This window comes from Seriola aureovittata, chromosome 6, assembly GCF_021018895.1.
Source record: "Seriola aureovittata isolate HTS-2021-v1 ecotype China chromosome 6, ASM2101889v1, whole genome shotgun sequence".
Taxonomy (NCBI): Eukaryota; Metazoa; Chordata; class Actinopteri; order Carangiformes; family Carangidae; genus Seriola; species Seriola aureovittata.
Genome location: NC_079369.1, coordinates 15,095,799 through 15,153,733, shown reverse-complemented (window position 1 = coordinate 15,153,733; position 57,935 = coordinate 15,095,799). Strand labels below are relative to the sequence as shown.

Below are 57,935 nucleotides of genomic sequence, written 5' to 3'. Positions count from 1 at the left end.
ATTAGACCCAGGGTGAGGGTGAGATGGCCTTATGTAAACACTAAGAAATATCGAAATGACTCTGCAGCTACAGTACATACATATTACTATCTGACAAAGACCTCACATTGTGCCTTCAACTAACACTACGTCTAGACACTGGTGTAGTGATTTACTCAATTTGAAAAAAACATAAAAAGACCAAACCCAGCAACAGATCCTACAAAGACATACCCTGTTGTCTGTGACACCAAAGCCCAATATACATAATATATTTCTGTGCCACTCCTTTGTATGCTTTGTCGTGTTCCTTCTTTACAATACACGTAGTTCATTTTAGCCAACCCCACTTCCTGCTGCTGGAAACACTCAATAGTGACCAATTGAGTTGATATAAAAATGATACAATATTGCCAGACTTAGCATTCAAGAACACTGAGTATATAAATACATATACTTAGCTTTTAGCTTAGTGGTTCTAGACTTGTAGGGGTCAGAAACTCACAGAAAACATTTTTCCAACCACATTCAAAATTGAGAAATGTTTTCACATTTCAGCCTCTTGTCTTCCTCCAATAATTTCTCAAATCAAACAGCCTGAAAAGTGGAAAGTATTTGTTCACTGAACTGCTCACCACTCTACATATGCAGCTTGTGACAGGGGCTCACAAGTATGCAGGTCTTGTTTTATGGAGTCGCAGGCCATAAAGACAAACAATACCGGCTGTCAGCAGCTTCAATACAAAAGCTCTGGTAGTGCTGCTGTCAAAACCTTTCACTTCCTTGTAGTCTGAAGGTTTTCTACTTCATTACAAATATCTGTACATAGAGGCAGGAAATATGGAAGAAAGGATAAAGTGCCTCCAGGCAACCTAAAGTTGTAAATCAGTTGCAGACACATGATACATGCATCTGCCTGCTGAGCATTTGTTTCCAGTTAGTTCAGTCCAAACGGGTCCAATTTAGACTTAGATTTGACCTGTTTACCCACTTTCCCTCTCAGAATGCAAAACACCATTTAAACTATCCCATACACTGATCACTAAACACTGTACCTTGAGATCATACCATGCATGGAAAAATAACCAATCCGTGCATCTGCAAAGAAAAAAAAAAAAGATGAAGTCACACTTGCTGTGTTTATCTCTGTGTTATCCAGCTGTTATAATGACAATACACAGTGCTGATGGCCTTGTGCAAAACCAAGCCTTTTTCTAAAGCAAACAAGTACGTTCTTTTCTATATCTCCATGACTCATGTGCAGGCTGAGTGGTTTGGCTGTGTGTGGTACTATTTTGACAGAGCAGAAGTGCAAAAACAGAGGTGGCCATGGAAACTGACGGCATCCAATGGGAGAATAGTATATGGGTGTGGCTGGCTGATGGACAAGTGTTACTGTCCCACTCAGTTCCTTTAGCCTGGTCAATTAATAACTTTTTCTGCACTCATGCCTTTGCAGGCAGACAGAGAAAGAATTCACTGGAAGTTTCTGGATAAAGATAAATCTGTCACATGATATAGTGCTTCAAAAAGAATCAGATGAAAGAAGCTGTATATGTGGGGAAAAGAAATGAAAAAACATAACCAATACAGTACTTGGCAATATAAACTGACTCAAGCTCAGAAGTGCAGAAATTTCCCTTGGTAATTGTTCACACTAACAATAATTTTACACTAGTCTAAGTGTAAATGAGTTGCCCCTTGTTAGATTTTTGGTTGTATCCAGTCAGCAGATTGATTCAAGTTCAGTTTTCCAAGTGTTTGAAAGCGTTTACCCTGCATTTTTCCAATATTATTACTCCATAAGGCTTTGAGCATGTCTATTTTGTCATGTGCTTCATTTCATTGAGGTGAAAGTCACTGATTAATGCTCTTCACCTGCTCCTTAACTGCGCTTGATATGCCATTGAGCAGCGCTTAAACTGTATTTGTTCCTCTACACCTGCTCACTGCAAGTGGCTCCCAGGGTGTGAAAGTGTGCTATACAGTGAACAACGGTGCATAGACTTGAAAAAGAGCCCCGGTACTTTGAAGAGGAGAGAAAATGGCTGTTACGGTCATAAGTTACCAAAATAAGAAAAGCTCTGAAGCTTTTCAGATACATATCAGATAAAGTTTTTTACAGCTTTTCAGTTAAAGCTGAAGCGTTTACAGTCAGTCTTTGTATTCTGCTAATTTCACAGTTAGTACACATTGATGAGGGGAGAACAGCGAGACATCATAAAAAGTCATGTGATTACCTTATTAATGGTTTCCATGGAGCAAACACAAACACAGATAAATACAGTACATGGTAGTCTGGCAGGTTTGATCCCACAGCAGACAAATGTACATATGTGTCCTACCAAGGTGCCCTTGAGCAAGTTGCAGCACTTCTACAGGTTTAACCAGCTCATCACTGACTGTTGTGATGATCATGTACTTGAAATAGGACAGCACATACCGAGAGGCTGTTTGCACCTTTAGTTCTGAAATCCCCCATGTGCTTGTTTCATTCTTGTCCAAAAACACTGTAATTGTATGCATGCAGTAGTATACATCATAGTTTGTTTGTGATGCTGATAGAATGCATATTTTTGTTATTCTTTAATGAATAAAGCAAATGCCAAATGCCTTTTATCCTCTTTACATAATACCAAATTTATTTCCAGAAAAATATTAATTTCTCTTAAAAGAGGCCCTTCCACCATACAATCCTACAGTTATCACCAGTTTAGTAACACTTGTTATAATGTACACCAGGACTGTGAATTAGAATGATATATCCCAGACTAAAATTGTGCGTAACTCATAGGGGAGGGGAGGGGTTGTGAATAAACCACATCCCTGCTGTTTATTCATTGTAGGAAACTCTGCAGAATAAGCTATGCTTAAAATGTAAACGTACACACATATATGGAAATACAGCTTCTCTCTACAACAGAGTGGGGATGGCAGCCTCAGATAATTTCACACATTATGACTGTTCTTTATGGATTATAAAATACTAGTTTGATCATAACCATGTTTCGAGTTTATATTAAGTTACAGCAGGATTTCTCCCATTATCCAAAGCCGTTTAGGCCATATGTAATGGAGATCCATAATTGCTCATTCGCCTTAATGAGTGTGATTACCTTATCCATGGACTGTATAAGACTTTTACCTTGTGATGACCTACTGACCTTTTTGTATGTTTCCCTCGCTTTTTTCCACTTTCAGTGCATGATGCAGTGACCCTAATAAATGTTGACCTGTCATGTGAAAAGAAAAAAATCCACCATAGATAAGGATTTGGCCAAGACTGATGATTGTGTCCTTGGAGAAAGAAGCCAGCTGATGAAAATGGCCTGTAGTTGACACATCAAGAACAAGATGAAATTGCATTGTGGTGTGAAGATATTGTAAATGGCCCATGATTTAGTGCTTAAGAAAAGAGGTGGTAGCTAATGTGACTCAGGAGGTAAAAAATTTATGTAAATTGTGTCTTAAAAACTATTTTACCTTTTAATTATATACATTGCACCAATTTACCTTAATAAATCTTGTAGATTTATATGAGCATGAAACAATGAAACAATGACTAAATTCTGCTTTGCAACTTTAAAACTGTTTTGACAGGTTTAACCTCAACAAAATAAAATGGTCACAAGAAAATATAAATAATTGTCAAGTTGAAAACAAATCTTTGAGTCACTGAAGAAAAAATAGTCTGTCTTGCTTATTGCCATCGTGATCAAGCATGATGTATTCCTCCGCGGCGTAGTATAATGTGCAATGAGGCAGCGAGGCGAACAACTACTGAGGCGGAGTGATTTAGTAAGGACTACACCCAAGCGCCTGTCCGATTGCAGCGGCTTCTCTTCGTTGCCTAGACCAGAAGAAAGCCGGGACGTGAAGGAGCCGGGGGGGTTTTGCTTGCTGGAGGCCCGTTAAACCACCGATAAATACAGCTTCCTCACAGTGTCTTCGTCGCTCGAGAGACGTTTGTGACCCAACTTGACCCATCGTACTTTTTCATCTTAGAACTAATTTCACAAACATGTCCTGGCAAAGCTACGTGGACAACCTGATGGCTGATGGCAGCTGCCAGGACGCGGCCATTGTTGGGTACACGGACGCCAAATACGTCTGGGCATCGTTTGTCGGCGGTACCTTTGCCAACATTACGGTTAGTACGCTTCGTTTGACAATATCTATGGTTAGATTGGAGGAAAATGTGCATTTTGCATGCCGGCGCGTTTATCTGCATAGCCAGGCCTTGTTGAATGAGGATAAGGCGAGCGGTGTGGTACACATGGTATCCGGTGGTCACACACAAGATGCATTGGCACGTATGCACTGCTGCTTTTCAATCTATCACTAATCTGTGGCGTTTTTGTTTCTCTTTCCAGTACAATTAATACACTCGCTTGACTCATGTCTTTAATTTTTTAGAAATAATCACCAGAGTAGTCGGAAATAACCCAAGCCAGTGACGAACGATACCGCGAACTCGAGCTAAAACGGCTAACTTAGCATCGCTAGCAAGCAAGCTAGCGTTAACTAGCCGTGTTTGCTCGTGTTACCGGTCAGAAAGCATAGCAAATTTCAAGAATCCAATCTAAACCATTACCAAACTAAATATATTTTTGCATGTATTGTGTCGTCCGTGTCTAAAAGACCAAACTCATAGTATGTGATTTCAGCAGACCACGTCTACCAGCACTGCAACTTAATGTTAACATTGATTAGCACACTACAGCTGGCGGTTAGCTCAAATCAGGCCGGTCATCCCTGCTGGAAAATCTTTATTAGCTAACGCTAATAGCGCAGTGTGAACGGTGCTCACATGCGTCCCAGGCATGCTGCCTTGCTGCTGGTCTGTCTCGTTTTTTTCCTATACGGTTTCTGTGAATCACACTGCCGCTACCGCCCCTTATTTTCCAAGATGGCGGATACACTCCCAGTTTCTTATTCATTTTGTTCATGGGTGCAAATCGAACCGCTTGGTCCTCGGTGAAAATATGCACCAGCGGTCCAGATTTACACACTTCAGATTTATTACGTTTTTAAGATACCGTACGTAAACATGAGACGATTGCAGCAACTATGAAAGTATAACTTGGCTAAACAATCGTCTCCGGCGCTTCCTTCAGCCTCCATTTTGTCTGTTAAATAAATTATTAGTGAGTAATTTAAATATTTGTGAGAAAGTAAATGCACGAGTCGTGGCGTTAGTGTATCAAACCTGTAGTCATTTTGACGACGAAATGATCACCCACGCTCCAGATAAATGAACTATGAGCGAGCGTGCCGCTGATGGCTAACATTACTTGGGAGTGTCCTCTCGGGGCTTAAGGCAGGGTATCGTTATGCTATGAAGAAACAAATTCAACAAATGGACATTTTTTACCTTATCGATGTGGAAAAAAAAACTTATGTGGAGCCAAAGCCAATTACCTGCTTACTATTTGCGTTAGCCAGCCTGGTTTGGTTCAAACCCGGTGACTAAAATTTTGGTAAAACGAAATCGGCTTCTAAGGGAGTGCAGCAAGTTAACACATGGTATATGGAACTGCGGTGCAAGTTTCGTTTGGGAATACAACACTGGATCCCAATAGGGAAAACTGTTGGTGTAATTAATTAGCCAACCGGGCCCCGACATGTAGCTAGCCGTCATGCTAATGTTATCTGAGCCTGTTAGAGTTTCCCCTTCTTTTTTTTCTTTTTTTGTCTGAAGGGTTATGTGTGTGCCATGACTGTGCAGTTCTACAGTTGAGGGGCGACGCCTTTTGTTCTGCAGATTGGTTCAAAGAAAAAAAAAAACGATTTAACAAACATGTTTAAATAACGACAGTGGTGAAATGCATTTTGTACATGTTTAAGGTTTAAAAAGTGGAAATTTAGCAGAGGTCATACGTTAAAGGAAATTTCTGAGGATAATGGTTTTTGCCAGCTGCAGTGGGCCTCTGAGATTTTAGGACTTGATACTGATTGTATAATAAAGACAGCTATGTCTTTAAACAAACTATGCACTTTTTAAGAAAAAAAAATCTGTCAAGGGCTGGATATTCTTTCTAAATACTCAGTACCAAGTAGTCATAAGACAAGACTTGGCTATGGCTATAAGCCATTTTAAAAGATCTTTATTTATCAGTTAATGTGAAGTGATAGATGGCTGTCTTTAGACACAGATATTTGAGAACTTTGGACTATTTTGGCAATCTAAAAAAGCCAACTTTGTAAAGAATTGGAAAGCTTCAGGTATTAAATAATAAAATATTGATAACCATATCCCTTAATCATACATGCAGCCCCATTTCTTAATTGGCATTCATCATACCTATACTTACCATCTTGGCCATTTACAGAAGCAGTCCCCAGGTGCCTTTGACTGAAACATCCCATCAAACTAAAATGTACTAGTTTTTGTACAAACATCTAATTTTAGATGAAATGAGACCTAGGGACTTTTTGTACCTGTTTGAGGATGGGGCTTTGGTTTATTTAGTTTTTAATTTTTATCACTGTTGGTGCTCATGAAACATGCATTTTAAACATTTCACATTTGGCTGCTTCACCAGTGTAGAGTGTTGTAAACAGGTGCAGCAGCAGAACATGCTTTGAGCCCTAGATTACCAAAATTACATGCAACTAGTATAAGGAGGGGGAAGTTCAAAGTTGGTCTGCAAGTATTACTGTCCCTAGAGGCTGTCTGAAGCATCAGTTTACTCCATAATTATTCTGCAAGGATATATGAATTCAGTGAAGTCTTCAGACCATCTGAAACCGTCTCCTAAGTTTTTCACATCTTTTCAGATAAAGGAAAGTAATATATTTTCTATAATATTTGTACGCTTGCACCTCAAAGCCAATCACAATTAAACATGGTTCATCCTCACGGTGATCAATTTCTGATATTGAATCCACCATGTGGACATCACACCGGACAGTATGCAACCTTGTATTGCATGTTAAAGCCATACTAGAGGGCTGCAGGTGAGCTGTCTTCTCCGTAGTGGGAGTGTGGTGTTATGGTCTTGTGTTATAAGATTAGCCAAGGGAGCAGACTAATTACTTTTCTTTATTGAAGGTGTTTTAAGTTATAGTTTTATATTTGTTGTGGGATAATGGCATTTACAAATTTTCAGTTCGGTTTTTGTTGTCAAAATGAAAACTAAAAGAATTTTACTGCTTTTGATTTGTTTAAAAATACATAATCAGTATACATGAGGTCTCAGTATAAGATAATACATTTTGAAATTCCCAATTTTTTCTAAAATTTTGTTGCTCAATAAATTATGCAGAAACTCAGCAGTGCTGTAAGTAATTGCTTGAGGAGGAAAAGAGGCAAAGAAATTAAAATGTTTAATAGTGTAGCACCTAATCGGTCCCAAAAGGCTTCAAAACACCCACATTTGGAGCAAGATGAGAATTGGGCTCAACAAGAGCAGGGAATACACCCACAATCAACCTCTGAGGAAAACTGGAAAATAGTATCTCTAGCTGAATGGATTGATATCCAGCTTGGCAGATGACAACTGACCTGACAACTTGCTTTTGTGATTTGTTCTAGCCCGACGAAATCGATGTGCTAATAGGAAAGGACCGTGAGGGATTCTTCACCAGTGGGCTGACCTTAGGCAATAAAAAGTGCTCCGTAATCAGAGACAGCCTCCAAATTGAAGCCGACTGGACAATGGACATCCGGACAAAGAGTCAAGGAGGAGAGCCAACATACAACGTTTCTGTAGGCAGAGCTGGCAAAGGTGAGCATGACATTCAGTGTTGTTGTTAGCCGCATACAATTTAGTAGTGCTACAGTGACACCTTAGCCTGCTTTGACATAGTGCCATTAGTTTAGCTATTTTTATAACTTCTGTGTTGTCCATGCATGTGGGATAGATTTTCAAATGCACCTTTCCTCAATATATGCCAAACACAGGTGTTAAACTGTCTGTGCATCTAAGGGTATTAACTTTGAATGTCAGCTTATTTATTAGGGGAGCAAGTACATCTCGGCTAAATGTGATCTGTAGAAATATGCAGGCAGGTTGTTTTTAAAGCTGAAGGGCAAGTTCATATCAAGAGGTTTATTAGATCAGGGTATAGGTTAAGTGTTAAAGTCATTCTTCTATGCTGATACTGTCAGTTGTGGGTGATTTTTACATTTTGTTAGGTAAGCAGTTTTAGGGAAAACTTGACATCTTGCAGGTAAACAAATCTCAAACCAAAGACAATTTATTACTTTCCCCTCTTTAATATCTGCCTGATGTTTGTTACTGGCTCCTAGCATATGTGGAGCCCTTCTGACCTAATTCTGTTTTCACATTTTTAACTCGTGCTTTTATCTGATTTATTCTATATAACAGATTTCACTGAACAACCATGTATTGCAATAAGATTTATGGTGTTAGTTTAAAAATTGCCTTATACTATTTGGGAATTGATGTTGCATACCTAAAGTAGTTTCTAATCCAACAGCAAAAAGTGATTGAGTAAAATGGATGTATCAGTTGGCTGTAACTTTCACAGACTACATGCTTGTCAGCCAGAACAACAATAAAGCGGGCACATGATTTGCGCACTGCATATCTGAACCACTTCACCACAGAGATCACAACTCACTCGTGGATTGCTATTTAAAGGCTGAGTTGTTTTTTTAATATAATGCTCAAACTAAATGTATAAAATGATGTAATTAGTGGATATTCCGTCTTTATGTGAAAAGTCTAACTGATTCATAAATAGTGTGAATTTTCCTGATATTTAAAAGCATAGATATCTACAGTTTTTATAAATAAATAAAAAAGCTTTTAAATGCACTAAGCTGACAATTGTAAAATGTGATATGTTGAAGGTGACGGCCCTTCTTACAGTACGGATGATGAATTCTGTTTGTATCATACAAAAATTGATACCATGTTAGTAAAGTGAAGTTGAGTCCCTTTTAGGGACCTGCCTGAGAGTTGTGCCAGTTTTCATGTTGCCTGTATGGGCCCCAATGCCACATCCTCCCCACTTTTCCCAGACACCACTAAAACTTACAGGTGAGACTGTATCTGGTTATTGTTCTACGCACACGGGGCTCACTCACGGAGCCAGGATTTTCTAAACTTCCTAAACTGCATGCATCTTTCTCCTTCCTGGTTAACACCCCCTCCCCCCTTACCCACAAAGTATGAATCTGTTCCCTGCTCACATGCTTCCACTCTGTTCCTGGTAAAATAAGTATTGAGGCACTTTAGGGCTCTTACATGTATTGAGGAGAGGTACCACAAGCATGCTGCTGTATCCGCATGTGTGCTGCGTTAGTGATGGTTGTTAGTAGTCAGTAGAGGCTTCACTTTCTTATTCTTTGCTGCTGGCATGATACATATTCATTGCAGATGAAACAATAAATACTAGTGTCCTCAAGTGGGGTGCAGTGCAGTAAACTCAGTAGTACTTGCAGGGACACTACACCTCCAGCCACTTGAGACAAGCAACCAGGTATTGTTTGGTACTAAAGTAACACAGATAGTTCAAGTATCTGATTTGGCAGCCATGTGGCCTAGTAAATACAATCCCTCCCATCCAGGTTGAAATTGTGCCAAGGGTGTATTGGCAAGATATTTCAGACCAAATACATCATTGTAGATGCAGCGTGATGATATTGGGGTTATAATTTGTGCTGTCAGAAGAGACTTCACATAAGGTTTTGAGAGATTATGTGAACATGATCAAACAGCTGTGGCAATAATATGCTGGACAGAATTTGAAAAACAATGTATAACAGATTTTAAGACATGAAATCAGTGTCTGGCCTATCTGTTATGTAAACTTCATATTTACTAATTATTGCTTTTCAGAGAATTTAAAAGCAAGTTGGTTCTGACATGTTCCTAAGAATTAAAAGTGCAATATTATGTATATAAACATGGCCTTTTTTCAAACTCTACAGTGGCTTGTCTAATTGTAATTGATTTGGGGCAATAGTGATTGTTTCTGTGAGGCCATGGCATGCTGATATGGGAAATGGATATTAGTTTTATTAGTTAATAAAATCTTACAACAACTCAGTGGAAACCAGTACATGTTGAAGCAAACTTACAGGTCTGCACACTGACAAACAGCTTTGCATGCATCCCTTACATTTATTCTCCTGCTGTACTCACTTTCTGTCTTCCTAATTGTAATGTGACATGTCATGTTGTTTCACCACCAGCAGCACTGATGAGAAAATGAATGTTTAGGCTCAATACAGCCTTCAGACCAAAGGCGCTGCTGTGCTTTTTGTGCCATCGTCCTCCTTCGTAACTGTCTCGTCTGCCTGCTGCTTTTGGCTCTGTGCTCTTCTCTTTTCACTTGTGTGATCTCCACACCTTCTCTAAATGTCCTTTCTGTCTCTTTTCTTTCAGTCTTGGTCTTGGTAATGGGCAAAGAAGGGGTCCATGGAGGCGGATTGAATAAGAAGGCATACTCGATGGCAAAATACTTGAGGGATTCAGGGTTTTAGATTAGTTTTGATGTAGCTTATGTGGCATAGTTGAGGGAGAGAGAAAAACAAATGAAAAGGCAAACAAAAAACACAAAACTTCAAAAAAAAAATAGACAAAAAAAAAAACCAAATTGCTGTCAAACCCATTTTTCTCCCCCGGACAGTCCAATTAAACAAAATCCCAGGAGCATTTCTAACACAACGCAGGGTTCAGGCTCTGTCCTCAACAATGTAGCCCCACATTTAGCAAGGTGACAATATATTTAAAAAAAACGAAAAAAAAAAAACATTTATTTTCCAGCCCTGCTATCACCATGTCTATTCATTTATTTTGTTTTTTTTCCTTTGTGTACTCCAGCATTGGTTTTTGTCATGGGGAAGGAAGGTGTCCATGGAGGGCAGCTCAACAAGAAAGCTTTTCAGATGGCTGAATACCTGAGGAAGTCCGGATACTAAAGCAGCCTGTACCCAGCCACCTAGCAGCTCACCCTTACCACCCTGTTGCATTTCACACTACTTCCAGTCCTAGTTGGTAGTTACTTTGTTTTTCTTTTTCTGCCTTCTCTCCTACCCATTTGTTATCCCTCTTTTTTTCTTTTTTCTTTTTTTTTTTTTGTTATCTTCCCCTAACCCGCCCTCTTCCCTCTCCCCCCAACACACTTGCGCTGTGTACTCTTTACCCCCTTAAGCACTATAAGTTGATCCATAGCAAAGATGAGCATGTTGCTAACAGGTTGTCATGACAAATCTGTACTTAACCAAGACCAGCAAAAAAAAAAAAAAAAAAAAAAAAAGATTCTGGCCAAACACTTGGACAATGAAGGCTATAGCGTCAATTTGAGGTAGTTATTTCTTTCTTTCTTGCTCTGTCATTGTGCCCATTACTTAAAACCCCAAATCCTGATCATACACACTCCCTCCCTGAGCAGCCGATGCCTATGGAGCACTTGAGCGGTAACCAAGCTCGTCATGTCTTCCTTTTATTTTCTCCATCATGTCCGGGAGGGGAGACTCCGTGCATATCTTGATCCACTGTTGTTTCCCCATCACACCCACCACGCAAGCACCCCCCCCACCCCAACCTCCTTCTTCCTCTCCACACTCCTGCCAAAATTTTCTGTTCCTCCCCTTTCCCTGTTTCCCCATCCTGTTTGCTCAAAGCAGGTGACACTACAAACCTCACAGGAGACTCTCATCTTCACCACCCAACTAGTTCTCTAACTCCCCTCTCCTTTCAGATGCACTGCACTGTCCTGGACATATTTTATACACAGAGGGGGGGGGGTGGCATGTGTGTGGGGCTGCTTGGATCAGCCCAGTTAACGATCATGAATCGGATTTGCGAGTGTTGGTGTCGTCCAGATGCTGGTAGCCTCTCCTCCCATCATCACAACCTCCCCGACTACACGAAAACCCATGGACATTCCACAGTAACAATGGCTCAGGCACTTAAAACTGTTTTTGTTTGCCAGCTCCTGTAATATATATATTTTTTTTTTTTCGTTTTTGAAAGGCTGCCATTTTTGGACAGTAGATATCCCAGCATATAACCATCTGGAGTATGTCCAGTTTGAATTTTTTTCTTTTTATAGGACCAAGTGTAGTCGAAGCTCGGGTGTTTATACAATTGCTCTAAATCATGTGATGGATGACTGCTAACTTTTTTTCTGATAAAGGAAACGCTAACCAGACAGAAATACATACTATGGTTAAAAAAATATGAAGCTACAGGGAAGGTAAGGGTGGGAGTATCTGAAGAAAATTCTCATTTCACTTTCTTCTTTGTTTAGAAAATAAACTGCATTTGTACAAACCCATGCTGTGTTGACAACTACAAAACTGTGGAATAAATTGCCTTTTACTTTATAGTCAACTGAGCTCTGGGGTATCACACGGTCTGTCCACGGTCAGTACTGCTAACTAACGTCCAACTGAAGAAAAAAAAAAAAAAACTTTCAAAAGTAGAAATGACACTCAATGGGAGATGGGATTGGTTGGAACAAAGACGCTTATGGTTGTCTTGTCGAAACTTAACTGCAGAACCTGTGTATCCTGTGCCATAATGTAGAGAGATCTGTTGCTGTTGTAAGATGGATTTTACCCACTGTCCACTAAGGAGTCATTTCATTGGCACTTTCTTTTTTCTTTCTTTCTTTTTTTTTTTTTTTTTTTTTTTTTTTCTTTCTTTAGCTTCAGCTCCACTGTTTAGGCCTTGTGGGATATGTGTACTCATTAAAAAAAAAAAAAAAAAAAACCTGTTTCAAGTCCTGTTTGCTGATTTATGTTCATTTCCTTTTTCCTCACCACTTTTTTTTTTTTTTTTTTTCTTACATCTGGGATACAGTCTCTTTAATGCATCTGATTTCATATGCATAAAACCAAGAAATGCCATAAATTGATTTATCACCTTGTTTACAGACAGATCAAATAAATTTATTCCAACCAGATAAGAGTTTGTCCTTTTCTTTCACATTGAAAACTGCCTCTTTTAAGGAATGGCCCAACGTTTAAGGAAATATGCTCATTCGCTTCATTTTAGAGAGTCCAATGAGAAAATCATTACCACTTTCATGTGTCTGTTAAACAGAAAGCTGCAGCCAAGGCTTAACACAGAAAAATGGATGTGAATGGAAGCATCTAGTCTGTCTCAAGGGGAAAAGGTTTACTCGTGTGTTTAGGCCTAATGTTGAATTAATGCAAAGTGCTACAAACTCCAGAAGTTTTCCTAAAATGTAGGCATGTCCTTGCAGAGTAATACTGAAAACCATCTGAATTCTTGATACTCCTGCTTCACGAGACAGTGAAAAGGTCAGTTGTGGCTTGTTTCAGTCATTATCACAGTGTTGTTCATTGTTCCAACTATAAAATGCGCAAGTTTCAAAGCTCGTTAACACCTTGGAAACGGCTGTCGAAACGGTCTCACCTCCAGGTCCGTTTTAGTAGCTAGATTGGAGCTTTCATTTAGGAAACATGCGGATAAAACTAATGGTGTAACAACAGTCCTGCACTAACTCCTCCCTTCATGAAGCATATAATGTTCAGTTTGTGTTGAAACTGTTTGAGAAAGTTAATTCCCCTGTGTGATCATTTTGGAGGCTGTGTTGAATTGTACTGCGTCATACTGGTAAGTGTTTCTATTATGTTGTTCACCCTATTTATATCAACAAAGGTAGTCTAAATAACAAACAACTCATATTCTGTTTTTGAGCCCCTTAAGTTTATAATTGAGATCAAGGTTCATTCTTGGCCTTGAAATCAACAGGTGACCAAGATCCAGATCCCTTACTTAAGTAAAAGCACTCCATTACAAGTTTAAGTGCTTTTAAAATCTACCTACTCAAGTAAAAGTGCATAAATATTACATCTAAAGTAGTTAAAAGGATCAAAGGTAGAAGTAATTGTTCAGGAGGGTTATATTATAAATTACACCATCACTGATGCATCGATATGTAAGCAGCATTTTATTGTTGAAGGTGCTTGAGTTAGTTTGAACTACTTTACATACTCTTATGTAGTTTAGTGTAGTGATTCCCAACCTGCAAGTCCGGCACCTCCAAACGGTTACAATGTTAAGTCTTTGGCACGCCAGATTATTAGTGGAAAAGAAGAAAAACAATTTTCTGATACACATCCTGGATTCATATTTCAGGCTTTTAATCCTAATAATTGTAAAATATCGGATAATTTGGGCCTCAAATTATTAATAAAAAGAACCATGAGAAAAGTTTGAATGGAAACTGTCTGGTGGAACAACACCACCACCTGTTTTTTTTTTTTTCTAAAGGACCACAACCAGGATCAGAAGTGCAGTACTTGAGTAAATGTAGTTAATTACATTCCACCATTGCTCACTTACCCCTGGAAACCCTCATTTTGTGTATAGAGGTCAAATTAAACTGTTTATCTGAGAAATTAGTGATATTTGTGGAGTAGTGTAGAGGTCCCATAATTTCCATTTGTTCAATGAGCCATGCCAAACTTATACAGGCTGAGCTGTATCAGATAATGAGGTCAACTGGACTACTACTCATTACAGGTTAACTGGGCCCCCTGTGTTTTTCCTCCAGTTGAACACATTGGAGCTGTTTTGTTGTTTATGTACAGACAACAGGCCTGAGATTGCAGGAGGATGGAAGTTGGATTACATATATTCACAATTATGAAACTGATGGTGGAAAGTTTCCTGGTCAAGTGTCATTTTCATTTTATTGAAGTGAATTCATATTGAGAACAGACATACATGAGCAGGAAAACACTGACAAGACAAAATACATCAACTGAAAAAGGCAACAGGATTTGTCAACAAAAATCAAACCATGTTATGAAAAAAAAAAACACATTAGTGTATTTAGTATTTACTATAAACAGTATTAAAATGAGATAAAGTCAATTAAATGTGTATCACAAGGCCTATCAACCAGTAACTGCTTGTGTTAAAGGAAGTGATAGGTCTGGAGCAGCCAGAAGAAGTTTACCACAGACAGCGTGGATACAGAAGTGTCTCTTCACACTTTGAACCGGTGTAACCCACGGCATACTGCGACGTCACATGGAGAGCACACTCTTTGCATTGAATGTGTTTCTCAGTCTGGTTTGGCTTCAGTTTCTCTTAATGTAAATCACCGTAACAGACAAACTGTGGCAAAAAACACAGACAGAAGCAGTGAGGCTCCTTCACACATCAGGCTAGAAATAAACTGGCAAAACCATTTTGCTGTGGCTTTAAATGTTTCTATACTTTCTGAATGTTAGTTTTACAAAAAGGATGCTGCATAGCGCTTCTGGGTGTGACAGTTTAGCATGAATATGTATGTACAATAATAAACCTTCCAAGTCATCTGAAACATATAAGATAGGACATAATCAAAGGTAAATATGTAACTTAATGTGATCTATATTTTATATATACACAGTACTTTTGCTGAACTTTGTGTAAAGCGCAATTGGGACTTTTTCACTTGTGACTAAAACAGAAAAAAAACATGTGTATCATCTTTTTTTTATGACTCAACAGAGTACAGTATAACAGTTTACTGTACATCAGTGTCATCAGTCCTGTCAAGTCTGTCAAGCAGCCCTTGTGATATGCTCACTGACTTCCTGTCACATATGTAGAAACCAGCACTTTATCCATAATCATGTTAAAAAGAAAACTTAGATTTGTATTTTAACTTGTAGGGAGGATACATTACAATGTATTTTAAGCAGTAACAGAAGAACTCAGATGATGAATCCGTTTTTTGCCCCCCAACAAAAGTCTCTGAAGCTGTGAGGTTGGGGGTGGGGTGGGGGAGGCGGTTTAGTGACCAATCAGCCAGCCAACAATCAGTCAAGCTCGGGGTAGGTCGTGCTCCAGGCCTTCAGAGCAGGGCTGCTGCATCTGCACCACCACAGTCTCCACGGTGACCTCTTCCTCGCTGTCGCTGCTGTCCAGCTCGTCGTCTTCGTACTCGGAGGACTCCTGGTCTTGCTCTGAGCGCGACGCTCCTGACATGGTACCGAAGGAGTGGGCGCTGGTGGAGGCCAGAGAGCGCAGCAGCGGGGTGCTCTCAGACACCTCCTCGTTCTCGTCAGGGCCGCTGTCCCCTTCCTCTGAATCTGAGTCAGAGTCGCCCTGCGAGGGGACCACCTTCTGCTTACACACCGGACACGTCTTCTTAGTTTTGGTCAACCAGGGGTCCACGCACTTACTGTGGTAGGCTGAGGACAACAAGGACAGATTATTGTTCCTGTATTGTTACCTGAATATAAGGCCTTATTTTAATATTCCCCCACAGACCTCAGGATTAGAGCTCAATCAATTAGTCAGTTGCCACTAAATCAAAAGGTAATTATTTTGATAGTCAATTTATGGTGCGTAATTTTTCAAACTAAAATAGCAAAAAAAAATCCCTCGATCCAGCTTCGTACCTGTGGATTGACTGCTTCTCTTTGTCTGATGTGACACAAGATTGAATATCTCTTTGTTTTGAACTTCAGATTGGGCATCATTCACATTTTCTGTCATTTTACTGACCAAATATTAGTCAATCAAGAAAATAATCTGCAAATAAAATATAAAATGGAAAAAAAAAATTAATGATTGCAGCCCTACCTTTAATTTTGCCTTGAACTTCACAAGTATGGAGTAAAAGGCAACATCACAGATTATTTTTCGGTCTAGAGGACTGAATCACTCAGTTTTAAACGGCATCAGACAAGAACACTATGGACTGGGACCACAATCACCTGATAGTATAACAAACTGGCAGGTGAGTTACTCAACCAGCTTGTCGGTCACACAGAACATACGCAATGTTGACGTTTCTCTTGAGACCTCTTGATTTGCTTCGAACTCATCAAGAATAGGTTTATACGGTATACGAAAAAGATAATTCTGGGTCTTTGTTATATATTAAATAAAGCAGTAACAAGAATGATTTCAATAAAATGACTGAGTAAGAATTGTGGAAGAAATGTCCCTGTGGTCTTTGTCAGTGTAACTTGTAGTTCTTTGGCTTGATGTGTCAGGACCTCGAGGAAGGGTCACAAGTGTTCGACTCACCATGAGAACATGGTAGGACTCGGAGTTTGTCTCCTTCTTCGTATTCGTCCAGGCAGATGGCACAAACATCATAGTTGTCACCTGGGTCGAAGAGAACACTGTCTGTCAGAAAGTGCTTTGCAGAGCATAAATACACTAATTTCTTCTTGGCCAGTGGAAGAGAATTATTGTCAAGGAACTATGCAGATTCATCACAACTAAAGTCATACTCAAAGCTGGGCCATGGTTTAAATGCCATAATCCACTATGACCCATGAAGTTATGAAAATGTATGAGTTGAATGATAACGATAATTATCTTTTAATAATTGCATGGCTCATCTTCGGTTATATCTCACACAGCTGCCTAACATACTGCACTGTGTAGACAGAAGTGAGAAGACAGTTTTAGGACACGGGTCATGATGTAGTTATTAGTGCATAGAAGATTAATTTGTTTGTTCAGTTTCTATGTTTTCCTGGAGGTCACTGACGTCAGGTGGGTCCGTGACGTATCAGGCATTTAGGAACTTGAGTTGCCTCACAAGTCTGATTTCCTTAAACTCTTTGTAAGACTTTTCCAAATAAAGTGTGTCCCAGCACCCACCCATCCAAACCTCTGCCTGCAGGCAGAATCACTGCTAAACTGCCAGCACTGCATTTCCTGACGTTACAGGATATCCAGAGTCTCTCCGTGAACGAAAAAGCTCAGGAATTTATCAACGCACTCCCTTTCAAATTCCACAGCGTTCTTCTCCTTTTTCTTCCCTTCCTCTTCCCTGGCCGGGGCTGTGAGGAGGGGGGAGGGGGGAGCTGGGAGCTGGGCTGTGGGTCGGTGTGTTTATGTAAGCTCTAAATGAGCATGTTTTCCCCGACTGGGCTCTCTGTGTCTGTGCCAGGGCTGCATGTGACCGTATAAGGATGGGGAGTCACATCGACCACAGCCCCCCCCCCACCCCCCTCCTCCTCTTCCTTTTCTCTCTGAGCGTCAGCAACTTAAACTCAAGGTAATGCTTTCAACTCTGCTCACTCTTCCTTTTCACACGCTCAATGCTGTCGTTTCCTTTCCCAAACATCACCAGAATTATCTACCCCAACTTTTTTTTTTTTCCTTCTTCCAACGCTTCTTCCTTTTCTTTTGACAGTATTCCAGAGCAGCCTCCATCTTTTCATCTCTTTCTCACTCCCTCAGGCCAGTGTCGGACAGTCGGGGTGAGGGAGAGGGAACGTTTATGCAGGCACGGATCCAGTATACACTCAGGAAATGCTGAACTGTGGCACTAACTGAGCTATTCTGAGTGAAGCAGAGAGAGAAGGTTCAGTGACTTCCTGAACTCAAAGACCGCTCTGTGGAGATAATGAAGAGAGCTGGGTATCATTTGAAATATTTAAATACAAATGACATGGTGACACTTAATAAAAAGCCAAGTCTGGTTTATCACAACTTGTGTCTTTATGTGGTTTTGGCCACCATTCCTCTTGGTGATAATGACATTGTGATGCAGCAACATGACAAAAAGAACTCCGACAGGGCAAGAAACAGAAGCAGTGAGACAATTATTCAAGTTTTAAACAAACTCCCAGGTTAGCCAAACTAACCTGAAGGAGAAAACAAATGCCCTCTCTTTACGTTTTCCTCCAAATAAAGCGGTTTCCATATACTGTCTGAACTCTTTGCTTGTTTGCAACCTGTCTAATAAAAGTTGAAATTTATTTTTAATGTATTCTAATGTAATCTGTACATGATGGCTTTTTAGTTTCATATCTCTTAGGCTAGATCTTATTGTTCAGTCAGTCTGTACTGTGACACAATGCAAGTAGCCAGTCCTCTGCACCAATATCACCTGGATAAATGTGTAGTTTCACTGAACCTGGCGAAAAATGTGTCTTTCAGTGTATTTTTTTAATTAATTTTTTTTATTGTAAACATCTTTTTTTTTTTTTTTTTTTTATAAAAAGAAACCTCTGCTATGCCCCCAAACAAGCCCATGAATCCATTGAAAAACCTGGTGCAGCAGAACATAATTCACAGTCTGGTCTGTTCCTCCCTTCTCACAGAACAAATTAGCTGACTCCTGCTGATCAAAGTTCCTGCTGTGGACATTACTCACTCCTCATCTCTAGAAGCTTCGACCAGAGATCAGCTTAGTAATGTAATTACTGTGACCTGCACATGTGAGCTGAGATTCAGTTCATGAGTCTCACCAGTACAGTACATGTGTCACCAACAGCATGAGTTAAAAAGGAAATAAAATGGTTTTCATGTGCTCTTGCTGAGTTTTTTAAAAATTTTTTATCATGAAGAGTGTTTGCTGTCTCCTCTCATTCAGTCTCAATATTGTGTGCTGAGTGTTTTGGGCTGAGTCAGCTTTGAAGTTGGGTAATAAAACATATTTTTCAATGTTTTGGTAGTGTGTCTACTTTTCAGATGTTGGGAATCCCTTACATTTACGTCTTGGGGCCAGTAGCACATCTTAAAAGGACTTGTGAGCCAGTGCAGCTCTTCTCCTCTCTATTTTTCATTAATCAGCCAGCCTGCCAGCATTCCTGGCTCTCAGAGGAACCACGCTGTCCTACTGAACTTCAGATGCGCAGTGAATGTGTGTAGCAGAGCGAGCGCGAGCGAGGGAGCGAGCGAGTGAAAAGAGAGTGTGACAGAAAAACTGAGTAAAAAGAAAAAAAAATGCTCCTGCACAGTTAGTCGCTACTTGAGCCAATCAGACAAGGGCAACTGGCACTGAGGCCAGTGAACTAAGAGACAGAGAGGGGTCCTCTGTACTGACATCAACATGCCTCACACACCAACGGCTGAGACACTGCAGCTGCTCTGTTCAGTGTGTGTGTGTGTGTGTGTGTGTGTGTGTGTGTGTGTGTCCTGCCTATGGTTTGGAAGCAGAAAGCCGAGGAGAGGGGTGGAATGACTCATCATACACAGGGAGGGATCAGACTGGAGGTCAGGGGTCAGCGGGAGAGTCCAGCCTCTCTCAGACTATGCTCAAAAACTGTCCCAGTTTTCTGCAGTTCACTCATTTATGATTTCCAACGTCTGCTAGTCGTCGGTTGATGGCGAAACTCGCCCCCGAGAGGGCCAAAACTCACTGTCAAACGTCAAGCTTATAGTCTAAGTGGGGATGACGCAAGGCTCTGCAATAAAACCAGGGCGTAAGTCAAGTTAATGGCAGAGTGGCGCTGCACTCTGACAGCCGTAGCAGCTGCTATTACATAATCCTGTACATTGACACAGATCTTATGTTGCATGCTGCTGCTCAGACTCGTATTATGCACCAGTTACATGGGTACTGTGGCTTTCATTAAGGCATTGTGCACCATCCATACAGACCCTCTTTGTATTGTCTACTATTCACTTCAGCCTGTGGACTCCCATTTCCATACATGCAAGTCTGACGTTACCCAGTGCCTAACATCACCATCTCTGGCCCAGACCATTACCAGAACTGTAGGGTGCCTAATCGCAATATTAATAAAATATTACCAGCAAATAGGTATAAATTAAATACATGCTCAACAACAGCAGCGGCAGGAAATATATGACGTGAAAAAACAACTCACTAGAAGCCTTTCCATCAAAGTGTTTGCAGAGGTGGAGGGAAACGGTAGATTTCTCTGGTCTCAGCTCCTCAGCCAGAGAAGGCTGATGGTGGGCGGATACACTCATCAGCAGAAAGGCATCCTGCCAGAACAGCAGCGGCCGAGGCTGTGGCTGATCGGCTGGTTAACATCTTCCCGAAATGACTTCACTCACTCAGAAAAGACATCACACCATGTTGCATTTAAAAACTCTCCTGGCCTCTGATTCATACTAATGCAGTACACATGCATGTCAAGCACAGACAGAAAAACACAGGTGTGGTCCCTGTAATGCCACCTACAGGCTTCAGATGGGAAGCTCTGATGCTTTGATTTTGGGCTCAACTGCTGTTACTGCAGCCATAAAACCATTCTCAGCACCTTCAGGAAAATTCCTCCAGACAGCACTTAGTGGCCGTCATTGGAAGTGCAGCTTCAGAATTTGCATAATGGCTTCAACATGCCAGCATGATGATTGAATCTTTGCAGCACACTTTCTGCACTTTGAACATCATTTCAAAAAAAAAAAAAAAAAAAAAAAAAAAGACTTTAAAGAGAAAAATAAATATAAACATCACAAGCCACAACAGAAACTCTGTGATCTTTGCTGTAGACTTTGAACACATGTAAGGCTGCAGCTTTAAAAGCAGCACCAACACAGCATCACAGTGTTCCCGTTCACTGTGGCTGCATCTGTTCAAAGCCCCCGGAGTCCAAGCTCAGCATTATCCGCTGTACCAGAGGCCAAGGGCGCCATTAGGCATCCTTCCCACTCTGTGCTACGCGCACGCACACACGCACACACACACACACACACACGCACACACGCACGCACACGCACGCACACACACGCACACACACGCACACACACGCACACACACGCACACACACGCACACACACGCACACACACGCACACACACACACGCGCGAACTGATGAACCCCAAGTTCAGGCATGCTGCCCAAGAACTTGGTGGGATGGGAACTGGAACAGCAGCAAGTCTTGAGTGTCACAGTGACTTGTGTGGCACTGAGTTGTCCCACAGCAATGCCACAGCTAAAAATTCCGAATGTGTCACAACATGGGGCTTATGGGAAGAAAAAAAAAATCACAGTCAGCACGCCGTAAACAATGACCACTGGTGGTCTGATGAGCTTTGTGATTCTAGCTTGTCACTGTCTCTGTATATAGAGATGTACAGTGAGCCTGTGGTTGTTTTTGTTGCCCCACGACCACATCAGTCCATGTTTCATCAAACAGGGGCAGATTTTACCAAATTATCTTATAAGACTACTCCACTGATTTAACATTGCACTTCTGCAACGTTGTTGGACTCACAACCATCTATTCATCATATCATCTTTTTTCTTCTTGTCCAAAGCTGTCACCTTCATTACCCACAATGCAACTCAATTGCCGACAGTTCAGTCAGAGTTTCTGGTGTGTTATGTCAGTAGCGTCTAACGGAGCCTCAAGCATTAAGCAGGGATGATGAGGGTACTACAGAGGTCTGGCTTCTTTCTAATGGATTTTTTTCATTTTTAAACCTCCGACCCGACACTGACTCAGATGACATCACTTGAGGCAGTTAAAATCTTCTCACATATGCCTCCGTGCTCATGCTGCACATCCCCTTTAAGCGACTGTAGATAACCTTCTAGTATAAACACACAAAGGTATAAAAACAAGCAATCAGCATCTCCTGTGCACGCCTAATATCTCCTAGCAACTGAACCCATGGTTAATCAGTTAATACCAATATTTTTGGTGGCGGTCAGATATTAATCTAATTTCTATGCCACTGATAAAAGAATATTTACAGAAGCTATTCCTGTTATTGGAGGTCTCAATCTCTAACAACAACCCCCAACAGAGGCACTGTCCCACTGATCTCAGGCTCTCTTGTTACCACCCTCCCATGCTAAAACCAGGGCACTCGCTTCCTTGCCAAGCTAGCATTGCTCCAGAGCACAGGGCTTAAAAGATGATTAGGTAGAGATTTGGAGTACCCCTTCCTGTGTCACCAAACGCTCTGACTCAGCTCACAGGAGCGCAGACGCCGCCCCGGAGGCAGTTTCCTGGACATCTGAACTCTCCGTAGAGGCCAAGGTCGACTGTAGCAGTGCCTGGTGGAAACCCTGAGTCAGAGTGGGCGCCGCTCGTAGGCACAACCACCGGAGCACACAAACCACAGAGCCTGACGTGACAAAAAAACAGCCATCTGAGCAACACGCGCTGCTTTTAGCTGGTGTGTTGCATGTGCATCTGTTACTGCCAGGCGGGGAGGAGCAGCTCGGCTCATAACCCCCTCAATTAGCAGCTTTGCAAGGGGGCTACTTATTATGCACCACCCGTAGTCTATAAAGCTCCCTGGTGTTTCCCTCTGCACAGCTGATTGTAGTCAGAGGCTTTCCAGTCTGCAAAATACAGCTGCCGGAGGAAACACAGCCAACAGACAAAAAAAAAAAAAAAAACCCTCTAAATACACAGACAAGACTCACTTGATCATAGCACAAAGAGGATTTGCATTGCAAAACAATGCTATAGCCAGTGTGACCCTTGCACCAAGACAGAGGGGGAGCAGAGATCTGTTGAATCACTCAACTTAGTTCACACTTTTTACCTCATCAAATTTCCTCTTTATTCTCCCTGTTATTGTCCTATTCACAGCCAACACCTACTGTACATCAGGTTTGAGATAAAAACCAAAATACACTTAACTTTCAACCCCTGGCATGACCGAGACTACATTCCAAACCATCAGTCATGTGTCCAGTCTCAACAGAGAGGAGCTCTAATCTGCCACAGAGGGCTTTGTGGAAAAATGAAGTCCATATTAATCCGATTAGCTACGAGGTGCAGAGCTCGAGGGAGGAATGATGTGTCGTAATTCCCCTGATGACAACTCTCTTCTGGGCCGAATCATGTGAGAAACAGCAGCACGGCACGAGGGCAAAATAGCATCTCTACAGCGTCTGAGGTCGAAGGTTAGCACGGATCAGGCCGACAGAGATGATTTTCGAACCGTTGTTTCAGGAAGACAGGGCAATCCTGGTAAAGTAGAGTGTGAGGGTTTCGCTCACGGAAAGAGATTTCATGAAGTTTTTATTAGCAATGTTTTTATTTGTTTTTTTTGCCTGAGGAAGAGTATTGTTGGGTCAAAACTAATAAAAAGTTAAGGGAGCTCTGTCTCGGTTACAGGTACTTTTCCACTGTGTGCTTGTTTACTTTTTGGCATCCAGCATCTATCCCACCAAGATTTTATAGATGTGCACATAACTAGCTTTACTTATTAAACCCATCAGTACACAGTATAAACTGTAACTCTGAATTACCAAACAGCCCCCAAATGTTCATTCCAGACTATAAATGAGTACAATTTCGATGTTACAGTAACTGCAAATTGAAATATTTGCGACCGCTTCCCTACCTTTCTTGAACTTGTGAATTGGAAGTTTCTTTAGCTGATCTTTGCGCAGACGGCTCCTCCGAGCTCTGTGTCGGTCCTGGACAAACTTGGTGATCTAAGCACAGAGAGAAAACTGTCAAAATCCTTATAAATCAGTACACAAAAGACACACACACACACACACACACACACACACACACACACACACACACCTTTCTTGTCCAGGTTTTGAGTCCAATCAGTCAAGTTGCATTTTACGTCCCCGCCTCATATAATATGTGTAGTGAAGCCTTTGAACAGATTTTGATTTGTGATATAAGGATATATAAATATAATAATTGATTTGACCTGACTATATTAAGCTGTGTTGTTCTTGCTCTGCTGTATGTTGACTGTAGTAGTGTGCAAGTTCATTGAGAGGTGGGCACCCAAGATTAGTGTCACCAGTTCAGTATCCCACCAAATGTGAAATATGGTCACAATCTCCCCATCCTGAGTTACCGCACTGAATGACGTCCAGAAGTGTTTTTGCAGAACATTATGTTGTCACAGTGAAGTTGAGCTTTGACCCTTTTGCATATAAAATGTCATTACGTCATAATTTTATCCAATTAGACATTTCTGATAAAGAGTGTTATGATTAGCGTATGACTTCTTGAGTTAAGGCCGAAAAAATTGTTTTATGTGATCACAGTGACCTTGACCTTTGAACCCAGACCACCAAATTCTAATCAGTTCATCCTTGAGTCCAAGTGAATGTTTGTGCTAAATTTGAAGGAGTTCCTGATATCACGTTCATGAGAATGGGATGGAAAAAACTATGTGTGATTTCTCCCAAAGAAACACTGTTACGAGAGGACAAGAAGTACTACTTCCAGTTGCAGGTTCAAGTCTGGTACCTGACAAAGAACCAGTTCAGATTCAAAATGGACTTTTTCTAATGTGATTAAATAGAAACGTAAAAGCCAGAAGTTCATTGTGTTGAAAGTTCTCAGGCGTTTTACTATACTTAAATGTACCTACCATGAACACAACAATGAGGATGAGGCAGATTCCAACGATGATGAGGAAGGGGATCAGGTAGTATTCCAGTGGCAGGCTGAAGTCTGGCATGAGAACCACATGTCCCCTAAAAAAAAAGAAAAAGAAAAAACAATCAGAGCCATTGTCAGGTGAGGAAAAGATCATATGGCAGATATTTTGAGCCACTGAGTGACAGTGACACTGAATTAGAGCAACATTTCCTCATTGTTGTGGGCTGCCACATTTAAGATATTCCTTTTAGTGTTGTTCACATAAAGGTTCCTCTATCAGCAGAATGACATTTCACACAGTTAATTAAAGGGATACAGGGCTCTGCTTCTGCTCACAGAACTCCCTCTGCAGGGTATCTCTGCTCCAGTCAAATTTGTAACAGCTAATTTGGTCCAGACTTACAAAACTCTGCCAATACCATGTTTGGTGTTCATTCCTCTGACTGCAAAAGACTTGGGAATAACACTCATGTATTTGGATGGTATCTGACACTACACTACATACACACACACACACACACACACACACACACACACACACACACACACACACACAACGGCTGATTTGAAAGTGGAGAAATGGGACTTTAATGCTGTGACTCTCTGGGCTCTTCTGACAGGCTGAGACATTTCATTACCGGATTATCACCTCAGCAGCAGTGACAACACATGAGAAGACAAATCCTCTGCCTTGATATATTGCAGTGCAGACATTATACAATAATATTAGATTAAACTCATAGCTAGAGAACAGAGAATGGAGAAAACAGACAGTTGTGAGTGAGCCAGCAGAATAAAAGCAGCCATCTCTTCACGATGTTACACCGGAGGAATCGTTAAAGGGGGAAGCGGGAGGAGAGCTGAAGAGGAAACTGTTTCTATTTATACTGATGGGGAGAAAAATGAGATTTGGGTTTAGACTTACCCCTTGTCATAGGTGTAGTCTTCTTTCAGAGAGTTGGCAGTCACCTCGCTCACAAACACAGAGGGAATATCGATCTGCTTCATAACATCCACTAAAACGTGGAAACACAAAAAGTTATTGATACAGAATATCAATACTACAAATCTTGAAACATATCGTTTCAACCTGACATTAAAACAAATGAATGTACTGTTATCAGATAAATAAAAGAATAGTCTTCATCTGCTGAGAAGTGTTCGCTCAGTTCAGCTTTCGTACACTTGGTCCAACAATAAGTCGATTTGTTTTGTTTTTTTAATAATCTTTTTGGGCCTTTTATGCCTTTATTGACAGTGCAGTAGAGAGAGACAGGAAATGGGGAGGCAGAGCGAGGGGGAATGACATGCAGCAAAGGGCCGTCCGATGCGGGACTTGAACCGGGGCCAACTGCAGCGAGGACCTTATCCTCTGCACATGGGGCGGATGCTCAACCAACTCGACGCCCCAATAAGTCAATTTGTTGATCGACAGAATTTATTTTTTTGATAATTGCTCAATAATTGTTTGGTCTTTTTTTTTTTTTTTTTTAAGCAAAAACCCACTGGTTCCAGATTCTCAAATGTAAATATTTGCAGGTTGTCCTAGTCTTCTGTTACATTAAGTTTTATCCAACAAACACTTGGGCTAAAGCAGACTGACACCTAAAGTGACATGGTGAAACATCTCAACAAGTAAATGAAACATCTTGCTTTTGTGAGATTTACTCCAACAATCAGGTCATGAAGCCTCCTGGATACTTTATGACTCTGCTGCAGCCCCTCAAGGGTAAAAAGGGGACCGACATAGTAGACAAGACCTAACTGAAAGAAAACCCCAAACACTATCATGTCACAAAATGGGCTAGAGCGGGGACAATATGGATTCATAGGAAGGGAGTGCTTTGGTGCTGTGGGGCATCACTTCCTTCCCCAAGTACATCTTGGGACTTTAAATGGCTCTGACTGTAAGGCTGCCTTGTTTTTCCTCAGGCTCACAGATGAAGACAAAAACAAAGGTACATCCTCTGTCAACAGAGAGCTGCATGAACAGGCAGCTGTGTAAGATGCTAAATGCTTCTGTGTTGGTGATGGAGGAGGAGGAGGAGGCAACTTACGATCGTTGGATCCCATGCTGATTAAGTCATCGGAGTCCACATTGTGAACAATGGCTGCCTTGTACCCCGCTTTCTGGGCATTGAGGACCTGAGGAGACAAAACACTGACGTCATGTACAATCTGCAAGGTACAACCTATTCCCTAACAACAGCCTTACAACTGTACCACTTCCAGTTGAAAGACACTACCTACTACTGATATGAACTAATTTATGACCTGGCCTTGTGAACCTAATCCTCATCGGGGCAATGAATGCGGCTGAATTTTGTTTGTCAGCATCTTAATTACAATAGCAGTCTGAGCGGACAGAAGAGACCACATATAAAGGGACACTGTGGCTCCACTGGTCTCATTGAACAACATGTTTATGATCTGTTTCCCAGAGAGTGTTTGCAAAAGGAAAGATGCTTGCATTTAACGGCCAGACTGCTCACTTTTCCATGATAAACACAGACTGCTCGTCCAAGCTGACTGAGCTGTAACTGTAGATCCAAAACAGGGAGCGTTCGATGAAGCAAAGGGAAACCTACACAGTTGACTTTTAGTCGTAGAGTGGGCAAAAGGTTAGAAAGGATGCACTAGTTTCACTCGCAGTGATTGTAATTAAAAAACATCTCACACATCTTTGACCTTGATAACTCACAGCAGCTAATCTTGTTTAGATGTGCTGCATTTTCTTATTTTATTTTGAAAAGGTCACAGGTTTTTAATTCAAAAAAAAAAAAAAGAAAACAACAAAATCTATTTCATCCCAGTCTCAATTAACTGTCTCAGATAGTTTTCACAATTCAATTTTGGGGAAAAAGTGCAGTGGCATGTGAGCATGTGTATGTCTGCCTGTGTGTGTGTTAAGTGTGTTAATTGTTGCATCAACATGCCACCATGTCCACACACTCACATTAATCATAATTGTGTCTCTCCAAACCTCTTCAGAAAAAAGTTAAGCCTCTCGCTGCTGCATAAAAACAGATGCTACGGCGTCCTGGGTGTAACCTGTTTACCGTGTGTGTGTGTGTGTGTGTGTGTGTGTGTGTGCAGGACAGTGCAGCTGTTATCCCTTAAAAGGCAGCTTTTGAAAAATCTGACACGATCTATATATTTCAATTCTTAAAATCCAGCGGGCTGGGATTTTTCAAAGTCTGGGTTGAGGCTCAAAAACTCTGGACAGTCTGTCATTTAGGCAGACTGTAAAAACTCTGGGTTTTCACTCAGCTGGCAGCCCAAAAATATAAATTTAAAGTATATAAATGTGATTGTGATTATATAAATGCAGTAAGACAGCAATCTCCGTCAGAGATGAATACAATGAAAAATTCAAAACGCATCTTATTCATTTGGCTGTGTGGCTGTTTTAAAAAATATGATGTTGAATCTTGTCCATGAGATCATTACACTTTTACAACTTGCCAGAAAAAAAAAAAAAAGTTAAATATTAATAGTAAAAAGAGGAACTTTCAAGCGGCTCAGGGTCAGGTGTGATGCATCATAGATGCAGGGGGAAACTGATGTAATGAAGCTCTTCCAGCTGTAGGGCTGTTTTTGTGGCTCTGACAAAGTATAGCCGCTACAGTATCCTGTATAGTCATTGTTGTGGCTGACGGCTCGCAGCAGATGTGGTGGAGGAAATAGGATGTGACAATATAATCGTGGAATGAACCATTATGTGTTCTTACACAGACAGAGATGAAGCTGGGATAGTAAATGTTTCCTCTCAAATTGAGGGGAAAAAACTATTTGCATCAGATCAGGTAAATGTCTCAAAGGCAGTGATCCTCCAGTCTTTCCTTTGTATTTGTTTAGTGGTGCTGCTCTATCAGCAACAACAATACTACCAATGCTAGAGAAAACCATATTCTAACCGTGTAATGTCACCCAATTTAAAACAATATCACCCATATAATATAGAAATAATGGATTTAGCCTGTTACAGCATCCACAGAACAATGTTTATTTTTAACACTACAGGGCTGAGTTAAATAAAATTAGAGGAAAACTCTGCCCCAAAATACAAAGACACATTTCTGGTGTATTCTAGGGCCAAAGTTGGACAACATTATCCTCATATTCACTCTGAATGACCACTTTGTATTAGATCATGGCTCAGTCTGACATTTTGTTCATGGTGGCCATTTCCTGTTTGGGATGGGTTGGTTGGGTATTTTGCCCAAGCCAATGAAGACATAGTAAAGCATCTGTCCTACAAACATTTGGTCAAGTCAATTTTAATTTCTATATCCCAATGTAACAAATTTGCTTCAAGGGTCAATCCTCAGAGGCACGAAATTCAAGAGTGATTTACACCACCGCTACCTGAAGCCACTGAGGAAATGCTGATGTTAATTATTAGTCAGAGCATGTACCACCCTCCTGTGTTAAATTAGCACTCGACCCACACAGTGAAAGTGAGACTGTGATGTGCAGGCGGTGCCATGTAAAGAGAACAATATCACTTTAGTCTGGGTCACACTGTGAAATATATGAAAGTCATCTGCTCTGTTAAACAATAGAAGGTGGTTCCTCTCACTAACCTGAGCAATCAGTGTTGAGTTGTGTGTGGGTCTATATGTGTGTGTGTGTGTGTGTGTGTGTGTGTGTGTGTGTGTGTGTGTGTGTGTGTGTGTGTGTGTGTGTGTGTGTGTGTGTGTGTGTGTTAGCCCCTGCAGCTCAGCCAGGCCTCCTTATCCAAGCATTGTACTCTGGTGTGATGCAAGGAAATCCATTTAGACCTGTGAGGGGTGAATGTGTATTGCTGCCTGCATGGACGCTAACAGTGAACAGCTCAGTCTTTTGTCTGTCACTTGTCATTGTAATTTTATGCAAAGGCATACGTGAAGCAGCGTTTATGGCAGCCACAGCATTGTGATCCCATGTGTTCGCCTGTGAGGGTGTATTGTGTGGAGGTATCAATGGCTGCTGTGTGCATCTAGAGGCAGGCCGTCTGGGTAAGTGACACACACAGAAAATACTGTGTCTGGGTGTGTGTGTGTGTGTGTGTTGAGGAATGAAAGCAGGCTAGGTGGAGGGTGACTTCTGTTTCGTCTGTAAAACAGACAGGCATTTGTATTTATTTTGACATTTGATAGACTTAATTATCTCTTAGTTAATGAAAGAAAATGGTACTGATGATAGTGATAACAACATGGCAACCTGTCCAGCCAATGGTAATCAAACTAACTTTAGCCTGGAGTCTGACTGCTCGCTTTCTTCTTCTTCCTTTTTCCTCTTATATCCCTAATTAATTGTGACAGACTGAACTTTAGCTTTTTCCAACTTGAAAAAAAAAATAATCTAAGAATCAATAAATCAATCACTGTCACCTGCGCTGAACCAGACAGATCCTGATATGTATCATCTTGTGGCCAGTAGAATTATTAGTTGCTGGCATATGAGGCCTTTGTTGTGTAATGTCGCTTCTCTGCTCTTTCTCCCTTCAGGTTAATTTTATCAGAGATCCTCTACCAAAGTTGTTCCACTTTTAAAAACCAACTCCTCCACAGCAGAGCCAGCAGCAATGGTACTTTCACCGTCAGCCATTTGTTTTGCTGTTGTATATAGACATGATGTAACTACATTGATGTTATTAATATTGTAATATGACACATTTTTCGCCCCATGATTGTGAATGCCCCTTAACTGCTAATGAAAAATATCTGAAATTGTTTGATATTGAACCCCACTTATTTAGTGCTCCGTGTAGGACAAATTAAACACCTCTGTGTTGGACAAACAGCTCCTTCAAATCAAACATCAAAATATATTGTTTGTCCATGCCCTCTGGAACGACACAAATACGCATTTCCTTATCTTATCATTTCTATTGACAGGAGGGACAGAATTTGTGTATGCCTTTAATCAGTAAATCTGTTTTGTGATGTGACAGAACTGTGGATAATGTTTGGTTTAAGCACAAGTATGACTTGTTTAAATTTAGGCAAAGATCATGGTTTGGGTTAAAATAAGTACTTTATGGTAGCTGAATGGTTACATGCCACATAACCACAACAACTTGCTAGAACCGTCTCTCTCCCTTTACTTCCTGTCTACCTGTGCACTGTGAACTGTCAAAGATAAAAATGGCAAAAATAAAAATAAGGTAAGGTTAGGGGACATTCATCAAAACTGTAACAATGATGAACAGGTGCTTAAGATTAGGAAACAATCATGGTTGTGCTTAAAAAAAAAAAACAAAAGCAAAAAAACAACACTGACAACACATACTGTAACAGCTATCACAAGTCAGATGGCTAATATGCATCATTAGTGTCAACCAGTCAGTTTGTCTTGTATCGAATAAACATTTAGAGGTCACACTTTACTTCCTAAAATTACTTCCTAAAACTTAAAATCAACTTAGCATCTAAAATAGTCAAATGTAGATGTTGACATTTCTCCTACCATGACTGGTGTTTACTCTCAACACACTAACTGGTCTACAATCTGGTTCAGTGTCTTTTCAGGGGGATCTTACAGTTAAAGTAAGGAGCCATTTTGGCTGTAGGCTGTCTAGATGCCAGTGTGTGGTGCGGCCTGTCTGCCTGGGATCTGCAGAGGAATTCAACCTCTGCTGCTGGCTCACCCTTGTGTTTGCATGGGCAAAGATAAGGACATTCAGTGCATTCCTGAGACTGAAGAGAGGGAGGAAGCAAGAGAGGGAGAGGCAGAAAAGGAGAGAGGGAGAAAAGGGGGAAATTAGATGCGAAACCTCTAGAAATAAAAACATCAATTATGCAAAAGTCTGTGTGACTAGAAACACAAACACACACACACACACACACACACACACACACACACAAATGATGCGGCATCACCATGGGAGATTTCTGAGTTGCTCTTCTACCATCTGCAGACCATTGTGGTGAGTTGTAGCACTTTCTTTCATGTCAATTTAACAGCTTTCATTAAACCACTTAATTGCTGTAATCCCTGGGACCACACATAAAAATCCTGCTTTTTCTCCTTCAGCATCATATCTCTCTGTGTACCCAACTTGATTCTGATGGTGTTGTGTGGGGGTGAAAAAAAAAAAAAAAATTTCACCCCAAAAACAAAAAAAGCGGACAGAGCGACATTATGTTTCTCTGCACTTTGTTATTCATTCACACCTAGCAGCCTGGACTGCTATTGTGCAGCTACACGAGAACAACTAGAGGTTAAGTGCCTTTCTCAAGGGCATCATGACGTCTTTTGTGTCATGTGACAGCATGACTTGGCTCCAGAGACTTCTGGGTCTGTTTATTTTGTTGTGTTTTTTTTTTTTCTACTTTGCAAAGTTCACATTATTTTTCCTTTTTTGTACGATCAGGCCTTGGATTCAAAAACAAAGTGGAAAAATAATAAGCATCTGATGCTTGTTTTCTCTCCATGGCACCCTGCAGTGTGCGCACCAAATTCTGACTGCCTGCAGCACAGTCACTGTGGGGTTTATTCATAAAACTGACCAATTATGGATTTTTAAAAGGCAGACTGGACTTTGCTTAATTGGCTGTTGTTTTTGGAACCCCGTGAGTGAAATTAACAAGATCCTGAAGCTTTTTATCACAAGGTTAAGAACACAGTGTAAGCCCTCAGAAAAGATGTAAATTTGCATCGAGCTAAGACCAAATAGTGATGGATCTATTCGATTTATCTGGATAATAATAAAGCAATAAATCGTGTGTCATTTATTTACGTACCATGGAAATATTATATGGTGTTTGTCTGGAGTTTTTTTTTTAAATAAATTTGAAACTAGGCATCTAAATTTTACAGTTAAACCACTGCTACTTTGGTTATTGGCCTTCTAGAAATGTTTATTAGCACTTTTCTGCTCTTATTTTACCATTATTCCTCAATTCCAATCGGTGAACAGCTGAAGTTTCTACCTATGAGCAGCTATGAGTACGACTCTACACTTAAAGTTCTGAGTCTGATCAGGAGATGCTAACAAAACAAGCAAACAAAACAAAAACAAAAATCAACTGGAGAATAATTTTTACACATAAAAAAATAAAAAATAAAAACTTAAAAGGATAATTAGATAATCAAAACAGTCAATTAATCTTCTGCTAATCAACTAATTGATTAATTAATTAATTTTTTCAGCATTATGTTTAAGCAAACTTCAGAATCAGACAGTGTGGGTGGGCAAAAAAGTGAAGCTGCTGCTACAGTCGAATTCTGTCAACACACGTCTTTTTGTCCAAACAAACCTGCTAAACATGTGGATTAAGTACATCGAGGGATTTTAACGTTTACGTGCCCTTCAGCGAAAAGGCCAACACGCACTGGATTGTGTATTTGTGTCGAGCAATCTCCCTTTAATGTGTGGGACAGAACGACTGTGACAGAAGGTGCTGCTCAGAGAAAAAAAAACACATTTCCACTGTAAAATGGAAAAAAATGTATTTCAAAGTAGTTTTGCTTGTGTGTTTGTGTGTGTGTGTGTGTGTGTGTGTGACTGACTCGCATCGGTCACAGTTGACTGGAGGTGTGTAAACGGTGCCACCTGGAGCTGCCTCACTCACTGGTGCTGGATTTAACCGCTTGAATCCCAAAAAGAGCATGAACACAAAACAACAATCCTCCGGTTTTAGTCTGTCTGTGTTGCCTTATAAAGCTGTTTGTCATTAATATAATCTTTTAGAAACTCATCATACTAAAATACTATAAAAAGATGAGTGAAATAATAATTCAAGTTAAACTGAGTCTCTTGCGCTTCAGCCCCTCCACTAACGGAGGTTGGTGTTCTCAGAGTAGGACGACTGAACCCAAATACTGGAGCATGATTCACTTGAGGAGTTTAATGATTGGGTGCAAATGACTAACACACACTGCGCCCTCTTCAGAGTCAAACAACAATAGATTAGATTTGAAAAAAAAAACAAAAAAAAACTTAAATATCCTCCTCCAGCTAGAGAACAGTTAATAGGGGTGGGAGGTGATCAATCAGCGCGCACTCATTCAAGAAGGAAGGTGCTGCAGTGTGGAACAACAAACAGCCCAATATTACTCATAACAAGAAACAACAGTTACATAACGGTATCTTAAAAAGGACCAATGCTGTATCATGCTTTTTGGGATGTAAATTAAAGATAACATGATAAATAATAATTTCCTGGCATCATCTACCTAGACATTAATATGCATGCACAAACAGGTCACAGCACTCCTTCTACTCTTTTACTGGATCTGTAAGAGTGCTGGTGTGGACAGAGACTGCTAACAGAATCACTAATTATTGCTGCATCACCACTGTGTGCGTGTGTGTGTGCGCTTTTGTCAATAATGACTGCATCTTCACTCCTGTGTGTGTGTGTGCGTGTGTGTCTGTGTGTGTGTGTGTGTGTATCTGCTGCCAACACTGCACAGCCTCCTCATGCAGTGCTGCAGCTCAAACACATCGTCTTCCCTCTCCCCCTCTCCTTCCTCTTACACCACTGACATCCTCTCCTTCACACATTCCTCTCCTTTCCAATTCCTCTCATTTGTTTTCCTCTTTCCTCAGGTCCTTTCATCTGTTTTCCTATCTATTTTAAGGCCACACTCGTGTCCCATGAAGCTCAAGCTGTAAAAAATGATCAGCGTGGGGCCTGTTGCAGTCGCTGGTCTGAATTTGCATAGAGCAGACTTGACCTCAGCTTTGTGTAAATGAGTCTGAGCAGCACAGCACACCTTTCTCACACAACGCAGCTCATGCCGCCGCAGATCGAATACAAGTACGAATTCAGCAAATACAATGTCTTTTCCTCAGTTTAAGAGTATTAACAAGTTTAATGAGATTTTACAAGCTGGCAGTGAGAGAAGAAGAAAAAAAAAAAGGCTGAAACCAAACAGGCAAGTAAATCCACTCCATGTCCCCCGGCCTTACCAACTCAACTATTTTTGCCATTTCTGCATCTTTCCCCTCAATTTAAGATCTGACCGCATTAGATATCACTGCAGGAGAGAATATTTTAGGAAATCAGTAGCCCATGTGAAAGATCTGCTTTTTTTTTTTTTTTTTTTAATTTTACTCACAGATTATTACATTTGTTTGAAAATAATCTTTTATCCATCACCCAGTTGGCTACAGAATGTTGCATTAATCTTTAAAGCACACACTCAGTGACCACTTCATGAGGTACACCTGTGCTAATCTACTTCAATCCTAATCCTATTCTGCCATGAAGTCTACTTGTTCTTAGTGACACTGTGTTAATTAAATGTAATTAACATACAGGTCATACATTAGCTAGATAATGTATGACCTCCACCGGTTCAATGTCTTCCCAAACTGTATCAGACACAGGTAAGCCTCTTCTGCTCCTCTGCTGTTTGGACAGCAGCTCACAATCACGTCTTCATCTCCTCCTCTCTCCTCCCTTAACTGTTTCACTCCCATTTCTTGGCTTTTTCCACCCCTCACCTTCTCATTCACCCCCTCTCCCCCACCCCACATCCATTCTCCTCCCACCCTTCCTCTTTTATCTCTCCTCCCACTTTTCCTCTTCCTCCTCCCTACCTTCGTCTACTCTAAATTTAACCTCCTCCTTCTCTCTGCCCTCGTTACCCTTGTTACATCACCCTGACTGCCAACTTCTCCAGAAATCTCCCCAGCCCCTTCTGTGATATTTTCACCCTCCCGCTTTTATTCTCTCCCTCTCCTCTTTCTCATTCATTTCCCCTCTTCTCCTTCATCCCCCCCCCCGTGTTTCAGAGGAATGCGGCGCAGAGCAGAGCTGGGTTTTAGTTTCAAGGTCCAGACAGCTGATTAGATAAGTTCAATAAAACTGCAAACTGCAGGGAGGATCCAGGTACACAGATAATGCAGCACAATTGCAATTCATGCAATGCACTTCTGTGCATGAAAGAGACTATATTCAAACACACTTCACACTGCCTCCTTGCCCCAATTTGTTCTTACTTTTTAACAACTTTTGCCTATATTTGATTTTAATATTTATTTCAAGAGCTTTTTATCATCTCTTTGAAGAACTTTGTAACTCTCATTTTGAAAAGTGCTGCAGAAATACAACTCTGTGTGTGTGTGTGTGTGTGTGTGTGTGTGTGTGTGTGTGTGTGTGTGTGCACAACCCAATAGGCCAAAGGGAGCAGGCTGAGCTGTTTGTTGCCACAACAGTTCTTAAAAAGATGCAGGCACATGAGATATGGCTATTACCATCTCTCTCTCTCTCTCTCTCTCACTCTCACACACACACACACACACACACACACACACACACACACGAGCTAGTCATACATCCAGTCAGCCATAGTCATACCGAGTCATAAGACTGAGTGAGTGTGTGCAGGAAGCTAGATCACTGTTTGAATAAAGACTGAGGCCTGTGTGCGTGTGTGTGTGTGTAGCTCGGGGGCTGTGAGGTCACTGCAGCACAAAAAGGCCGCACGATGAAATGCATTTACTGTAAGGCAGAGGTGGGAAGCAAGGTTAGATGGGAAATTACCAGCCGCCAGAGAAAACACTGACCAACTTTGGCTACGACCGATAAAAGCAAAGACACACTGGTTGATTTTTCTGACCCTGAAACAACACTGCCCTCCTGACCACTCCTAACTCATCGTGATCTGTTAGAAACTGGAGACAAAGCAACCTTTCGTGTCATCACCTCAAGATAAGCTGACTTACTTTAACCCTTTTTGTCGCCTTTTTTTTCCTCCTTCACTGGATTCCAGCAGCACTATTTCAACCGGACAGATCAGCTGTGAATCGATTTGTTACCTGACATGGACCCAGGTTATGTCACCACATGCACCATATTCCGCCACCCATTTCCAATCAAAATGGGTCATATGTGCTGAACAGAAAATTACAAACTTTTCTCACTCACTTTTCTACACTAAGTTTTATTCCAGTATTTGAATACTACCTTTTCACTGACAAATCATGGTGCACATTTTTAATTAATAGATTCCAACATTATAATGTATTTTTTCCCCCTATGATGCTTTTCTAACAAAGTCAATTCAAAATAAATTGCATTATATCAAATAGCAAATCTTTGATTGGGATCCCTTAAATTTATTTTGTAAAACAATGTGATCAAGATATATCCTGAGTGAAACATTTACTGCTGAATAATAAACTTGTCTGTGCTCTTTGTTGGAAAAACTACGTAATGCCGTCACTTCTTCTAAATGACCTAAAACACATCACATGCAATTTCTTGTAACATTGGCCTGGCCTGTTTATATCAGTCACGCTCAAAACTATATCATAACTGAGCAGTGTCACAATACACTCTTCTGGTAAATGTTTTTGAATGGGAGAATTGTGTAGTGTTTTGGTGCCTGATCTGTGCCCTGTCAACTAGAGTTCACAGCTTCCTGACAGAAGAAAAGGCATTTACGCCAGACTGGACCTTTAGACTGAAACGCCCTTTGCCAGACAAGTTTTGGACTCCCTCATGGCGTGACCTACATCTCTAGATGGGAAATTTTCCACCAGACAAAAGGCTGTCATCTCTACCAGCCACCGGGTGCTGTTACAAAATACACTACTACTGGCTGACAGATGTTTACTGAATCACTTAGATGACTTTATGACCGTTCTCTACTTTTGCTTCTGTTATACTATGTTTTAGTATTTAACATGGTTAAAGTGGCTGCTTACATAGGTCCACTTTAAAGTAATACAATACACTCAGTTCACATTTTATTAAGTACACCTAGTTAAAACTAATGCAGTCTAATCCATTGATTGATTTGGTGAGGCGTTGATTCAACTGTGTGATCATTTTGTCCATCTGTTTCTGGTGCTGTTTGATTATATTGTGAGAAGTGTTTCTATTTTTTCGTCCACCACAATGAGGGTAGGTAAAGTAACAGAGACACCTCACTGTATAAAGCTCTGCAGAAACTATAACATTGAATCAACACCTCTGTTTCAATAAAAACTGAACATTATAGCTATCATGAAGCTAGGATTATTGCACTAATACACAGCAGTACTAGACTGCATTAGTTTTAGCTAGGTGCGCCTAATAAACTAGCAATTGAGTGTATATCTCAATTACTTAGATGGATTAGATTTATTTTTTCCTACCAGCACCCCAATAGCCTTTAATATTTAACTGCCAAGTCGATGTTAACATCCACATAATCATGCCAAAGAAACATAAGAGGAAATATATTAATGGATGGAGTTTTAAGGTTGTTTTAACTTAACCAAGTACATATTTAATCACAGTTTAATGAGGGGAACTAGTGTGCAGAGTGAAACTGAAAACAATGACAGATAGAGGGCAGCAGAGAGAGAGAGAGAGAGAGAGAGAGAGAGAGAGAGAGAGAGACTGAGCGAAAAACTGCAAACAAGAGTAACAGAAGAGAGAACAATGTGGTTAAACAGTCCTTGGCATACCTGAGTACATGTTACATAACTAGGACATTATGTCTCAATGTATATAGACCTGCCTCTCTGTCTTTGTTATTGATGGTTCAGTGGGACGGACAGGCTGCAAAGAATCTGGCAAGGCGAGAAGGGAGGCATGGGGAGGGCGTCATGGGAGGGAGAGGGGAGGAAAAGGGTATTGAGTTTCCTGTCCAACCCCCCTCTCTTCCCAGAAAGGTCAAAAAGGTCACAAATGAGGGGCTCCCCCCAGAATCGTCACCACCTCAAAGAATCCTTGTGTACAGGAAGTGCAAACCCGCTCTCTCTGGAGAATTATTTTCTAAAAAGGACGTCCATGGAGGAATGATTTCCCCTCTCTCACACACACACACACACACACACACACACACACACACACACACACACACACACACACACACACACACACACACACACACACACACACACACACACACACACACACACACACACACACACACACACACATACACACACACACACACACACACACTTGTGCCTATTAACACCCCTTCACTTGATCTCCTTCAGTCCTGGCCATCTCCAGCACGCACTCTCTTTCTCTCTCTCTCTCTCTTTCTACATTCGACCTCCTCCCCGTCATGTCTCATCGCAACACACTCACATACTCTCTCACACGCCCCCCCCACACACACACACACACACACACACACACATTCCACGAGTGGAGGTGCTGACACTTTCCAGAGGGTTAAGTGGGTGAGTGTCCGTTTTATTGCCCATTACGGCCACAGATCCATTAAATCTCTTTGCTATTGCTCACTGGATCCTAATGGCTAAACACTACAGAGGAGGCTGAGGAGAGACAGAAAGAGATGACCAGCAATGGAATCAAACAGTGGGCATGTTGAGGGTGACACCCCCTTTCATTTTAATTTTTACTCAAATAACACATACATATGTGGAAATTTGTGACGCTACTGTTGAATTACATTTACATTTTCAAGTTTACACTATCATTTTAATATAGTCCCCTATAGGCTTCCGTACACACACAAGGGCCTTGTCTCAGTCAAGATGGAATCTATTATTCCTTTGTTTCCCTGCAGCTTCTGGAGGGAACTGAGCCTGGGTAAGAGGGAGGGAGGGTGTGTGTGTGTGTGTGTGTGTGTGTGTGTGTGTGTGTGTGTGTGTGTGTGTGTGTGTGTGTGTGTGTGTGAGAGAGAGAGCGAGAGAGGGAAGCAAGGTAGACAGCTGAATGCTAGCAACAAACTGAGTGTGTGTGATTGGCAGGGAGAGAAAGACAAGCACCAGCAAGAGGAAAAAGGAAAACAACTGCCAAGGGAAAAGGGACAAGGGAAAGACAGAGGCAGAGGAAATAGTAGCTGTGTGTTAAGACAGAAAGAGACAGGGAGACACAACTGTATACATGTGTGTCCATGTCCTGATGTCTGTCTGGATATGAGCAATCATTAAGCCAGAGGCAGAAGTCAGACTGCACAACCAGACCTCACAGACGCAGACAGACTGTGTGTGTGTGTGTGTGTGTGTGTGTGTGTGTGTGTGTGTGTGTGTGAGAGAGAGAGAAGGAAATCAAAAATTAAGGACAGGGCATGAGGAGACAGCAAGGGGAAAAAAAGAGATTGGAAAGGAGATAATGTTAAAACACACCCTTCCTAACACACACACACACACACATACCAGCCAGAGTAAAATTCCCAGCCCAGTGTCAAACTCCAGGTTTGCAATGATAATTTTGAAGCTGACACATATTTACCTGCTGTAGCCATTCTCTTTAGAAGTAGCTTCAGTTTAGTTTAAGTACTTTAAGTAGAAGTTTAAATACTGTATAATCTGCAAACACATGGTTGTGTTAACACAGCTACATTCAGCACATGTTGCCCTGCTGCCAACTTTCCCAGTGGCCAACTGTGGTACTGTAACAAAAAATACATTCCCTGCAATCCAAAAGTATTTTCCTCATGGAGGGCCTTTACAAGGACATATTGGTAAAGCTGCTAAATCTGACAGCAAACAATGTCACTTTAAAAACTTTTCTTTTTTTGCATTTAGCCTTCATTTTGAATAATGAATGCCGAAGGAGAGAGGAGTTGATCCCTGACCAGAAACATTTTTTTTTTTTTTTTAAATCATACAATCTGGAATGAATAAACACTCTCTAAGAATGTGGTGCTCAGTTCTCACAACACATGGATAGGTTAACACAACAAAATCCGAATTAGAAATATAACCAAACATTTCTGCAACAAAGCTCCATCTGCTGCAGTTTGTCCATTTAAAGTCTGCTGTTAAAAAGTTGTTTCCTTATAACATGAGACCTTGCAATCACCTTTCTCTCACAAGAGCAGATGGTGTGACGAGAGAGAGGAAAAAAAAAAAAAAAAAAACATCAGACCATGTTAACATGTTTAAAAGCTGACACACAAACACAGCGAGGCATGGGGGAAGATGAGGTGGGAAGATAAATACCGTCATCCTGTTTGCTTTCAAGAAACGTCACCTTAATTTTACTTTTATTGAAAGGAGCTGTGAAACATCTACTTTGGGTCATGGTGCAACTCCAAAGTAATGACACGGACTGACTGTGCGTGTGTGTGTGTGTGTGTGTGTGTGTGTGTGTGTGTATGTGTGTGTGTGTGTGTGTGTGTGTGTGTCCGTCAGTCTAACCAGGCTCTTAATGTGTGATTACAATCTATGTCAACAACTTTTTACCTCTATAGATGCGGGTGCTTAGCATTTTTACTTGATAGCAAACTAAAACAACTCCTCAGTTTGGTCTGAGAGTTTACTTTTTAAGTCAAATACATGCGTGTGAGAAATGTGCACTACAGCGTTCATGTGCTGCTTTGAGACGACTGAAAGAACAAGCGATGTGAGATAACACTCAAAATGCCACTAGAGCTCAGCAACAGGAAAATCACAGTAAACTTAAACAAGTCAAACCAGCTCCCTGCATTAGGTCAAATGGCAGATCCGACACAGATCAGAGAGTGGTGTGTGGGTTTGTGTATTGTGTGTATATATTGTGTGTCTGTCTGACACACAGCTATGTGGAGCGGAGTCTGGTTACACTCCAGCAAAGGGAACACCTCACTGCTCTGTCTGTCAACATTTGTGTGATGCAGTTAGACCTTATAAGGTTGTGTGGCTGCTCCAGAGTTACAATAGAGTATAAAAAAAAACAAGATGACAAATTTGACTGAAAAAGAAACAAAGACAGGAAATGTAAGAGCAAATGAATGGGGAGGAAACAGAGAAGCTACAGAGGGAAAAGGTAAAGCTCAAACGTTTGAGAGTAAGAGACAGAGAGATGGAAGGAGGTCGAGAGAAAGAAGATGCCAAGAGGTTGCATGCTTTCCTCTCTTTCACCCCATTACTCATCCCCACTCTCACTCTCCTAATCCTCGCTCTCTTTTCTCCCCTCTCTACCTTACTCCCTCTCCCGCCTTTCTATTCTTTCTCCTGTTTTCCTCTGAACCCATGAGCAACAGGATGTTTAAGATGGACAGACTTTTAACATTCCTTCTAGAATCAAATAATGAAATGACAAATCAAAATGGGAAAACTGATTCCCACGGAAGTCAAATAGTGTCTGGCAGAAACCATTCTTCTGAATCTGCAGGAGGTGCTGTATTAATAATATAACTCAGTAATTCTCTCGCTGCCAACACTGCTGTCAAATTTATCTACTGTTCAGGCCACAAATTTGAGGGTTTCTAATCACAGGAGAACCTTAATGTGTTCACTTCTCAAATATTTGGCAACAATTCAGGATGTCTGCATTTCCTGAAAAAAGTCTCTACAGCTAATGTCTTGAAATTCTCTAACAAAAAAAAAAAGTATCATTAATGTCTCTAATATCCCTAGAAAAAAAAAATTCTTGTTTGTGATGTTTTTGTTTACAATTGAAGAGGCACCGAAACTTAAGCAGCAAATTTAAGAAAACGAGTTCATTTATAGCCACTGTGGGTGACTTAGCGTAGGTTAGTTAGGTTTTAACGAAGATTAGAGGCTTTGTGAGTTTTCTCTGTTGGCGCACAATTACTACTGCTCTCCTTTTGTCCACGGTCTTCTTTTGACAACATCTCTCTCGTCATCTCCAGTGACGGACGTGGCTACACTCCCGCTTCTCTCTCTGTGCTGAACATGGCCGAACGCCTCACTTGATTAATGGGAGATCAGCTCTTTCCATCTTTCAGCCGCCTCAGCGACTTATTTGGCAAAAAAAAAAAAAAAAAAAACTTTCAGCATCTCACACAAAACTGCAGCAGTGGTAGAAAAAGGCAAGGCAAGATAGGCAGTAGAGTGGGATAGATTATTGCGCAGGAAATTGTGTTTAGGGAAATGGCCTCTTCCTGTTTTTGTGGCCCATCAAGCTGATCTAAGAGTCTCAGTGAAACTAACTCTGAAACACCACCTACTGACATAAATGCAGTGTGACGCAACACATATCAGTGTGCAGTACCTCGCACACACTTTCATTGTTTTGGCAGCTTGCCCTTATAAATTAAGAGCTGCTGAAATAAGTGATGTTTTCAACTATTTCCATGTGTTGCTATGCGCTAAGCATTCACAGTTTCCAAAAAACTAGAAATGCACTGACAAATCCCAGAGGCCTGTCAGTAAAATGCAAGTGAAATATAACGGCTATAATTTATAACACCTTGATATGAAGTTAAACCAATCATGTTTAGATTAAAACTAGAGATGGTTGGGGTTGATTAAGGGTGTGTTGCAGTTGCTAACGACAACTAAACACACACAAATCAATGTAAACACTGTACCTTGATGTCAAAGTTACAGTCAAATCGCTTGATGAGGACGATGAAGGCGCCCGTCAAGTTGTCTCTTGGAGGGGGCTCGATGGGCTCACACGCATTTTCTGGCCGTGCACCAATCAGGAAACCCTGTGGGGATGACATCAACAGACATGTAAGTGACTTACATGCAAGTTTAAGCAAATTTCATTCCTTGAAAGTCTAACAGCCAATGATGAGTCATTTTCCAAAAGCACCGGTATAGAAAGCACTGAGTGTAGAAAGAGTGTAAAAAGTCTTAACAAACTGAAATCCTGACTGTTTCTAGACATGTCCTGGAGAAGCTGTATGTGAAAACGCAAATGTCAAAATCAGTTGAACCGGACATTGAACGGACTTAATACTTCCAGCAAGTCCATGTAATGTACGATTGAGCCCATGTCTAAATAGAGCAGGTGATTGTCCGGAGAATCCACAGTGAGCGTGTTGATTATGTTTCTACCGTTTCTACTGCACGCTTTATCCATACGGATCAAAAGGACCTGTCATTATGATTAACTATTACATTGATGAAAACCTAATGACTTTGCTTGACGTTCATTCAGTTTTTACTAATTTCTGCATCAGAACTTGAACTTGAAACTTGTCAACTAAAAAACCTCCCATGCGTAGGTAGAGGTTTTTGCTCAGGGGCACTGATGTCTGCAGATTCAAAGTGACAGTGATGCTAATCATCTCACTTTCTCACACCTATGAGATAGCGGTGGTCATTTCTAAGCTGGATTTGATCATTTTGTCAGTGTTCAATATGATTTATATTGATAGTTGCTGAACTGTAGGCAAGTATTTTAAAATGCGCATCATAATAGCAAGGTTTTTTTGCGTTTTTTTTATGAACAAATCACAGACCTTTCCAATATATAATCACACCATTTTGTCACATCTTTAGGACATTTACCAGGCTAGATACAACAGTTAAATCCCTGGACCCAGTCTCAGCTCCCTGACTCAGAATGTGAGCGGAGCCATCTTTGTTCAACCTTCCTGCTGCTCCCAGATTAACAGCATCCATCACAGCCACAGATGAAACACAAACTTGAACTGCTGCAGCCCCAGATGTAACACTGGCAAATCAAACATTAATTTAACATGGTAATGCATGCATAATGGATACAGAACTTTCCACTGGAATGAAGATTACTGACACAGAGAAAGGATGCACGTGTGTGTATAATATGTATGTGTAATATAGTCAAGCTGTTGTTCTCATTTTGCCCTTAAAACCTCTGGTCCTTGTATTCCCCATCTTTCTTTCTCTGCTGCTTCCTGTCTTAGTCCAATTTCCACTTTTGAAGTGGCTGATGAGAGGGAGATAGTGAGAGGAAGAGAGACAGAGAGGCTGACAGAGTGATAAAGGAAAGGAGAACAAAGGCAAGATCAGCAAAAGATACAAATAGGAAGGGAATCAGATACCGCCCAAAATACAGAGGAAAGAGGAAAAAATGATAGAGAAAGACAAAAATAGAAAGGTGAAGAGAAAGATAGACAGAGCAGATAAATGAACAAGAGATGATGAAAGGAAAACACATCAGAGATGAGGCGGGGGGGTCATGATGTGATATACATTTCTGAACCTCCGCTGCTCTTATGCAAGTGTAACTAACACTACTGCATGCGTGCGTGAGAGTGTGTGTGTGTGTGTGTGAGAGTGTGTGTGTGTGTGTGTGTGTGTGTGTGTGTGTGTGTGTGTGTGTGTGTGTGTGTGTGTGTGTGTGTGTGTGTCTCAGAGGCAGGGTGGTAGACAGGAAGTGTGGACTGCTGTGGGACTCTGGGACTAGGCACTTTCAGCTCTCTCTCTCTCGCTCTCTTAAAGCCAACGCTTTAAAAAAAAAAAAACAGCCTCTATATCGAGGAGAGTCTGCACTTTTTCTCTCTGTCTCACACACACACACACACACACACACACACACACACACACACACACACACACCACACACACACACACACCACACACACACACACACACACACACACACACACACACACACACACACACACACACACACACACACACAGTAAGCAGCAAACTGATTTTCTGCGAGTGTATCTTGCCGGCTGCCACACCAACTCAACTCCAAAACAGTATCTGAGCCAGGAAGACGACAGTGACACATCACATTTACGAACAAATCTGTGGGATCGTGCAACAGTACAGAGACAAAATTGCTGACTCACTGCACTGTCTGGTTATAGTTTAACATTAACAGAACCTGATGTATGTAAGGTTAAATGCGGGGATCCGGGAGATCTGTGAAATCTCACATCAGGGAGGAGAAACATGTGAGGAATCACCCGCTGCCCTCACCACCATCACCTCTGGGTGCCTCCTCCAGTGCAGCCCTGCCTTGCCGCTAAATGACATCACTGTGCCACTGCCTCACATTCCTCCTCCTGACTTTGAAACCAGTGGCAAGAGCGCCCTCTGTTGGGTATAAAAAACATGAAAAAAAAAAAAAAAAAAAACACCTGCCAGCACTGCAGAATGCAGCGACGAGAGCAGGGTGAAAAACAGGAAATAACTGGGGAAGGAGGGGGAATCCTGAAAACGCAGACTGAAAGGAGATGAAAATGCAGTCTGTGCAAGGATAACACTTTAGAGTCATCTAATACCACCTTAAAACTCATAACACATAAACCGGCTATTCTGCCAGACTTCAAGCTACAGCAGCAGCTTACAAATTGTGACATGGAGCTTTTCTGTAAAACAAAATTTATATTTTCACCATCCTGCAGTGTCGCTATTACTCTGATTTTGAGGCCCTGTTGATTCTGTTCCAGGACGTATTCATGCCCCTATGTGAGCTGTAAGTACAGTATGTTCCTAAAGTAACATCACTAGGCAGGTTTACATGGACCCTAAGATTCAGGTTATAACAAGTTTAAAAGCCCAAATAGAATAAAAATGCTCCATATAAACATCTCATCAGAATAAACAGGCCCAAACCAACTGAAATTTCAGTTACAGAGAGGTAGTTGAAAGCTTTTCATAAACCTATCAAAAGAAAAAAATGTACCGTGTAAACGATTTAAGGCGTCAGCGCGTGATAACACCAGACCATATTAAAATCAGATCCTATGTAAACAGTTGAAATCTTTAATCAGAATGAAAAAACATGTGCATGTAACTGCAGCTAATGTGACAGATTTCTGTATATTTATGGTATTTTGTAGATAACAAGAATAAAAACCTAAAAACTTAAGAATTTAGTTTGTCTTTCGCCTTGAATGGGTTAAAAAAAATTACAGTTAGAGAACCTTTGCTGCTTCTTTTGGCTCCCACGGTACTAGAAAAAGTGTAGTTTAAAAGGACAACTTTGACCTGACCATGTGTTTTCATAGAGACCTAGAATTGAAAACAGCCGATATGAAACTTCTCAGAGAATCTGTGCAAAACAAAACAATTTGCAAATATCTTTTTGTTTCCTCTTGTTGTACTGTAAATCAAAAAAACTACAGAGTGCACTAATAAAGCTCTCAATGTGATTTTCTATTGTTGTACAATTCAACAGGAAAAGGGAGGGTGGTTTTCTGGTGGACTATACCACATTACCGCACAGTGATCACACTTAATCCTGTCAGTAAAAATCTCACTGTAAGGCCTGTATGCAGATAGAGAAAAACAGTGGTATTAATAACTCCCCGTAGGACTGGGACTTCCTGTAAGCAGATTAAAGCTTGTGCGACTCCACATTCAGCTTCAGATTCAGACTCCCCACTTTAACCTTACCTAAGCCACTTCAAAACCCCCTCCCTCATGCATGACCACAACAGGAAGCATGTGAAGCTGCAGAGCTTGTTTTCAGACTGAAATATAGACTAGTTTTCACATTGTGTTTAATTTCTATGCCCTATGCTTTTTATCATTACAATTCTATGACCACCATATTTACATACACTGACCCTTGACGTTCATTCAGAGGCCTATCCTATTACTGCACTGAACCTGGACACGAATGCCAGTGAAATTGGGCGACTGAAAAAAAAAAAAAAGTGGGATTGTTTCTGGGTCAAACTTGAGACTGGCTGAGAAAATGTGGGTGAAGAAACTGAACAAGAAACGCATGAAACTCCCACAACAGAACCAGAGGAAGACAGAGTGAAGCAGCCAATTAAGACACTGACTCATTTTATCACTGTAAACTTACAGTAAGTCACCCAGACACTTACAGGAACGATCCCTGTCTGCTGTATAACAGCTATGATTAGTTCATTAGCATACATTTACCATAAACAGCCACAGGACAAATGACTCATTCAGGTGTATTAAGTAAACAGATTACTGCTTCATCTTGTAGAATCTGAAAAAAGACACTCACATCTCCCTTTTAGTGTCAGTATTTCATGTTGACACAGCAGGTGTGCATGTGAGTACATTTAACTACTGGCCGAGAGCAAAAGAGAAGTGGTTCCCAAAAGTAGCGTCCAAGGACTTTCAAGGTTCTTGAAGACCTCCCAGACTCTCCAGGTTTAAATTTCAATGCAACATCTAACTGTTAATATGAGTGCCTTGGAATGAGATCTTTTGATCTAAGATGTATTTCTGGCCCCCGTGTGTGGGGTGGTTGTCACAGAAAAATGGCATCTCTCTATATTATCTACACCTGCTTATCCTGTGCAAGGTTGCAGGGCCTTTCCTACCTCAGACTGACCAACATCCTGAACAAGTAGCCAGTCCATCACACCCCTGCCAACACATGGCCACAATCATACCCATGGACAATTTTGAGTCTTCAGTTCACCTAACTTGCATGTCTTTGGACTGTGGAAGAAAAGTGGAGTCAGCAGAGGAAACTTCATGTAGAAACTGGGGAAACAAGCAAAAATTCTTAATATACAAGTTCAACACACTTCACAGTATAGCACTTCCTCATGAGCTATTTGTAAACCAACAGACAAACAATGAATTCAAACCCAATCCATCAAATTCTTGAAGCTAGAGTTTAACTTGAGCCTGAGGAAATAACTGCACAGAGGTTTGTGCCTTTGTGCATTTACAAACTAATAAGAAGAAATTCCTTCTGCTGCTACTAAAATTAGCAAGCTAGTCTGATATATTTTGGAGCAATATTAGATGTGGTGATAATATTGTATCTCTTTTGTGATCTCTGGAAAAGAAACAGAAACCAGGCTTTATGTCACATGAGAAGGAATATTTAATATATATATTTTTACCTTATTTTTCCATATCTTAACAGGGTGAGTGTTTACACTTCTTCTGAGGCTTTATAACTGGCCCCATCGCCTTTCCCTGCAACATCCAAACCACAAAGACTTTCCAAAGGAAACTCGAGCGTCTCCTCTCAGTCTGTGTATGCAGATCCTATAATTGTGGCAGTGAAAGTGGGTACAGAAATGGAATAAAAACCAAAAGCCTGAAAGTCAAGTTGCATGCTGAGAAATGTCATAAGAAAATGGAAGTTATTCTAAGTTGGGTATCAATTCTTAGCCAGAGTCACAATGCTGAATCCCGTGTACACAGGGTGTAGCCCAGACCTCTGTTGATCGTTCCCCTCTCTAAACCTTTATCTACTGTAGTCTAGGGTTAGGGTTAGAAAAATCCCCCATAAATGAATGCGTACTATGTTGTGGAGCTATCTCTACAACAATATTAAGAAAACCATTTCAGAAACATAAAACGTAGCAAAATTATACTTTAGTATACTTTTACTCTGATTCATTTCAGAATCTAGCTTATACTGCTGAGCATGTGTGTGATTTTACATGAAAAACAGTATGATGAGCCTGAATGGCACCAACTGCATATGTTGTCTGATTTTCCACCACTTGGGCCAGCAACAGGATTAAAATGCAACTTAATCAATTACACATTAATAATCAATTTCACACCACACAGATTCTTCACAAGTGTACTTATGATTACGCATAACTAAAATTTTGAATGCAGGAATTTTACTAGTTATTATGTATTATTTCCCATTATGGTGTTGCTACTTCTACTTAAGTAAAAAAAAAAATATATATATATCTTCTACCACTTGAATTTACAATTTAGAAACAAATGAATGGTCAGTTGATTAATGTGCTGCCAGTCTGTTTGTTTTTTACCATCATACATACAAGACATGCTTTCACTTTTCTTTCCAAAGCCAGGATTAGCTTTTTCTGCACCATTGCACCACACAACAAAAGCAAAGGGAACAGACTCTCCCAACTGTTCATACCAATCTAAATTTTTATGATAAAACAATATTTATGATGCAAATGTAGAGATTTTTAAGTTTTCATCAGACTTTAGTGTGGTTGATGTGGCTTAACTTATCTATAAATCTGAGACACACTTCACGCTGACTTTAATTTCAGACTGGCAAGCACTGTTATGCTACATTTGAACTGAACCTTAATTTCCGAAATGAAACTACCAATATGTACATGTCAGAAATTAAACAAAGCATAAGTGTTGCGTAGTGCGGGTGGACACAGGCTCGCAGTTGCCTTGCTTTGAGGCAACTGTAAACAGCCCCGGTTGTGTAAGTGGAAACAGGGAAGGCTCTGTTTGAAGCCTTGCTCCCTGTGGGGAATCCTCTGGAGACAAACAGGCTTGTGCTGCCTTGTGATGCCAGAGGTTTCTCCAGGCCTTATACAGCTGCAGTGCTGCAGAACTAAAACATCTGAAGTGAGTTTATCTCAAAATTCTAAAACATGCAAAATTCTGAGATGCACTACAGCATTTGCCTTGCAGTATGCATGCAATTTGGATGAGTTTTTGTAAAGTGTTCATCTTTCCTTATTGCATTTATGAAAGACTAATCATGTATAACACTGGATTTACAAAGACTGAACAGCAGGTGTATGAAAAAAAGGAAGGATGTGTGGGGAAAGAGAAAGGTGATTTATATCCTACAGAAATCCAAACAGCAATAGACAAAGAGTGAGTGCACCACTAAATATCTAAAGAGCTGCAGAGTATAAATGGTAAGAAGTCTGTATTTTTCTTTTTTTTTTACCTCTCCTGTGAATCTGGGACAGTGACCATTAAAACGACGCCCCGAAAATATTATTACTAAGATTGACAAACAAGGCAAATCTTCGGCTTCTCTGTAAAAAATGAGAAGTTCTTTTCTACCACAGCCTTACTCTGTGATAATGTGGCTGATATTGTGGATGTATTCCACATTAAAAATTTGCCTAGTGCAGCTGTCATCTGAAAGAGACAGACAGACCCAGACATAGACGGCGAATGGGAGAGTAAGTTTAGGATGGACGGATTGAATTTTGCCCTCGGGGACTAGGGCAGCATGTCTGCATGGTACTCAAGTCTCTCTGCACTGACTAGACATCAGCAGTGAGAGCAGATGCAGAGATTAGATGTGAATTAAAGACAGAGAGCGGGTAACAGAGAGGCTAAGCCTTTTCTCAGCTTTCATAACACAGAATCTTACATAAGACTAAAATGCTCACACACACATCCGCACTGAGCAACATGACTGTGCGCAATAATCCTTTCTGTTGGCCTGGACTGAGGTGAGACATTAACTAAAGCAACCCAACCTTTACCATGATCCATATCAAACATGAACATATACAGTATATATACACATGTTCACTAATTCATTTATTTTTTCTCACCACAGTGATTAAAAAGTAGTGCATGCTAGCAGTTCTGCAGTTAACGACCAAGTCCTAGAAATATCTTAATATGTGAAAGAGGTGGGAATGTTTTCAGTTTGGTGTCACACATGCACCTCTGTTACCTGTACTGACACATTTACATACAGTTAGGATATCTGTACCTGTGGTCAACTGTGAGCGATTGTGAGCACAGTCCTTTATACATGCAGTGCACTAGTGGTTTGTTATACGTCTACATTATTTTGTTGTATTTAGTCTTTGTTGGACAACTAAACTGTGAGAAACAGAAAAAAAAGTGGGGAGTATGTCAGTGAGTTGTGTGTATATGGTATGTGAATTAATTATCTAGACTACCGGGTGCCCCAACTTTACACTAACTGATTAACACACATAGACAAACCAGTATGTCCTGCTATAATGACCTTGAGTAAATAAATTATTAAATCCATTCTTCACTCATTTTTGAAGCGCAAGCTGGCCAAGATCCCTTACAAAGTGCTTGTTCTGAAATTCTAAAACTGTAAAATGTCAGAATTTTTTCTGATATTAAATTATTTTCTAAAAGAAATTGTTTAAAGAAATGTTGCATTCCCACTGCTGTGACTTCCCATTACTCTCAGAGAGACAGGTGGTGGCAAATGGGACACGGAAACACTTGGGTATGTATGAGATGTCTGACACTCATCTCAGACCTCTCATTCCTAAAATGTAGAATGGGGTCAGAACTTGTGACAAAGCCAGAATCATGCTGTGGGACTGTCATAACGATGTCATGATGCTAAACATAGAATCTTTAAATGCAGATAAGTGGAAGTAATTATCAGTGTCCAAATATACAATGCTTAACCTGCACATAAACACAAACACAAAACAACACACCACGCATTTTGCCATCAGCTTGCTTCTGTGTGCCAAAAGCCTTTGTACAACAACAACAACTGGGCTCTTGGCTGTGGGAAACGGCACAATGACCAGCTTAGATAGCAGACATGAATCATCCCCTCTGTTTGTGTGCTTTGTGGATCAACCAGTATGCAAGTTGCTGGGTATGTGTGTGTGAGTGTGTGTGTGTTCCATTACGCATTATTAAACTTTGATGGACTTACACATAAGTCCAGCCAGTTTGATTTGTATCCTTTTTGCAGTCATTCTACAATGTGTGTTATTTTGCCATTGGAGTGTGGCGTATCTCCTTCCACTTTACCCACTCTTTTCTTTTACTTTTTTATGCTATTTTTCATGGTTAAACATTAATTCAATGGAGCTGTAAAGTGGAAACACACAAAAAAGAAATCAGAGATCATAAAAACATTGTAATGATTTGTAGAGACTTCCCATTAAGTCTACAAACCAATCAGCTAATCAGCTTGTCAGGCAAACACCTTTGATCCTTCTGCACTCACCTTCAGTCCATCGCTGGGGAGACGATAGCCAAACCTTGCAGGCATGTCATCAAAGTTGCCTGTTTTGTTGTCAAATGAGTACTGAAAGATGGGAAAATGACTTAATTACTTTTGTGTAAAGATATGGAGGATAATACATCATCAAACCAGACAAATACGATCTTCATTCAACCAAGTGAAAGCCTGACATGCTAATCAAACCTGTCTGCAAAACAAAAACAAGAAAATCAACATGGGTATAATTAGTCGCATTGGCTTATTATTGTTGCATCTTTCTATGAACAGTTCTACACTTAGCCGTGTGAAGAAGTACTCACAGCAGCGATGTCGGCCTCCACAGGCAGCAGGTTGAGGAAGGCGAAGAGCTGAACGGTGAAGATGGTGTAAATCTGCGTGGCCGACAACATCAGCATTCCCAGGGACAACAGCATCTTGGCATCACGTTACAACGCCCAGCTGCTATGCCACTCAGTCATAAACGTACACAACCATAAACACACGCACACACATACACACAGCACACACAATGGCCTGTTGTTGTCACACCTAGAAAAGACACCAATATTTGTTATATGTAAAGACGTTACTCACTGACAATGATAAAAGTGTTGATATTTCTTGATTTAAATGTTCACTCTTGTAATGCAAACACCCAAAATTAAAACATTTGTTTGTATTAGCTGTAAGACCAGCTAGAAACAGGAGCGCATGGTTTCTCACACGCTGTATCACATCATTTTAAACTATTGTATGTTGATTTACAGTACATTTCCTTAAAGCAGACTGGGACACATTAAGTAAGAATTAAATGGGGCTAATGCAATCTTCAGCACTCAATTTTTTTTTGCAATCTTCCTCAGCGGTGACATGAATTATGTATTATTGTTTGCCCCCCCCCCCCCCCCCCCCAAACGAAGTCAGAGGTCAAGATAAGCTATGACACAGCAACTTTAAGGTTTTAATGTCAGTTGAGTGTCTGTCTTTCTGTATATGTGTTTTAAGAGTCAAAATGTCCTCATTTGGCCGATAGCACTACAGACTGCGTGAGAAGTGCTGAGAAGCTGGCTGTGTGGATATACACTATATATTATGTACTCAGTATCAGGAAATGTATCTCTCTGTATCTCTGCATCTGCTTTTCCATTTAAAGAAAACACCCTGCTAAAGAGGCAAATGCTCTTTGGAGAACATAAAAGACACCTGAAAAGCAATGAGCAATGATTAAACTGAGTGTGTATATGATAATTGTCATATGAGTCCATCTTCATTAAGCTAGTGCCTTGGCTCAGTGTCTGGACTATCCTGCTGCTATATTTTCTATGTTTCTTAGCCGGTCAGTTGCCTCTTAAAGACTTAAGTGAGCAGCAGTCTAAGCATCATGGTGTAAGGGGTGCAAGTTCACCAAATTGAGGGCAGCATGTGATCAGGTCAGGAGAAACCAACAACTAAAGGCTTGCCAGGCTTTGGACCACTAAGCCATGTTGTGAAGCTGCAAAATAGATTAGTAGTATTTGAGGATTACTCTTGATTTGTTGTGTACATCTCAAAGCCAATACAGAAGATAATAAGCTGGATGTGGTTATTGGAGTACTCCCCACGATTGTCAGTATAGCATTTAATCATATTTTTTGCAAAATATCCCTTCAACAGATTGTTTCCAAGGTTGGGTGATAGCAATATTTTAATTTCACTTCAATGCCACATTGTGTGTAATTTACATGAGTGGAAGTTACCTATTGTTCTGTGGCAGTGATGATTCAAACAGATGGGGACATCTTTAAAAAGACAGCTTTAGCAACAACTCTCCTCATTTATTACTAAACACTAAACTTTGTCCAAAAATCTGCAATCACTAAATTGCTTAGGCTCAAATATAGAATGTAGATTCATTCTCGCTAAACATGTTCAGACAAATTTGTTCTTTTTTAAACCCTGTAGCCTCAAACTAAATAATTTGATCTAATTATTTTTTAGAAATTCAATCCCTAAACACATATGTGTGGTATGGGAGTAAGGCTTCATAATGTAACTTTCTATCCCTTCTGTCCTACTCATGCTGCTGCTGCCATTTCCCACAAAACAGCATGTTATTCTGCAAGGGAAGAGCATCATTTCCTCCATTCCATCAAAATATCTGAACACAAAAGACCTTTTATGAAAAATGTGGTATCTGTACTTTCACTTCAGCTTATGTCTTCTGAAAAATATGTGGAACCAGCTGTCTAATTACCATCACATAAAAGGTGTTGGCGAAAAAGAAAATTCTTGTGTGCACATTGAAGTCAAATTTAACCCTTTTCTTTAACTGCATCCCCATTTATTTGTCCATACAAAGCTGTTAAGATGAAAAAATAATCATATCTATGACAACAACATCCTAGTATTCATAGTGTGTATCAAAATACACAAGGTAAAAAAAAATTAACTCTTGATCATTCTAGGACCAATGAGAAACAATAAAAAAAATGTTTGTTAAGGGTGGGAAATGCATCAAATATTCTATTGCAGTATAGATAACTTTTATAGCAATACTGATATATGTGCAGTACATTTTCTGGAAATTGAGTTGAGAAACTTTTCATATATAAAATAAACTGATGGGAATTTCTTGCAGAATTTAGTAACAATAAAATATGGCTGCAACTAACAATGATTTACAGTATCAATTCATCTGCTGGTTATTTTCTCGATTAATTGTTTGGTCAATGAAACATCAGACAACAGTGATAAAATGTCCATCACAATATACCAGAGCACAAGGTTGAGTCATTAAATGTCTCATTTAGCCTGACCCACAACAGTCCAAGACTAAAATTTATTCAATTTTCTATCATAAGACATAAAAAGCAGCAAATCCTCACATTCGAGACACTGAAACCAGAATATATGTCATTTTTTGCTTGAAAAATTTTATGCAGAATAATTTTCTATAAATCAATCGGCTAATTCTCGCTGCCCTACAATAAAACAGTCCTGTTCTGTGATTTAAAGTATTAAAGAGGGAGCCTGTAGCCAATTTGTACAATTTGCATTAAATGTCAGTCAAGAGTTGAAAATCACAAACATGTCTTCAAAATGCTACTATGGTTAGTTGACCTGCAGGGTGGGTACATGTTTATTATGGATATAAACTAAAAACAATAGCTTACATCTGTGACTCAAATGCAAATTCTCAAAATTGTTATTACATCCAATTGCTAAACTACCTGGCTAATAAAGAGTCTTTTTAATTACAAAAAAAGACTAAAGGGGAAGTGAATGCAACATCACTCATGAAGAAGATGACTAAACATCAAGTGACAGCAATCACAAGAGTCTATGAGGTAATAGTAAGATGCCTAAATTAACATAACGGTGTGACTGGAGGATAAAATCGAGGAAATAAGAAAACATGGTGCTAACAGTGAAACTGCGTTAAACTTTCCAACCCCAAATCTCAGGGACTATGCTGGTTACACACACTGAACTGTTTTTACAAACACACCCGGTAACGTCACTGTCATACAATGTGAGATGGCTACAATTTTCGGGGGAATGTATTTATACACATAAATAAATGAGTGGTGTGGTGTGGATACCTTAAAAGGTGTGCAGCTAGCATTAAAAACAGACCGTCCTGTACCCGAGTTAGCACGATGCTAAAGCAGGTAGCTAGCCTGCTATTCGTGGCTGTTTACCTTTATTGCTGCTTGGAGGTTTTTCTTGTCCATGAACTTAGCTGCTGGCAAGGACATCGCTCTCGTTTACTATGCGTCAGGTAAAGGACACTGTACAACAGCGAAGATTTTGGGTGAACTTCATCCCGTTTGAGCGGCGGGTCAGGGAGTGTAAACATGAACAGTTTAATCCGCTAGCTTCTTCTTTCATGTGAGAGAGTAAACTTCCGCCACGTCCTCCGCTCCAGATTCGGCTTCTGATTGGACGAATCAGCTGTCAATCATCCGTTTTCGGAAATGACTCCAGACGTAAACAGATCCACGTGATGACACAAACTCCCCTTTACAGTCACATGAACTAAGCTAGTCTGTATTTACAACCTTATTACAGCTGCATGAGTGCGTTACGAGAGTAATTGGCTTCAGTGGAATATTTGAAAAAAGGTGTATTTTTTAAATGGAAAAAAGTGTCAGCTCTTTTTCACTTGTACAAATGATGTCACCATCCTCCTCCAAAAATGTGTTGAAAACAGTTAACACTTTTTAATCTCTAGCTCCCTCTATAGCCCACATACTCAATAGGCAGACTCAGACAAAGTAAAAACACGAATAAATACAAATTCAAATATTTACATTTACCTAAAGTGCATTTTGTTCATAACACTTCTGTACTTACTGTACTACACTTAAGTAAAATTTTGAATTCAGGACTTTTACTTGTATGAATATTTTTGTGGTAATGCTACTTTTTACTTAAGTGAAGAATTTGAATACTTCTTCCACAACTGTTAAAATCCAAAACATATTGTAAGTACATGGAGAAGTATGACTGCTGAAATTAAAATATCACTCTGAAAGGGAACTCTTTATGACAAATATTTTTCATTTTAATGTTATTTTGCTGCTGAAGTAAAACTTCTGAGTACAACTTCATCTCTGCCAGGGATGCCAGATGAAACATGAGGAAAAAATTATTAGGTTCAAAGTTCAACTTATCCTTCCATAAAATTACGGAATTTACAGTGCTCCTTCACCCTTATCAACCAATGGTGGTTACAGAACATAGGAATAAACACACATACAATATTGGAAAACTACACTTAAAATTCAAAGTTCAGCATAATGAAAAGGGGTGTGTGGTTTGCCACAGGATCCAGCAGCAGCAATATTCCTAAATTTAGATTTCATTCATTCTGATTTGTTTGCAAAGAACAGAAATCATCCCAACTTGCAGTTCTTGCTATGAGCCAAGACTGAACACAGAAACTTCAGGCTTTAAAAGGTCAAATGCAAATTAGCAGCCCCTTGTAAAACTTTATAGAAGAATCGTAAAAGTCTATCAAAGAACATTGTGAATAACTGTAACTTTCAACACAGTGTGAAAGCAGTGGGTAGTTTCACAATAAAAGGCACAACACAGAACTGACGTAAGACAGTGCAGTGGTTTGTAACTCAGGTCAATCTTGCAAAAACTGTACAGTATAAGCAACACTGATAACAGTCTACATAGACCTTCTTCATATGGTAATGTTAGAACAGAATCAAGTACCAAAAGTATCATTAAGATCCTGATGTACATTGTACTTGTACTACGCCTGAACTTTGTGACTATGAGTCCAGGCACATGTGATGAAGTCTAATTGTTGCTGTAAAAACAGGCAGGTCAGGTGCACAGACAACATGAGACTCCAGTTTTGTGGTTTAGTAACTGTTGTTAAGTTCAACACAGCATGTTATCACACCTGCAGATACTGAGATAGATTTCTTATTTGTTGCTTTACAGTGTACTCAGTGGCCTGTATAGTTTGATAGTATGATTGTTCTTGTTTTTCTGTCTCTGTAATGACACTTGTATAGTAATTGTTAAACTGCTCTTTAACATAGAATAGACAGTTTTATAAGAGGTTTTCTTATTTACTTAGATTTCTATTACTACTTTTTCCAATATAACCACCAACATTTGTTTGCCCTTTTAATGTATTTCTTCTACATCTCTTGCATTTAACATTATTTGAAGGATTCTATGCTGGTGAGAAAAATACCTTTTGAAAACCCAAATGGATAAACTTTAAACACTCCACATCACCAAGCCAAAAAATATCAGTTCAT

General features: G+C 40.3%; 2 protein-coding genes across 3 annotated transcripts; one reads left to right on the top strand and one right to left on the bottom strand.

Annotated features, from left to right (window-relative positions):
- The first annotated feature begins 3,805 nt into the window (after positions 1 to 3,805).
- pfn2b (profilin 2b) lies at positions 3,806 to 12,609 on the top strand. Of its 2 annotated transcripts, XR_008828061.1 has the most exons (4): positions 3,806 to 4,129; positions 7,517 to 7,709; positions 10,341 to 10,671; positions 10,779 to 12,609. XR_008828061.1 is itself a non-coding variant. In XM_056378721.1 (3 exons), exons 1-3 carry the CDS (start codon positions 4,001 to 4,003, stop codon positions 10,874 to 10,876), a joined length of 420 nt encoding a protein of 139 aa, XP_056234696.1. In that variant the 5' UTR covers positions 3,811 to 4,000; the 3' UTR covers positions 10,877 to 12,609. The 2 variants fall into 2 exon arrangements, 1 of the variants encoding a protein (XP_056234696.1); XM_056378721.1 differs by lacking the exon at positions 10,341 to 10,671 and having other exon boundaries at positions 3,811 to 4,129.
- Positions 12,610 to 14,607: 1,998 nt separating this feature from the next.
- On the bottom strand, positions 14,608 to 56,050 carry rnf13 (ring finger protein 13). Its single transcript, XM_056378709.1, has 10 exons — positions 55,848 to 56,050; positions 52,488 to 52,716; positions 52,171 to 52,251; positions 43,145 to 43,267; positions 27,031 to 27,118; positions 25,899 to 25,989; positions 24,963 to 25,068; positions 23,961 to 24,054; positions 16,965 to 17,045; positions 14,608 to 16,120 (listed from the first exon to the last, which is right to left on the bottom strand). The coding sequence occupies exons 2-10, from the start codon at positions 52,599 to 52,601 to the stop codon at positions 15,750 to 15,752; spliced, it is 1,149 nt and encodes a 382-aa protein (XP_056234684.1). The 5' UTR covers positions 52,602 to 52,716; positions 55,848 to 56,050; the 3' UTR covers positions 14,608 to 15,749.
- Positions 56,051 to 57,935: the final 1,885 nt, after the last annotated feature.

Excerpts from the sequence above, each read along its gene's own strand:
- pfn2b (XM_056378721.1), top strand. The coding sequence starts at position 4,001 with ATGTCCTGGCAAAGCTACGTGGACAACCTGATGGCTGATGGCAGCTGC. Across the intron at positions 4,130-7,516 it reads GTACCTTTGCCAACATTACG|CCCGACGAAATCGATGTGCT; the intron begins GTTAGTACGCTT and ends GATTTGTTCTAG. Across the intron at positions 7,710-10,778 it reads TGTAGGCAGAGCTGGCAAAG|CATTGGTTTTTGTCATGGGG; the intron begins GTGAGCATGACA and ends TGTGTACTCCAG.
- rnf13 (XM_056378709.1), bottom strand. The coding sequence starts at position 52,601 with ATGCTGTTGTCCCTGGGAATGCTGATGTTGTCGGCCACGCAGATTTAC. Across the intron at positions 52,252-52,487 it reads TGGAGGCCGACATCGCTGCT|TACTCATTTGACAACAAAAC; the intron begins GTGAGTACTTCT and ends CCCATCTTTCAG. Across the intron at positions 17,046-23,960 it reads AATTCACAAGTTCAAGAAAG|GTGACAACTATGATGTTTGT; the intron begins GTAGGGAAGCGG and ends TCTTCGACCCAG.